General features: G+C 41.1%; 3 protein-coding genes and 2 long non-coding RNA genes across 7 annotated transcripts in view; 3 read left to right on the top strand and 2 right to left on the bottom strand.

The window, feature by feature from the left end:
- The first annotated feature begins 14526 nt into the window (after window positions 1-14526).
- LOC134637163 (uncharacterized) lies at window positions 14527-18064 on the top strand. The gene is made up of 3 exons (XR_010095077.1): window positions 14527-14640; window positions 16641-16912; window positions 17587-18064. It is a non-coding gene; the product is annotated as an uncharacterized LOC134637163 (long non-coding RNA).
- A 5344-nt stretch (window positions 18065-23408) lies between these two features.
- Window positions 23409-39028, bottom strand: hars (histidyl-tRNA synthetase). Of its 2 annotated transcripts, XM_063498722.1 has the most exons (14): window positions 38864-38972; window positions 37200-37563; window positions 37000-37086; window positions 36022-36141; window positions 32616-32711; window positions 32235-32360; window positions 30368-30475; window positions 30199-30297; window positions 26937-27030; window positions 26574-26701; window positions 25856-26128; window positions 25634-25750; window positions 24097-24243; window positions 23409-23989 (listed from the first exon to the last, which is right to left on the bottom strand). In XM_063498722.1, the coding sequence occupies exons 2-14, from the start codon at window positions 37302-37304 to the stop codon at window positions 23933-23935; spliced, it is 1557 nt and encodes a 518-aa protein (XP_063354792.1). In that variant the 5' UTR covers window positions 37305-37563; window positions 38864-38972; the 3' UTR covers window positions 23409-23932. The 2 variants fall into 2 exon arrangements, with proteins under 2 accessions (XP_063354792.1, XP_063354800.1); XM_063498730.1 differs by lacking the exon at window positions 37200-37563 and having other exon boundaries at window positions 38864-39028.
- Window positions 39029-51885: 12857 nt separating this feature from the next.
- Window positions 51886-53935, top strand: LOC134637156 (uncharacterized). The gene is made up of 3 exons (XR_010095076.1): window positions 51886-51928; window positions 52018-52240; window positions 53859-53935. It is a non-coding gene; the product is annotated as an uncharacterized LOC134637156 (long non-coding RNA).
- Window positions 53936-53938: 3 nt separating this feature from the next.
- Window positions 53939-56726, top strand: LOC134637151 (von Willebrand factor A domain-containing protein 5A-like). Its single transcript, XM_063487511.1, has 5 exons — window positions 53939-54003; window positions 54218-54339; window positions 54425-54528; window positions 56174-56399; window positions 56660-56726. The coding sequence occupies exons 2-5, from the start codon at window positions 54244-54246 to the stop codon at window positions 56660-56662; spliced, it is 429 nt and encodes a 142-aa protein (XP_063343581.1). The 5' UTR covers window positions 53939-54003; window positions 54218-54243; the 3' UTR covers window positions 56663-56726.
- A 6777-nt stretch (window positions 56727-63503) lies between these two features.
- LOC134637139 (nesprin-2-like) overlaps window positions 63504-72089 on the bottom strand; it is an 8672-nt gene continuing 86 nt past the window's right edge. The window contains exons 1-4 of one of the 2 annotated variants that reach the window (XM_063487492.1): window positions 72086-72089; window positions 71511-71570; window positions 63757-63939; window positions 63504-63676 (exon numbers count right to left, since the gene is read on the bottom strand). The exon at window positions 72086-72089 is cut by the window's right edge and continues 86 nt beyond it. In XM_063487492.1, the coding sequence (XP_063343562.1) occupies window positions 63509-63676; window positions 63757-63939; window positions 71511-71570; window positions 72086-72089 (415 nt within the window). In that variant the 3' untranslated portion in view covers window positions 63504-63508. The remainder of the gene's footprint in view (window positions 63677-63756; window positions 63940-71510; window positions 71571-72085) is intronic. The other variant, XM_063487500.1, reaches the window with a different exon arrangement.

Here is a 72089-nt window from a genome sequence, read left to right as displayed (position 1 = left end):
TTTTGTCTTTAACTTTATCAATAAAGCTGCAGCTTTCACTACAGCATGTGTGGTACTTTAACCTTTGTACTGTTTTCATCAGTTCATTTTGCAGTTAACATGTGAACATGTTGGATGATCTGTCTGCTGTCACTGGGTGGTGCTGAGGTCTGAATCTGAGGGCAGCTCCTGTAATCACAAACAGAACAGAACCATCAAACTCAGATATAAATTTTATCCCTCAAAATTGAAATAAAGCTGATTCTTCTGTCCTCACACACTCAGGATCTGAAGTTCTTCTCTTACATTTTTTCAGTATTACAGTACACTACAGTACTTTAATCCATAGTTCCTGATTAATGAGGAGTTACTGAAGTACAAGCTTTTAACAAAGATGTTACTGTCTTTACAGATGTGGCAAGAGACTGAAAACATGCTGTTGTTTGCACATATTTAATATTCAGCTCTGCACAGGAGCTGCAGCAGGGTGCAGCCTGTTGCTTTTACAGTATAATACTTGTAATAAAAGTACAGTAACAGTAATTAGTGACTGAGTAGCCCGGGGCGTTTCTCTTGATTTCTTTAGTAAATTCATTCACCTGCACAGATTAGCTAAACGAACCCTGACAGCCGAGTGCTCATCTTAGCTAGCTAGGTCTCAGGACCGAGCTAAGGACGGTAGTTACGGATTAGCTTACAAACACGTTTAACTTACCGAAAAAGTGCAGCGGGGCCTCAGGTCCTTCTGTCGGGTAGTCCAGTTTACTGAAGAACACCTCAGGCTGTCAGGTTAAAACAGTCGGTCGTGTTTTCGTAGCGTAAACGCTGGCCGACCTCTCAGAGCCTACGCTCTATCTGCTATTCCCGAACAGAGATACGCAAGTTTCTCCGTGACTGCAGCTGCCAGTCAAAGCTGCTATGATGACGTTACACCCCAATTTAACATCACCGCGGTAGGAATTAGAATCAAACTTATGGGAAAGGAGACCCCTTGGACATCAATCAGCATGATGAGAACTATTGATAACGAAAGAAAGAATCTTTGGAAAAAAATTATCTAAGGAGAATAAATTTATTTTCCGCTAACATGGAGGAGGCGGGGTTTATGACCTATACTGCAGCCAGACACCAGGGGGCGATAGAGACGTTTTGGCTTCATTTTTGGGGAGCTGTGGCGTCGTCCATGTTTTCTACAGTCAATGGTCCACACCGATGCATGCTCGATAAAACGGGCGGAGCGAGAACACATCCGGGACTTTTTCGCGTTCTCGGCTTGATGCGTACTTCGAATTGGAACAGTACTTGGTGTCCGACTGATGACGTATCACGAGTACACGAGAACGCAAGTACGCACAAGTACGCATATTGAGAAACGCCCCAGGGCCGTTTCTCAATTCTCAAGTCTCGGCGAGTACGTACTGGCCGAGAACGCACGGGAGTACGGACTCGCCGAGAACGCGAGCACTCGTGATTTGTACAATTGGAACACCAGCGTACGTGATGATGTCACAGGTCCGGAGTTTTTACTGCCGTCCCCTCTTAATTTAACTGTGAGTAACATGTTATGAAGCTTAACTTTAATCACAGCCAAACCAGTTTATTTAGGAACAAATAAAACACTGAAATAAACCAAACATTAACATTTAGAAGTGATCTAAGTGACTTATATATCATTGTTAACCTCAGTAGTGAAACCTCTATTAATAAAAATAGTGTACATGTACATACGTGTACATACCTTAATAAAAACAAGCAGGTGAGATGTTAGAACGCTTTTATTTTTATTTTAGTGGACATTTAATACAATAGACAGCTGCTGGGGTTTGTTTAACCTGAGTAGCGAAAAGACCGCGGGCGGGGGGGGGGGGGGGGGTGTTGAAAACGATGTGCCGGGAGTCCGCTGTTCTGGACGAAATGCATTCTGGGATATTTAGCTGTACCAAGTCCACACCGATGCATGCTCGATAAAACGGGCGGAGCAAGAACACATCCGGGACTTTTTCGCGTTCTCGGCTTGATGCGTACTTCGAATTGGAACAGTACTTGGTCTCCGACTGATGACGTATCACGAGTACACGAGAACGCAAGTACGCACAAGTACGCATATTGAGAAACGCCCCAGGTGTTTCACTACAGTCCTCGTCCTCTGTGGTGTTTATTTTGCAGCTGGCAGCTGGTACATGTAGCAGACTGCCCCCTGGTGGCAGCTGGTGTTGTTTGCTAAAGCAGAAACATTTTACTGATGACATCACAGGCTTCAAGTGTTTTCAGGGGTCAGAGTGAAGATGTAACAGAGTTTTCAAAAAGGTGATCTTGTGTTCCTGTAAAGCAGGTGCTTTTCAGTAAAGATTTTGGTTAATATTCAGGCACTGATTGATGTGATATAATCAACCTGATAGACTTGCTGGTTCTGTCAGAGGAGGCTCCGCCTAGATGTCTAAATTACATCTCTGCTCACACAAAGTGACGATTAGTTATGATGTACCATCGAATGTCAGTGAGTGGCGTGTAGCAGTGAATGCCACAAAAAACCCCAACCGGTCGCAGCATATGGCCCCGCCCCTCCCTGAGCCTGGTTCTGCCGGAGGTTTCTTCCTGTTAAAAGGGAGTATTTCCTTCCCACTGTTGGCAAAGCGCTTGCTCATAGGGGGTCATATGGTTGTTGTGTTTTTCTCTGTATGTATTATTGTATTGCTGTCTGTTGTTGTGATTTGGCGCTGTATAAATAAAATAAAAATAAAAAAACAGGAGCCTGGAATGTCTAACATCCAGCCAAAAGGGGTAAAAAGTTGCCAGTCAATCACTTTTTATGTGATCACGAGGGTCCCCCGGGTCATCCTCCTTTCTGAAACACAGAACTGAGTCCTGAACTGTGGTCAGAGGTCAGGAAGCCTTTTTGACCACAGACTTCCATAAAGGACCAGAAACCTTTTTTCCTTCAGTCATCTCCTTCTGGTGGCCATTACAGAGAATGCAGGTTTAAGGCATTTCAGTGTTGGCTTCACTTTTCAGACCCAGACGTTACGTCCATCTTTTAGACTGTCCATGGTTGCAGCAGAGATTTGATCGCCTGATGATGACATCTGCGCTGATTTATTCAGGAAAGGTTTAAATAATAGAGATTCTGCTGTGGTTTTTTTCTTCTCTCAGGTGTATCATAAGTCGGTCATCTCTGTGGAAGAGAGCAGCAGTGACACCAGCACTTCATGCCGTGTTCTCCTTGCCTCCTCATCGACTGACATTCAATAGACCCTTTATCTTCATCATCTACAATCAAAGCACCAGCGTCCTGATGTTCATCAGCCGAGTCAATGACCCCACCCACGCACCTGGGCCCACACACCTGCCCACAACAGTCCACACCCCCAGCCCATCTTCTAATGAAGTCCTGTGACAAATATTAGCTAAACATTGTCCTTTAATAACAGTGAATTATATTATTAATTCTGTTAGCGTCACATTAGCGTCATGTCTGTAATACTCTCTCTCTCTGACATCTGACTGTTACTTCATCTTCATCATCAACAAGAGCACAGTCACACTTGGAAAAACAGTGGTTGAAGACCACGGTGCGACAGTGTGCAGTCACCTTGTGAACTTTGTGAACCTTTGAGATGGTCACTTTGAAGACAGAAACTAGCTCTTGGAGGAACCACTCCTAGTCAGCTGCTGTCAGTGGATTAAGATGCAATGATAAATTATTAAGAAGATTTTCAGTTTTTGGAGTTGTGTATCCACAGTTAGAAAGCTTTCTCTGCAAAAATACCCGGTGAATGGTTCTGGAGCTGCTGTGATGGGCCCATAGAGAAGGAATCCACTCTAACCTTTCACAGTTAAAACCTGTGGTCCATGATGCTGTGATACAGAGCTGAGTCATTTTCATATTAACCCTCAGACTCAAGTCTGCCGTTGATCTCAGTGAATGGAACAAGACTCCTCCTTCCCCGTACACAAGTTCTCAGTTGACGCCCCACAGGAAAGCAGAAGAAAAATCAAAGCAGTCTGTTTTCTTAAGAATCTACTGAGTATAATATTTATCACTTCTTTCTTAAAACTGGACGCATTTTCTCTTGTTGCAGTTTGACATGTATGTGGCACAGCTGGATTTAGTTCTTGTGTGTTAAAATTTTGTCTTGTGTTTGAAGAACGCGTGAGTCTTTGCACGCATTAATTGAACCCGTCTAACATATTGTGACGTTTAAACATTATTTGAACACACTGACACGGTCACATTAATAGCTGCATGTTGGCAGCGATATGTTATGCGTTAGCGCCTGTCGAGGGACTTAAAAGAAGGAAACATGAATGTAGCTCTGTGTACACATTGTGTTCTCATCACTGTGTGAATGAAGCACTTAAAGCCACTCTCCTCTAAAAGACAACAGGACCTAGTGTTAGGATTCTCTTTCTTCCTCCTCCTGATGCTCCATCAGGTTCAGATTTGCTCAGTTTAAGCCAAGTCCCAGTATTTGTCTGGATGCGTGCTCAGTCATCCAGGTAAGGAAATCCCAAAAGGTTGATTCCCGTCATCTGGATGTTTTCAGTGGGAGAAACGTTCCGTCTCTCATCCAGGTGACTTCTTCAGCCTCAGCTGACTGCAGGTTTCCCCAACATTATAAACAGTACATCTGCACAATGACTGAAACTAGCACCACTGAATTTCTCTCTGTGAATGGTACTCATGGCTGTTGATCAGTGGTCATGACAATTTGCATATTAATGATCTGACCTCCCAGCCCATTGTTCCTTCAGTGGTGACATCATCAGACACGCGGGCAACCCGCCCGCGTTCACAGACACGGTGGAAAACTTTATTTCAATTTATTTGCATTTGTTTAATCCGAACAAGGAGATTTAGAATCAAAGTCCGAGTCACAAACTCTCAAGATTCGCCCCGCTGCCACTCACATATCAAATGAGCGTCTCCCGCGGCACCCCGGTTAGCCAATCAGCTACAGGTCCAATTTTACGATCTCAGTCAGAGGTTCAGACTAGGACTGGGCTCCCACAAGACTCCTGTCTCCAGAAATATACAAGTCCATACCAACTGCTCTGCAACCCAGTGTTTCTGGTCCCCTCACCAACATCGCTTTTTGAGATATTTTCATTATGAACCACCAAAAGAGCCATTTTACCCCCCAGTACAGAAGACTGTATTTGGATCTGAGGGCAGCAGCGGGTACAAATGACTGTGAAGAAGCGACGGACATTTCATGGCTGGTCTTAGATAATTGTGAGTTATTGTGTCTTATGGTGAAAAGTACAGTTTTGCAAGAGGCATGCAAGCACTGTGGAAAGAGTAATCGTGTGTAAGTCCTCTAAAACTGTTTTTGTGAACACTCTGCTCCCTACGTTATGCTTTGAAAATGTGATACATGTAATGTGATCATCAAAGAGCATGATTTTTTAAAAAACGTTTATTCTTATGCTTTTAAAGTATGTCCGATTATCATAAAACACTTATTTGTATGTTATAATGTTTTTCTTACATCGTGTGTACATTTTTATAGAAATCTTTTTTCATTGTATCAATGTGTAATTATCTATCTTTGATAAATAAAATATTTAATCTTGTATTTGTGTACTTTGTGGTTATTAAAAAAAGATTGTGACATATTGCACTGATAAACACAGATGGCTGAAAGAAATGTTTGATGGAAAAAAAGGAAACAGGTGTTTTGCTGCTAAACTTTGAGGTTCTAAGTTTAAATAAGAAAATGCATAGAGGAAACTAGCAGCCCCGAATCTGTATGTAAAACATGGAAACTTCATAGCAGTGATACTTGTTTGTACATAGTTGCACTTATTCTTTGTTACGATACTTTACTGCTCCAGTGAAACAACAAGATCTCATTTTAAAGTACATTTTTTGCCATCCTGCCATCTCATTTTTCATGTTCTCTTAATATCTTAGAGCTATTTCCAGGGACAAGAATGTTGATGTTAGATTCTGTTTTAAATCAGCTTGTGATCTTAAAGTCACTCTCATAGCACTGATTTTAGAGTAATGTGCAACAGTTGTAATGTCATTTAAATTTCCAAACTGTCCTTTTCTCCAGTCAGGGTTACGGGTGAAATTTAACTTGTTCTTTTGTGTAACTGCACATGGCCCATCACAGGACCCCTTAGTAAGCTGTACAGCATAAGTTTTCAATTCACTTTTGTCAGAAAACTTCACAGTATGAGAAGTTACAGCACAGTTTCTCCAAATGTGTGCTTCTTTTTCAGTCAGCGTGCTTTTAGAGCATCATGTATAAAATTACAATCAGTAAGTGTACTTTAACATTTGAGATTCCGAGCGACTCTTGCTTAGATCATGTGAACTATTTCATGAACCTTTTTTTGTATAATGCATCAAACCTGTTCAAATCAGTTTATTTTCAATTTATTTCAACTAATCTAGAGACAAGGAACTCCTTTTCAGCTTCTGTGATGCATTTACTTCTCACACCTTAATCTAGATGTTAGTGTTCTCAAAGTTAACATGTCTCATGTTACCATCATGTATTTCTAAAACCCAGCCTCAGTCTATGCTCTATAGACTCTCACATGGAAACACCATTGATCTAGATATTCACAAATGTCATCAGGACATCTCTAACATCTAAAGTTTTTGTTGTTTTTATGTTTTACATAAAAAACTTCAAATTTTCAAATGAAAGCAAAGCGACATGCAAGGATATTTTTCTTTAGTGATGTTGCTTCAGCAATCTCAAATACTAATTATTCTGGGAATTTTTATGGTCAAACTATGTGATTTTCCAAATGTGTGTGTGTGTGGAGTAAAATGACCTTCTTCTTATGATGTTGTTGTGACCATGAATCATTCAGGATCAACAACACAAATTGTTTCGATAGCAGAAACAGTCTGTCTTATAGTTTCTCAGACGTTACCGCTAGTTTTACAAACACAGTCTTCTTCAGGTCTGTTTATGTAGCTTTTATGAAACTGATTTTCCATAGTACAAGTAGCATTTAATTTTTCTTTGCTCTCCAGTATAAATGCAAGAATTTGCAAGCTTTATTGAAACTCTCACAATGTAACACTCAATGCCAAAAACAGGGTTAATCTATGTTTCTATGAACACTGCTTCACATAGCAACAGCTCTGAAAATCCCCCCTTTTTTAAAATAATGCAGGACAGGATCTCTGTTACTCTCTGTGTCTGTAAAAAATCCAACCAAACTGGCAATCACCTCTAAACAAATGGAAGTAGTTTATGGCTCTTTATCACCTGCAACACCACATAACACCTAGATGTTAGACTCTTTAAGTTTAAGCACATTAGTAAGGTTTAACAGATTTTTCACACACACACACACACACACACACACACACAAGCATGGGCCCAGACACAGGCGCGCACACAGGCGCGCACACAGGCGCGCACACACGCCCTGGACCAGAACAGATGGCATTTTTGCTTCACTCTGCTCATTTTTGCCCATAAAAAATGTAAACTTTTTTTTTGGCTTAAAAATTAGAAAATGCTATTGATGATAAAATTTGTATATTTTTTTAATAATGAAATAAATTTTTAATTATTGAAAAATTTATGAGTTATGAAATATGATAATTTTATTAATATCATAATTTTATGGCTACCATATGTTTTATTACTTCCTTTATTACTTCCTAGGGTTATAAATCATTTATTGGGTCATAGATCACTCGATTTGACATAAGGGGTATAATATCCCTCCTGTTGTTTGCTTCCTTTTCTACTTTTTGAACTTCTGTGTGAAACTCTGGTGTAGACCTCTCCATCAGCTGCACTTTTTGTTTACAGCTGATTAGCATGTTGTGCATCCTGTGCTGTTGCATGTATGAAATATTAAACCTATTTAACGTGAATCCTCCACACCACTGATGTGTTCATGGGTGCTCACCTGTGAAAGAAATATTCTCAGTCTCCACGGATGTACAAATATCAGGTAAAAGTACTCCATTACATGAAGGGTATTTCCGTCCTGGTTTGTTCCTTGTGACTGATGATTGATTATGTATGACTTTGTTAGGTAATCAGTAAGGAAACGTGTTAATGCTGCAGGTGGAGTGGGACTGATATTCACTTATACCTCATGGTTGGTCACGTGATTAAAAGTTGTGATTTTTGGCTTTTTTCTGATCTTTGGATCATTTGAACTTTAATTGAAATGACACTATGAGAGAAGTTCAGAGAAAAAAAGTCACAGGACAGCAGCTGAAACCTTTGACCCAGAAACTCAAACGAGCTGTGGGCCATTGCTGGCAACATCCTGTCATTAGAGGACACTTTAGTGTTCAAGTAGTACAAAAGAAACAAAAAAGAAAACACCCACTAATATTTCCCAACATGTTTTGTGTGTTTGTTGAAATTTCAAATATTGTATAACAAGACTAAATTCTTTTGTCCTCCCTCTTAACTAACTGAAGCCTTTCATTGAGCGACCAAATAAACACATCGGTCCTCTCTCTCTGTCCACACACGTGGCAGCACTTCTGCTATCATTGTGTTTGTGTTTAACAAAATCAAACTGCAGACATAAGTGTGCAAATGAGTTTGTGACTCTCTCACTAACACAAACAATCCCTCAGCATGTTTGTGCTCTCTGCTCATGTTGCCTTCATCATTTTGGGCTTTTTAAAGAGCTTATTTTAACATTGCGCTCAACAACAAACAAATCCTCCCTAAAAGAAATATTCCCGCACGTTTGAGACCCGTGCTTTAACCAATAAGAACACAGCAACAATCTGTGGGTGAACTCTTACTGAATCAATCAGGTGGCAGGATGAGATCATTAGACTACACAGTTCTCAGTAGATACAGGTAGAATCAAACTCCACTGTCTCTGATGAGGTCCTGATGTATTCTGGGTAGTAGCCTGAAGCTGAATGGAAACTCTTTCCTGAATGCTGACTGGCTGATGGCCTGGAGGAGGTATGATGATGTCATCATCTTCAGTCTCACCCCGATTGGACGCTGAAAGAGTTCGACTTCAGGTTTCTGCAAAATATGAGAAAATTAAGGCAGATCAGACTTCTTACTCAGTAGCCCCGAGATCAGCTGATCAGAGGTCAATCAACAATCAATAACTTTACTTTTCTGCATTCATCTGTATGGGCAAAGAAAAGCTCCATCACGGTGGTGTGTAAATAAAATGTGGAGCCTCCAAAGGAGCTGAATTCTGGATCACGATAAAAGATTTATGTTTAAACAGGAGTGTAATGGGAAAGAGTCAAAAACACATCCAATGGGGACTTCCACTTCCGGCCGATGGAGTAAGTAGCAGCGAAAGGCAGCTCCGCCAAGTTTTCTGATTATCTAAATTTCCTCGGTCACATATTTGAAGATTTTTAGACACAGCTGCACAAACTTCGCCTGGACAAAACTAGTTATGAAGAGTAGTCGGAAATACACACAAAAAACTTTGTCGTCAATTTCTGCCGGCAGCGAAGAGCAACTACACGAAATGGCAAAGGAGAATTCACCAATCTTCGCGAGGATCCTTCGGAGCGAATTACAAGCCTGCCAAGACCGTATGATGAATGATATCAAAATGCAGATAGAGAACATGCATGAGAACATATGCAAGGACATTTCCTCGCTCAGAGAAGAAGCTAAAGCGGACACCAATAAGCTTCGACATGAGCTCTCTGTTGTAAAGACCCACCTTTTAGCACATCCCAGCACACCCACTCACTCCAACAGATGCACCTTGCTTAGTTCTCTCACCTTTGATTGGGTGTGGTGCTTGCCCTTAATTGCACTCACCTGTCACACGTTATATAAGGACTGCATTCACTTTTGGCTCACTCTTTCTTCACTCTCACATGGGGCGGCAGCAGAGCATTGGCAGTCCATGTGTGTCTTTCCTTATTGATTCTGAGAATAAAAGGAGAACCCTGTGAATGATTGATGACTGCTTATTCTCATTCTAATCAGATGAGCCCATGATGATGACGACTTAAACTCTGAGCCTTCCTTCCTTCATAACACTCTTACAGAAAAAAGAGACACTGCACGAAACTCACGCAGAAACAACAAATACACAGAAGGAAATGGAACGGGCTCTCTGCGATGCTACAGACAGGTTAACAGCCTTAGAAAAGGATCACGAGACCCTAAAGAAAGATTATAAGAAACTACACAACAAATGTATGGATTTAGAAAATAGAAGCTGCAGAAAAAATCTGCGACTGGTGGGCATTAGTGAGGACTAGGGATGGGTACCGGTATCCGGTTGGGTTGCCTGTTATCGGACCAGAGTTAGCAACATCCCCCAAAAACCCGAAGAGGAGAGTCCTGGCCCCTAGCCCTGCCAGTGTAGCAGAAATGATGACGGATGATGATGATGGCAGCAGCAGCCGTTCTTCTCTGGGTGAATAGCTTAATGTTGTTCATGTGTAATTTACGTTGAGTAGGCTAACCACGTTATTACATTAATGCATGTAAGGTGAACTAGCAAACACCGTCGTAGTTACATGCGGCTGTCTTCTTGTTTGATGGCAGATACTCCCTTCACCCTGGCCAAAAAGGCTAAAATGACCAAAGAAAAAGTGGAAAACAGTTAAACATGAGAGGTTTTGGGACAAAGTCTGTGTTCTCCATTCTTTAAGCACCAGTTTGAGCACCGTTTAAGCACCGGCACCGTTTCAAAAGTACCGGTTTGGTACTGGTATCGGATAAAACCTAAACGATACCCATCCCTAGTGAGGACACAGAGGGGGGAAACCCCAGCTGTTTCATGGAGTTTTTTTTCAGTAGTGCTCGGGAAAGAAAACCGTGATTCGCTTACTGTAATATACCAAGCCCACAGGACCCTCGCCCCAAAACCACGGACAGGAGAGCGCCCAAGAGCCATGATAGTCCGCCTGCACTATTACACTGACAGGGAGAAGATTCTGCAACTGTCCAGGGATAAAGGTCGCCTTTTCTACAAAGGATCACCTGTACACATCTTTCCTGACATGAACCCTGAGGTCAGCAAACTTCGTGCGACATTCAACCCAGTGAAAGGGAAACTGCAGAGTGCTGGCATGCCCGTACAGTCTGTACTATCCCGTAAAGTTGATTATAACGATGAACAATACCAAGCATTCATTCACAGATCCACACAAAGCAGAGAAGTTTGTCAGAATCCACATCCAGAGCCCAGCCACATCTACTGAAATGGAGGGATCGGAAGTGCTATCTCTACAAACAATATGACCCAGGAGGGAATAGTATATAATAGTAACCAACCTTAAGGAGTTTAGTGGTAAGTCTGATGTCTACAGGCTTTTTTTCTTTTCTCATTCATTTATAGCTCAGTTTCACTGCAAATGAAGAGGGGGTTCAGGTTTGAGTTCAAGGAGATGTTCTTCAGTTCAGTTCAAAAAGGTTGTGAATTTCAGAGGATCACATCTAGAAAGCTCAGAATACGCTCTATTAACCAATCAGTAATAGTTAATAACTATTGGCACCTCTATTGAAGAAACGCCACAAAATCTTGTCAAATTTGTAACATTGGACTGTAGGGGAGTTCAAGGACCAGTAAAACGAGGAAACATTTTAGCTCACTTAAAAAAATTTAATGCGGATATGATTTTTTGCAAAGAAACGCATCTGAAAGTACAAGACCACAACAGATCAATTTGCAAATGGATAGAACAAATATTTCATTCCACTTTTAATGCAGGAAGCAGAGGCACAGCTACTAATTAAAAAAACAGTACCATTTACTGCAACAAAAATATTACCAGACGCTCAGGGTAGATATATTATTGTAACTGGCAAACTTTATGGTAATTTAGTTGCATTAGTAAACATTATGTGGACGACGAGCAATTTATAAGGTCGATAATTTCAAAACTACCAGATATAGACACTCACCAATTAATCATAGGAGGTGATTTTAATTTTGTGTTGAACACAGACCTTGATAGATCATCAAGTAGACCAGCCAAAATATCTAAATCGGTGTTAAATATCAACACTTCACCGAGTTCTTTTGATTCCTCACAGTTCCTTGAGGCACTTTAAATAATTTCATCTCAACAATGGGAAAAGCCATCCAGAAATTTACGGGAAATTATGGAATAATTGACCCGTGGAGAGCTCAAAATCCTAATGTGCAACAATATTTGTTTTATTCTCCAGTCCACCAGACATATACCAGGATAGACTTCTTTTTAATCGATTCTAAACTTCTACCATCAGTAAAACATTGTGAATATGGCACAATAATGTTATCGGATCACAGCCGCCTTTTCTTGCAATTAGCCCTTGGGTACAATCACACAACAAAGATATGGAGATTCGATAATACTCTATTATCCAATAAACAGGGGAAAGAAGAAATTAAGAACCAAATAGATTTTTATTTGTCAATTAACACTCCAGCCAGGACTCTAGAGTGCGACCAATTTGGTCGCAAATCTGACCAAATTTTTCAATGGTGCGACTAAAAAAAATCCTAAGTCGCACCGGTGCGACCAACTGTTCGAGTAAAAACTCTGAAAGTTTTTGGACAAAGTTTGTGTTTTTTCCATTGTTTAGGCACTGCTTCCAGCCAAGAGTGATACCATATATGCCCTATAGCTGCAGAAAAGGCTAACATTGTTATCTTTTTACAAACAAAACAGCTAAACATGAGAGGTTTTTGGACAAAGTTTGTGTTCTCCATTCTTTAAGCACCGGTTCGAGCACCGTTTAAGCACCGGCACCATTTCAAAAGTACCGGTTTGGTACTGGTATCGGATAAAACCTAAACGATACCCATCCCTAATTATATGTGGTGATAAATGCACTGCTCAAGTGTTCCCTCTACCACTGTCTTTCAGTGGCAGGCAGCAGCAAACAGGTCGTCAGAGGAGCCGATGTGATGATTAAGTTTAACATTGTCTACAATATTGCCAAAGAGTGCCAAAGCACTTTAAGCACAAGCACTTTTTTAGTAACTTATCTTTCTTGTAGAACTGTGCTCCAAATAAAGAACTTTTGTGTTGACAAGATTGTTAGTTAATCATTTACAAATCAATATTGTCTGTATGGACAGCAATCCCTCCCCCCCCCCCCCCAAAAAAAAGTGCACATGTAAAACTGCAGTGTTAAGTGATGCAGTTGAAAAATTTGGGTGCACCTAACTTTTGTGCTGGTGCGCCTAAGAAAAAAGTTAGGCGCACCAGTGCAGCCGTAGAAAAAGTTAGTCTAGAGCCCTGACTCCAGATATCACAAGATTTACCTTATGGGAAGCGCTAAAAGCGTATATTCAGGGACAGTTGATTTCATGGAAGAGTTTGATAAATAAACAACAAAGAGAAGAAGAAAGTCATATAAAAGACAAAATATGGGAAATAGACAACACTCGGCGCTGCCCTCAACAGTCTTGCATAAGAAGAAACTGTCCCTGCAAGCAGATTTAGAATTGATGTAAACTGCAAAAACAGTCAAGCTTCTAACCAAGACAAAATATAAATATTATGAACAGGGAGAAAGAATGGGTAAACACAACAAATCAAGAAACAAGCTGCGACAAGAATGATTACAAAATCTAGCTTAAGCACCACTGCAGCTCGTGTCACTGTGGGAAGATTCATTTCAGTGCAGCTGCTGCCTGTTGCCGTGGTAATTATGCATGATTGCACAGTTGAAACTGAAATTTTTTAACAGGTTCAACAACATTAGTATCTGAGTCTGAGTGTTATAAGCCTGTTCATCCTTTAATATAAAGTTTTAATTAGTCGGAATTGTCTTTAGAATGATGTCACTTTTATGGCATTTTGATAGAAAAGGCTTGAAAGGTTACATGATGTCCTGAGCTGCATTCCCCTTGCTGAAGAGCAAAGGCAGAGTGACACCACAACAAGGCACAGCTGAGGGTCTGTCAGCAGTGCAGGTCTGGAGATGTATCACCACAGAAGATGCAACACATCTCATTATGTTGTTGATTTTAAGACTGACTGAATCAATAGATTATCCCCGTGAGATCACATCATGTGGATCATAAACTTTTTGGTTCAGTGGTTAGCACTATCACCTCACAGCAAGAAGGCTCCTATTGTCTGAGTGGAGTTACATGTTCTCCTTTGCCTGTGTGGGTTGTTTTCTCATGGTTCTCTGGCTTTCTTCCACAGTCCACAGACGCACACGACAGGTGTGTCTCTCTCTCTGCCCAGGGGGGATGTGAGGTGGGCAAATGAAATGAATCACTTCTTTAACAGGTTTGAATCATCCAGGAGGCAGTCTTCAACATCGGCTGCAGACTCACCCACCCCCACTGCTGCTGCTGTTCCACCCCTGACACTTCAGCCACTTCACACCTCCTCCACACACCCTGGTCACCAAGGGCGTAGATTTGGCATGGACGGAAGGGACATGTCCCCACCAATATCCAGCGATTATTGAATTGTCCCCACCAATAATTTGATCTCTTCGAGTAAAGAAAAACAAACCCGATAGAAAGAAAAAAAAAACCGATCTGTCAACGTCTCATTCAGCCAGCGGTGCAGAAAGAGTTAAATCATGTTCTCCTACCTCATGTGACAAATATGGCCAATGTGATTGGCTGAGCCTTTCAGGGAGCTCTGTTTAGTTTTAGCAGCGGCAAGCCTGCGCTGTGAGGACCTGCAAGGAGGAGAGGAGGACGGCAGCACAAAGGAAGAACCTGGATATAAGAAAGTATTTTTCACAGAAACCTGTAAGTCACTTAAAGTCATGCAGACATACACTCATCCCCCCCCTCCCCCTCCAAACGCCTTCGACGCTTATTCCCCTCCGATGCTGACGGTGGATCAAGGAGACCAGCGCACAGGCTGCAGGCCCGGATGTACTGTCTACACTGGCTGTCTCTCACCCTTTACCCACCCCTGTTGCTTGTCATGTGTTTCTTTGGTGTATTAAGAGTTTTTTCATGTGCAGAGGTGTTTTTTTCTGTTCTCAAACTGATCTCCCTGTTGGAGCTCAGTCTGGGGGGAGTTATTTTTTTCTCCTTATCTTTCCTCATGTGGTGCTTTTTCCATTGTTATACCTCTCTGACCTGTCTTCCCCATGTGATGTTTTTGTGTAATGTATGTATGGTCGGAGGGTAAGATGGCGCTGCCATTGCGTGCAATAGGTCGGCAGCCTTAACATGAAATTTCCCCTTGTGGGACTAATAAAGGTATATCAAATCAAAAATCAAATAAAGGTATATCAAATCAAAGTCAAGCTCACTCATAAAATGTGTCCGTCATAATAACGTTACAGGCTATGCTAGGCTTTGGCCCACATCAGTCTAAAATTGTATGTAACCATAAATAACGTGTTTTGGAAACTAAATGCACAACAGGCAGCACTGTTAGTTCTCTCAGTCTCAGAGTAGCATTTCTAATTTTGATTGAAACTGTCAGAGAAAACAGCAGCCTCGAGTAAGCCAGGATATTAGTTTACAGAGGCTGTTAAAATTATATGTTTAACGTTAAAATGTTGGTGACACAATAATTTCATCCTAATGGCACTGACATATTCATAGGGTTAATTTTTGAGACAAAATATCATGAGGTTGTCATGATTTTGCAAATATTCCACCTTGTAGTGCAGTTTGCACAAATTGTTTTAAAAATGCATTCACCCCAAAAATATTACTGAGTCAAGATCTGCACAAATTGACAGAAACACTGAAGCAGCTCCACATTTTATTCTTATTGTCATGTATGTCCTATTTGTCAGGTGACAGAAGAACCAACACAAAGCTCAGAGAGTAACGGTGATACAAGATCACAGGTGAAATTGGATGATGACTTGGTGGTTCGTGACTGTATTTGAAGCACATGTGTGACTGCATGTATTTGGATTGTCTCACTGTTATTTATCAGGTGACAGAGGCAGCTCTGCCATGTTGTAGCTCAGACAGAGGTGAAGAGGCGAGGTCACAGGTGACTGACTGATGTTTTGGTGCTATAGATTAACTAGTATTTATTATCATGACAATTGTTAGGGTGCTGATGTAAATTGATTCATTAGTGTACATTTGGCAAAGAATCTGAATTGACATGTCTCACTTTTTATATGGCACAAATCAATGTGTTATTTTATCAGGTGGCAATATGTCCTAGTGCAGTCAGAGGGGAGGAGCCAGGGCCAAAGCTGAGGCACATCAAGCACATAATAATAATTTTGTGGTAATCTTAGATGAGTAGTTTTATGGACAAAAACCAACAGGTCATTCAGTGTCCCCTTAGTGCTAATGTATAAGAGATGTTGATGTACTATAACTGAAGTAATGTTCTTAAGTCCTTAAAGTCATATTCTTTTATTGTCATGACTGTATTTGAAGCTATTTTTATTTTTGTATGATACCTGATTTATATGGAATATGGCTGAAGTAAACTAAAGTCTAAAATACTTAGTCATTTGTTTAATAGTAATTTAATATTATATAATTCACATATAAAACTATGAATTGTAATTTTAAATGATTTAAAAGCATGTAGAATAGCATATGTAGGCAAGTATAGTTCTCCTTTTTTTAAATCAAGAAGCAAAGACAAAAAGGAAGAAAAAAAAAGAAACAGGGCAGGGTTTGGTGGTTGAATCATCCGTCCCCACCAACGCCAAAACCAAATCTACGCCCTTGCTGGTCACTACTCCCTACCCCCAACCACAGTATCCAGTACACATCCAGCACACAGCTCCAGCCCCTCTCTCTCAACCATCCAGGTTAGGAGGGACCTGAGGAGGATCAGAGCCAGGAAGGCAGCGGGTCCAGATGGCATCAGCTCTAGGGTTTTCAGGTCCTGCGCAGATCAACTGTGTGGGGTGATGGAGCACATCTTCAACCTGAGCCTGAGGCAGGGGAGAGTTCCACAGCTCTGAAAAACCTCCTGTGTTGTACCAGTGCCAAAGACCTCAACAGCTGCAGGCCGGAGGCTCTGCCATCCCACCTGATGAAGACCCTGGAGCGGCTGGTCTTGGCTCAGCTTCGGCCCCTGGTGAGCGCATTACTGGACCCACTGCAGTTTGCCTATGGCACCGGAGTGGATGATCCTGTCATTCACCTCCTACATCGTTCCCTCGCTCACCTGTAACCGCTGAGAGCACTGTTGTTGGGTTTAAGTCAACCCTGCTGGTAAACAGAAACTTACTGAAAGCAACCACACAGACACCAGTGTACGTTTTACTTGCAAGGGGAGCTTCAAGGAGGGCAGTGCTGCCACTCGCCTCTCCAAGCAACTCCAACTCCTCTGCGTCCACCTCACTCTTTTATTGGCAACAGAGGTTACACACAATTCACTTAACCACGTGACAGTTTTGAGCAGGCATGTGTGTGTGTGAGCAAAGTATATGCCTGTGTGTGTGTGTGTGTGTGTGTGTGTGTGTGTGTGTGTGTGTGTGTGTGTGTGTGTGTGTGTGTGTGTCACTTCAGAACAGAACAGTCTGGTTTCTGAAGCTTTAATGGAAAATTATAGCGTCGAGGCTGCTTCCTCCCATCTCATGGTACACAAGTGCACACAGAATCTTATCAGACCTAATAAGGATAAGATATTAATACAAATGATTATATATTTCTAAGCATAAATGACAATCTTAAAAACATCAATTCTAACAACTGTGAGAATCATGTTTTTTGATTTCTTCAGTGCCTTTAACACCATTCTTCCCACAGTCCTGAAGGACAAGCTGGAGAACTCAGGAGTGGACCATCACTTCACAGCATGGATACCGGACCACCTCACCGACCGACCACAGTATTTGAGAACTCAGGGCTGTGTGTCGGACAGGGTTGTCTGTAGTACGGTTCTGACTCCGTTCCTCTTCACCATCTACACTGCAGAGTCTTCATGGAAGGTACTGTACTCAGCTTCAGCTCCTCTCTCTTTATGGCTGCTCTCTGTTTATACCAACTTTATTGTCTGATTGTCTTTGTGACTCTGGTTTTGACTTTAAATCAGTGCAGAAGAAACTTGTTATTCAGTGCCAGCAGGAGTGAAATTTGCTGATGCGAGTCAAGAGGTACAAGGCCCGGGTTTGTGTGCAGCCCATTTTTTCAGAACCATGAGGGAGCCTGGAGTGACTGGAGCCTTCCTTTGTCCTTCCCCCAGCTGTTAAACATCATTTTAATGTTTATATGGTTAAATATGATCTGTAATCTTGGAGTCATTTTTGACCAGGATACAGTGGCTTGCAAAAGTATTCGGCCCCCTTGAACTTTTCCACATTTTGTGACATTACAGCCACAAACATGAATCAATTTTATTGGAATTCCACGTGAAAGACCAATACAAAGTGGTGTACATGTGAGAAGTGGAACGAAAATCATACATGATTCCAAACATTTTTTACAAATAAATAACTGAAAAGTAGGGTGTGCGTAATTATTCAGCCCCCTGAGTCAATACTTTGTAGAACCACCTTTTGCTGCAATTCCAGCTGCCAGTCTTTTAGGGTATGTCTCTACCAGCTTTGCACATCTAGAGACTGAAATCCTTGCCCATTCTTCTTTGCAAAACAGCTCCAGCTCAGTCAGATTAGATGGACAGCGTTTGTGAACAGCAGTTTTCAGATCTTGCCACAGATTCTCGATTGGATTTAGATCTGGACTTTGACTGGGCCATTCTAACACATGGATATGTTTTGTTTTAAACCATTCCATTGTTGGCCTGGCTTTATGTTTAGGGTCGTTGTCCTGCTGGAAGGTGAACCTCCGCCCCAGTCTCAAGTCTTTTGCAGACTCCAAGAGGTTTTCTTCCAAGATTGCCCTGTATTTGGCTCCATCCATCTTCCCATCAACTCTGACCAGCTTCCCTGTCCCTGCTGAAGAGAAGCACCCCCAGAGCATGATGCTGCCACCACCATATTTGACAGTGGGGATGGTGTGTTCAGAGTGATGTGCAGTGTTAGTTTTCCGCCACACATAGTGTTTTGCATTTTGGCCAAAAAGTTCCATTTTGGTCTCATCTGACCAGAGCACCTTCTTCCACATGTTTGCTGTGTCCCCCACATGGCTTGTGGCAAACTGCAAACGGGACTTCTTATGGTTTTCTGTTAACAATGGCTTTCTTCTTGCCACTCTTCCATAAAGGCCAACTTTGTGCAGTGCAGGACTAATAGTTGTCCTATGGACAGATTCCCCCACCTGAGCTGTAGATCTCTGCAGCTCGTCCAGAGTCACCATGGGCCTCTTGCTGCATTTCTGATCAGCGCTCTCCTTGTTCGGCCTGTGAGTTTAGGTGGACGGCCTTGTCTTGGTAGGTTTGCAGTTGTGCCATACTCCTTCCATTTCTGAATGATGGCTTGAACAGTGCTCCGTGGGATGTTCTAAGGCTTGGTAAATCTTTTTGTAGCCTAAGCCTGCTTTAAATTTCTCCATAACTTTATCCCTGACCTGTCTGGTGTGTTCTTTGGACTTCATGGTGTCGTTGTTCCCAATATTCTCTTAGACAACCTCTGAGGCCGTCACAGGGCAGTTGTGGAGCTGTTTTGCAAAGAAGAATGGGCAAGGATTTCAGTCTCTAGATGTGCAAAGCTGGTAGAGACATACCCTAAAAGACTGGCAGCTGTAATTGCAGCAAAAGGTGGTTCTACAAAGTATTGACTCAGGGGGCTGAATAATTACGCACACCCTACTTTTCAGTTATTTATTTGTAAAAAATGTTTGGAATCATGTATGATTTTCGTTCCACTTCTCACGTGTACACCACTTTGTATTAGTCTTTCACGTGGAATTCCAATAAAATTGATTCATGTTTGTGACTGTAATGTCACAAAATGTGGAAAAGTTCAAGGGGGCCGAATACTTTTGCAAGCCACTGTATGTGCTTCAGAGTGCACATTAAACAAATATGTAGGACAGCTTTCTTACATTTGTGTAATATCTCTAAAATTAGAAACATCCTGCCTCAGAGTGATACTGAAAAGCTTGTTTATGCATTTATTACTTAATGCTTCAATTACTTCTCTTGTAATTTATTATACTCAGGCTGTCTTACAAACTGTCTGATGATCCATTCACAAAGAATAAATCACATGTTCTAAATCCTTTCCAACTTCCCTGCTCCATTATATGTACATCATATCCTGTCACCTGTCAATCTGTTGGACACTTCCTGTAAATTAAGATGACTCTACTTAACCTTTTAACTGATTATCATGCAATGTAAACAGATATTTCCTCAGCTGAATGTATGGTTGTGTTGTTCACTTTAAAGAAATGGAAATGCTAATTCCAATTTTTAGAAAAAAACCATCCATCCATTAGTCCATCAACACACCCTCCATCTGTTAAATGTACTAAATCAGCATTGTCATAATAAACCTTTTGGAGCAGCCTTCTGGATCCTATGTTTAACTGCGCACACCACGTCAGCTGTTCTTTAGCCACTGCAGCCAGCTTCAGTTTTTTCACAGTTTTCAGCTTTTAAGTTGGCTTCTGTGTTTTTAAAATGAGTCTTACAGTTGGGCTGGATTAGCTGACCTTGAATCCTCCCTTAGTTGGCCGAAGTTGCTCGAGGCTTCCCATGATGCACTGAGTATTTGGTCTTTACTAAACTCGTTTCACTCTGTCTGTTCGACCAGGCTTTCCATGTGTTCCAAAATAACATTTTTGGGGACACGTTTCTTGCATTCAGTTTGTTTTGATTCCTTAACAAACATTCAGTAGCACAGCAGTAGTTGTAAACAATGCTTTCCATGTTTAATAAGACACTACCTCGCTGGTTTATTTTAGGTGTGTAGTGTCAGGCACAGCTTTAGTTCCCAGCCATTGTATAACCTACTTCAGGGATGTCAAACTCAGCTTACATCGTGGGCCACTTACAGCCCACTGTGATCTTAAGTAGGCCAAACCAGTGAAACTGTCCTTTCTGTCAGTGTAAAGATGTTTCAAGACACATTTAATTGCAATTAATATGAGAAAAACAAGTGCAATTTCAACAGTATGTCTCAGTTTTGTATGACTGTAAGTGATTATTGTAAATTCTGTTCTCTGTGAATGTGGCAGAACAAATAAATAAACGTGTAAAATTACAGCAAAGATTCTCTTAGCTCAGTGCCCAGACACACAGAGTTCTTCAGTAATTCAACAAAGTTTCATTTATTTATGCATTTATTTTTACTGTGGACCACTTGCTTAAACAAGAAAAAAATGTAGCCTAAAGTAAAAAATATCTAATCTAATTAATTACTTAGGTGTAATACGAATGGAGAGGTCTCTATCAGTAGGAAAATCTGATAAAACTTTAAAATACAGTTTTAAAGTCCAAAATCTATGCCCTCCTTCATATATTCCAAAGCCATCAAGTGGGCCATATTAGAGTCTTTGCCAGGCCGATTCTGGGCCCCGGGCCTTAAGTTTGCCACCCAGACTTACGTGCTTGAAGTACACCAACACCATCTCAAAGCTGGGCGTAGATACAGTGACATCATCAGCTGGTTTCTGACGTCTCATTTTGAAGCCTCGCGATTTTCACCATCACTACTTTCAAGCAACGTGAATACAGCATTAACGTTGGAGTGCTGCGGTTTAAATGGTATACATCAGGGGTGGGGAACTTTTCTCTGGCCTGTGATGAGACAGCAGACATCACAAACACAGCACAGCTAGCAATTTTTGTGCGTGGGATTATGGGCGACTTTGAAATGAAGGTGTTGCTGTCTTTGTAAGCCATGCACGGCACTACTAAAGGTGAGGATTTGTTTGAACAACATACTGTGACAGAGGAAACAGCTTCTGACCCTCCAGGTAATTGCACACAGATAAACTGAGACATATGAGAAGCATACAGTGGGTCTGTGTAATGGTTCATTGGGTAGAAACAGGCTCTAAACCAGGGCTGTTTTATACAATAATATCTGGCCCCCGAGATCATTTCATATGTCAATTATTAATGTGGTATGTGGGAGCCGAATCCTCAGCCCTGCTGAGAATCTATGCAGTGTTGGAGTTTACTTTGATGGGCACAAAACAAAACAAATAAGCTGCCAGCAAAACTTGTACCTATGAGCATGAACTCAGATCCACTTCAGCTTATCTGTGCTCAAAGCCGTGTTTGATGTGTACAGGACTCGTGTCTTAGACAAGCTTCAAGCTCGTATTCCACGAAACCAAGTAGTATTTCCAAACTGAAGATCAAGTTTAAAACAACAGAGGATATATCAGAGACAGGCCACGAAATGGACATCCCAAGAAGACCAATTTCTTCACCCTGTCAGCACTTCAAGTCAATTTTATTTATATCTCAGTTACATCAACAGTTCTGTATGAGAAGGATTTTTAAATTTGATTCTGGATTTAACAGAAGCCAATATGGGAGAAATCTGCTCTCTCGCTCTAGTCCCTGTCAGTACTCTCACATTTTTGTATCAACTGACTATCAGGGAGTTTTCAGTCCAATAATAATTCATTATAATAGTCCAGCCCAGAAGTATTAAATGCAAAAACTAGTTTTTCAGCATCATTCTGAGACGGGATGTTTTTCATTTTTAATTAGAGATATTACACAAATCCAAGAAAGCAGTCCTACATAATTGTTTAACATGCACATTCAAGGACCTCAAAAATGACTAAAAAGGTTCCTCACAGTGTTACTGGAAGCCAAAGTAATGCCATCCACATTAAGTATGTGGTTGGATATCATGTTTCTAAGATTTTTAAGGCTGAGTACAATAACCTCAGTGTTATCTGAATTTAGAAGCAGGAAATTCAATGTCATCCACATTTGTCTTTAAGACATCTCTGCAGTCTAATTAATATGGTGTGTGTCATATGGCTTTAATAGCTAAAGCTGGATAGCTGCATAGCAATGAATATGGTGTGCCTTCCAGTGATACTGCCTAAGGAAAGCATACGTAATGTACAGAATTGGTAGTAGCACAGAACTGAAGACCACTCCCCATTTACATGACCAAATTGGAGTAAATATGTTTGCACCTACAGCATGCTCAACAGTGTTAAATATTGCACTGAGGTCTAGGAGGACAAGCAGAGAGATGAGCCCACTGTCAAAGGCCATAAGATCATTTGTAACCTTCACTAAACATCTATAATTAGCTAAGACAGCTGGGATCTACTTTCATGATGGGCCTCTTGAGGTTGTGGTGATCAAGTTTATCTTTCTGAAATGCATAAAAGATCGTCACAATATTTTCATATTTTGAGATGCACTGCTACAGGATTAGCACACGAGTGCCCAGAGGAAATGCATCCCAAGTATTGAGCTGACCACGAGGTTCAAAACCATCACAGTGTGCCCAGTGCACAGCATCAGGTGTCAATGCAGCTGCATAGCAATGAAATGCTGTGCCTTCTAATGATACTGCTTAAGGACAACCCCAGCAGATTATCAGTTGAGTAATTCTATTGTACTTTTTTAAGCCCTTTAAAAGACACATGTAAAGTTGGCAGCTTGGTGTTTGGTGGTGGGAGCATCGTCTTCATCCAAGAGGACCTTCACATTCTCACAGATGTGGAAACTAGAAGCTTTTCCCAGGTTTGAGCAAAATGTAAGCTTTTTATTTGAGACATTGGGCAGTACAGGATATTTTACACAGACAGGAGCATTTTTAGTTAGAACTTTAACTGCAGTAAATCATGACATGATTCATGTAGAAAACAAACGTGTAACATTTTCTCAGTCTTGGTCTTAAACACTACAGCTATCCTCGCATGTATTTTTTTAAATAGTGCACTGACTGTTTTGGTGTGATTTACATCTACCATCTCTTCACCAGAGACCCTACTGAACAATGTGAACAATGACAACGAGTTAGGCATCTTTTACACATCCGAAAGCACATTACAAGCAACATCATTCATTTAAACATGTTCCCTGTTAGCTTCCTGCTGTGCTCATGAGCACCACATGCTGTGTAACACCAGTCCACGTGGCTGCTGTGTCTTTGCAGGGCTCTTGTTCAACTTGTTCTGTAGTGGACCGGAGAAGGAATTCTGTACACGGTTCTGAAGAGCCCATGAGATAAAGCAGCTGGTTTATGGCTTATCAAGCAGGAAGCGGCTAAGCCTCAGTTCTCCTCTTGATCTCGCTGATAAGATCTGCTCTGGATATATCGACCTGTGCACAAACAGCAGAGGGGGGTGGGGGCAGCAAGATAACGTGACATGTGTGTGAGCATTTCTTTATGTGTGTAATTACAATGACTTTGTGTGCGTGCATCATACCTCCTCTCTGGTTGCCACTACACGCAGCTTCACCACTCCATCCTTCAGCTCCTGTTCTCCCAGTATAGCCACGAGGGGGATTCCTGCTTCCTCACAGTACTGCAGCTGACTCAGCAGTTTGGGGTTTTTTTTGTACATCAACTCAGCCTACGTGCGCACACACACACACACACAAATATAGATATGCTCTTTACTGTTCCAATGTCATTTAACCAGAACAGATACAGTGGTGTGTTTGCCTCCTTCCTGATTTTGATTTTTTTCCTGTTTGTCACAGTTAAATGTTTCAGATCATCAAACGAATTTTTAAAGTAAACACAAAATGCAGTTTGTAATATTTTTGTCTAACATTAAATTTGTTTGATGATCTGAAACATTCAAGTGTGACAAATATACAATAAAGGAGTAAATCAGGTAGGGGGCTAACACTTTTTCACACCACCCCGTAGTCGATTGCTGGTCAACAGACAACACTGACATGTGCTGTAATGCTAATGACTGGGCTGTCTTACCTGTCTGTGAAAGTTGCCCTTAAAATTGTTGATTTATGTGTTGTGTTTATTTATTCATTGTCAGTCTTAAAAATCTTCCACCAGTTGTTAATAATTTTTTGATTGCATAGTTTAAAAAATAGTAGTCTGTGGGGATGGGAGTGCAGTTAAACATAATGATTCCATTATAATTATAGAATCCCTGAACAGTATGACTATACAGTATCTGGTCATTAAGTGATGACATATGAACCCTGCTTCAGTCTTTATTAAGGCTGTTGTGTTTTTAACATGTTTTCATGTTTTGTATCTTGTTCTATTTAATCAGAAAAAGCCCCTAAAAAACAGTCAGTGATCACTGTCGGCCTCTCTCGGTTTTCATTACCGCTAATCATTTTAAAGCTCCGTTTTTAAACCCTTACGATGTAACTACAGCACAGCCCATGCAGCAGTATATTAATGACTCACCTCGTATTATGTATGGATTATCTCAGTTGTTCTCCTGACTGATGTTTGGTCCTGCCATGCCATTGCATTTGTCCCTAACCATCAGGAACCCTCACGTTAACTTTTATCGAGTGGAAAAAAAGTTAGCGTTGTCCGTGATTTGAAGAGCCCAGCTCTGCTCCCGACGCAGGGAAAACCAATTCTGCAGGGGAGACCTACCTCAGCACTTGTGCAGGTGAAGCCAAAGGGAAGATATGCTTCACCATATTTTCTAGTCTTTCATAAATTCTGTTTTCATGGATGCCTGGATGTTAAACTTAATTGTTACACCTGGTAAAGCAGCCACGCTGATCATTTTATTACAGATGAAAGAATTTAGACAGTTTTTAACTCTCAGTGATGCTGCAGTGTTCGTTTGACTTTGGGAGCTGAAGCAGAGTTTGGACACAGAAACGGCTGATAAAGTCAGACTTAAAGACCGGATAAAGCAGCCACACTGCTCCCCCTGGTGGATACACAAGGTACCCAATCTCTTAGGGTGGGGTTGTTGATGGTATCTCCCCCCTGATCGGTCCTGCCCCCCCCTGCCACACACCTACCTTGATGCCAGCATTCCAGAGCTCAGAGATGAGTTGCAGTCTCTCCTCCAGCAGGTTCTTCTGAGCAGATGCCACCATGATCTGAACTTCTGTGGTGCGCACCTTCTCTGGTGAGGCCTGAACAATAAAACAATGTCATTGTTTGAACTTGTGCATCATTCACAGAACAGTAAAGCTGCTCCAGCTTAAATTTTATTTCACAGATAACAGGTGAGACATTACCTCAGCCTTCTGCTCCATGATGGAGAAGATCCTTTCGATACCTATGCTGACACCCACACAGGGGACTCTCCTCCCCTTGGGGTCGAACATGCCCACCAGGCCATCGTACCGGCCCCCTCCCGCCACGCTGCCCACGCTCACACTCTCTTCTGCATTTGTGTCATTTTGGGCTTCATTAGCGGCTGAGACTGTGCCTGCCTGAGTTAGCACGGCTTCATAGATCACTCCAGTGTAATAGTCCAGACCCCGGGCCAGACTAAGGTCAAACACCACCTGGAGAAGGTAGAATATCAAAGTCCATATCCAGGCAGGGAAGAATGAAGAACGGAAAAAACAAACAAAAACAATAGAGAGACGAAACAAAAGCCCCTTTTCCATTTACCTACTCGGATTCACTTGCCAAGGTTCACCACCACTCAACTCAGATCGACTGGTTTTCACTTATAATAGAGTACCACCTAAAGTGCGTGATCGTTGCTATAGCAACACGGCCGAGCGCCCCGTGACATAATTAGTATGCTAATGGTACCAGGTACCATGACCTAATGGAAAACCCTGAAAACCAGTAAGGGTGTGCTAGTTTTTCACAGGGTTGCATGACTAGTATAAAACCTTTTTTGTCCAGATGGAAACCAGATCATTGCTATAGAGCACTCATACTGGAATTCTATCACAGTACCAGAGAAATCCAAGACCAGTGTAAGAGTCAGTTTCTCACCTTGTCTGTGACATGGAAGAGCTGTAGGTACTTGAAGAGCAGTTTGATGTCTGAGAGGCCAGCGCAGGCCTGCTTACTATGAGACATTTTATGGTCCTGAAGGAGGCGCTCAGCCAGGTCCATTCCACCTGCATTACATCCAGCACACAGTGCATGCTCTATTTCATCATTGTGGTGGTACAAGATAAAATGTTTAATGTTGTGTTTCTGAGTCTGTGGGAGTGCAGCATAAGCTTGGACCACATTTCCTTTGATGCTGAAGAAAAAGAGCTAAAAAATGTCTCCACTGAACAGCTGACAGTTCAGGTCTCAGGCTGATTGTTCTACAGACATCAGCTGTGTGGATGTTGGGTACAGTCTCACCCTGCATGCTGACGTACTCCCCAATCTGGTCGGCAGCCTCCTCTGACAGGCCCTTCTCATTCACCATCTCTTTCTTCACGTCCTCCCAGGACATCTAGAGGAGTAGCAAACAGAGGACATGGGTCAGGATTTCAATTCAACTTTGTTTATATAGCACCAAACCACAACAACACGGTGCTTTATACTAGGGCTGCCACGATTAGTCGACTAGTCACAATTACATCGACTATTAAAATCGTCGACGACTAATTTAATAGTCGACGCGTCGTTTGAAGCTTTGTAAGATCCCAAAAGACGCAGGAATAAGTAGTAGGATTTAAGAGTATAATAACGGACTGAAACAGAAGACGGCAGCACTGCATGTACAAGGATGCCAGCTGCCATTAAACCCCGAAGAAGAAGAAGAAGCTGTGTCCCAGAATTCATAGCGCGGCCCAGCGCAGTTTTCAACAATGGCAGCAGCTAGTTAGTTTTAAAATTACTCTCATTATTCTTTCTGGGTCACAAAATTAATGTTTAACATCTTTTCAGGCGAGAATGTAGCTGTGTAAACCTCAAATATCTGCTCAGTTTATCAAGACACCACATATTTTCAGTGCTCCGACGTTTTCGGAGACGTCTGTTACCCACCAGCTCGATAGCGAGCCGGGGGCAAGGCTCACTAGAGCCGCTGAGAACACCGGACTCCCGGCAAATCGTTTTCAAACCCACCGCCGTCTTTTGCTACTCAGGTTAAACATGATATATAAGTCACTTAGATAACTTAAAAATGTTATTGTTTGGCTTTTTTCAGTATTTTATTTGTTCCTGAGTAAATCGGTTTGGCTCAGATTATAGTTTTTATACAGCTGAATAAACGTCAAGCAGACAACTGATTATCAGATGTGTGAGATACTCAAGAATATGCTCCGGTGTCCTGTTATATTTTAGTTAGCAAGGAGCAGACAGCTGAGTTTATTAAACTTCACCGAAACAATCTGCAAATGTCATTAAAATTTAATAAACTATCATGTTGTCTTTATTTTTAGTTAGCACATACCTTAGAAACTTAAAGCTGTAAGCTATAAGGTGCAATAAGCTGCACGTTTTACGTCCTATGGATGCATGATCTGATTAGTCGACTAATCGCAAAAATAATCGGTGACTAGTCGACTATCAAAATAATCGTTTGTGGCAGCTCTACTTTATACTGTAACATAAAGACCCTACAATAATACAGAAAAAAACCCTCATGAAGATGACCCTGTACGAACACTTGGTGACAGAAGAAGGAAAAACTCCCTTTTAACACGAAGCGCCGCCTGGAGAATCAGGCTCAGGTAGTCCATCTCCTGCGGCCGCTTGTGTGTTTAACTAATGATTAATGTCAGAGTGGTGTATAAACACACGGTGAGTAAAAAGAGGTGAGAGAAGGAGAAACGCTCAGCAGCCTTGTAACGAATGACCGTGAGCAGCAGGGCTCCAATCATTGCAGGCATAGACGGGACTACAGTACAGTCCACGTTTGTTATATTTACCAAAACTTTAATTTACCAACATAACATGGCAGCTCTGTGGAGCACTAGTGGCGTTATACCCATCTGCTGATAAGCCACACCCTCGTCATAACATGCCAAGCACCGAAGCACTGAGCCTTGTATTTAAAAACGGTTCATTACTCAAAAGTATGACGAGCAGCTTGAATCTACAACTTGAAGTGAACTGCTAGATTATGATTGGCCACTCTACAGAGCTGAAATGACAGCTTCTGTTTAACATGATGATGTGACAGTTCAGTCTGACATCGGGCTGATATGGTGCTATTTTACCTTCCTCATGTAAACATGTGCCATGGTGTGTTCTCCCTTTGCTTGTGACTTCTTGATGTTTTGTATTAATTAAAAAAACCAAACACTATATAATAAGTACAAGACAATGTTATAATAGGTTGGGAGTATGCTTGTGCAGTGAGGTCCCTGCCTCCATGTGATTGTGTAATTAACCAGTGAACAGGTACATTTAGATATACTGCAGCTGTTTTTTCTTACAAATTATAACTCTCATTATGTTGCACACTAGTTCGCTATCTGTCGCAAAAAAGTCACCGCCAATGATTCAATTCGTTATTAACCACTGAATCGGGGATTTGCCAAATGAAGCTTCAGACGTCATCAATCACGTGACTCTTTTCAGACGACCCACGCCTCGGCACTGGGCTTCTGAAGCAGTGTGTTAGTTTTTTGGACACGCACTGGAGCTTCAGCTTCAGACGGGACATCACTGCTACTTGTACTTAAAATCAGCACCCATAGTTCAAAATAATTGCACAAATACAAACACACTTATCTAAACCGTGATAATCAATGACATTTGTGTGAATGGGTGGATGACTGGATGTGTAAAGCGCTTTGGGGTCCTTAGGGACTAGTAAAGCGCTATACAAATACAGGCCATTTACCATTTGTGGCTAATATCTCTTCATCTTACAGCATCTATTTCATCATACACTGAGGAGCTGCTCAAGTGCATGGAAGACAGGATTATAAATCATTAAAATGCTCTAATCAATAAATATTTGAGTTCTTGGTAAATGGCTTATTTGAAGAGTTTCAGTCAGGTTTCAGAGCTCATCACAGCACAGAAACAGCTTTAGTGAAGGTTACAAATGATCTTCTTATGGCCTCTGACAGTGGACTCATCTCTGTGCTTGTCCTGCTAGACCTCAGTGCAGCGTTTGATACTGTTGACCATAATATCCTATTAGAGCGATTAGAACATGCTGTAGGTATTACAGGTACTGCACTGCAGTGGTTTGTATCATATCTATCTAATAGACTCCAATTTGTGCATGTAAATGGAGAGTCCTCTTCACACACTGAGGTTCATCCATCCTGATCCAGCCCAATCCTGTTCTGCTGTTCTGTAAGTGATCTCCGATCTGGACCTAGTCTTCTGAGCCTGTGGTACATCTGAGGCGGATCTGATCCAGAGTCACATCTGATTAATCTCACTTCTTATTTCTTGTTGAGCAGCTGCACATAACATTTTCGTGCTGCCCAGTCAAAGCAAAAATAGCAGCTCTCCAAGGAGACGTTTACAGTGCTGTTGGATTACATCAGAGGTGTCACAAATAAAAATGCTACAAATTAGGACCCATTCCTTTTTACCTCCACATTACTGGTTTCTGAATATTGACTGACAACATTCTCATAAGTACGAGGGTTAGGAGAACTGAGTATAGTCATGAGAAGAGTTGGATGTTCAGTGCAGTAAGCCTCAGTACCTTGTCCAGTTTATCCACCGTTGAACAGATGGTTCGGAACTTGTCATCTGGAACGCCACACACAGCAAACATTCCATCAAGGATGCGTCGGTCGTTCACCTGCATGTAGAAGATGTGGTTAGAGATGCTCACTCACCACGGCAGCACTCAGCTCAACTAAGTGACAAACCTTAATACGAAAGTCTCCGAGGTCCAGCTCATTGAGGATCTCATGTACAATCTTTAGACACTCAGCATCTGGGATCATGGCATCGTATTGCCCTGCTATATCAAAATCCTGAAACGCAAACACACACACATTAACTGTGTCACTTCTAAGTCAGTCATCAGTGGTGATGAGCAGCAGATGTCAGTGTAAACTGAAATAGTCAATAGATAAAATACATAAAAATATATTGTGCAAAGTGTTGCATCATCTACAAAGACCGTATGACAGCTTTGATGTTTTGCTCTGGCGTCATATGTCAGCAGGGTGACCTGGAAGGTGAGATGTAATACAGAGATCTGGGAGGAGCCAGTGCTGAGGATGATGCAGGAGGAAGAGATGTTGTGGATTTTGCTGGTTAAGAAGTCCAGGACCAAATTGTAGAGGAGGAAGCTCAGGTTGAGACTTTTTGCACCTGAGTCTGAGCCAGGAACAATCTGTATAACGGTTTTTCCTGTAGGTGCGAGTCCACAGTGAAATTGATGGAATCCTTTATGTGGGCCTCGATGACCCTTCTGAAGCACTTCATGACTATCAGGGAAAGGAGTGTGGACAGCATTTAACAGTCATAGTTTTTTATTGCATCAGAGCAGTGACCGTTTACCAAAGTACACCAACCTTGGTTGGTTGGGTCCTCCTCAAGATTTCCTGACAGATGATTTCAGTTCTAGTGCCGAATGAAATATTGTTCTGAATGAGGTTACAGGAAATGAGATGCCATAAGTTTGAGGTGCTGCGCTGCTACTCCAGAGGGAGAGACGGTACTTTCTGTTATCTCCTCCTTGTGTGTAGAAGCAAGATCTCGATGTTTGCCGTGGCTTTAATTACTTTCTACCGAGTTGTAGCAGCGCATTTTTCATGTGGTAATGTAAGGCATGTGTCGCCGGCCGCCGCCATCGCGTAGTAATTCATTCGGCCACACTCTGTTACTTTATTGATGGTTAGAGCCCGTGAATAATAATGTATATATTATGTATTGGATATGTATTAACTTTACTGGATGTGTAGGTTTATTTCATTAGATATTTTGAGTTTATACTAGTTGAACCACTGCTGTAATATTTGGTCTAATGGCAACTTATTTGTTACTACAGACTGCTGGCAACACTGAGCATTGGGGTGATAATAACTATTGTTTTAACTGTGACAGTTCAGAAAAGCAGAAGCCTCTTTTTCTCCTTCCTGTATCCTGACCGATACACCATCATGTTAGCTGCTAAACCTAAACTAGCCCTCACCTGCTACTCCTCAACAATAGTTTTCCACATCTGTAGCCTCGGGTAGCTAGTGGACTTTGAATCCTAGCAGTGAAAGGTAGTGCTACTTTTCTCTAGGTTTTGCTGCATATTGGGCAGTTTGTACATTAAGCGCTGTTGCTAATGAGTGTTGAACGCATGAATGCTTCCTGTTGGTGATGCTGGCAGTGCCTTATTAGCAAAGTGTTGCTACGATGCTTTGGAGTAAAAGCATTGCTACCAAACACCCGGACTACCTACAGGACTGTATTGCTACTGTTTGTGAGCTACTATACACTGACATGTTGGGAACAGAGTGTTGTGCACTCAAATTTATGGACAATGTCAGTTTAGCACAAACAGCAGGGCTTTTCAACGGCTTCTGCTTGAGTCAAGAAAAGCTTTTTGAAACACATCTGACGCTACGTCAGCCTATTATATAGGGGACCCCTCCTCACATAGGCATCACTGAGCCAGCCTATAGGGAGCTGTGATATTTGACCTTCTGATGAGGTGACAGAGTAGATATTCCCATAGTGAGACAAAATTAATGCTATGAAAAAGAACTCAGTCCATGCCATCTGCAGTTGACTTACACACTGATAAAACTCTCTGTAACGTCCCCGGGTCATGGCTGGGTTGTCACGACGATAGACCTTAGCAATGTGATAACGCTTGATGTTGGTTATCTTGTTCATGGCCAGGTAGCGGGCAAATGGTACCTGAAAGAGGGCGGGTCAAGAATAACAACCCCACAGTGTAACAATGTATTGCTACTTTCATGACAATGTAGTCTTTTCACAAGCTGCACTTGGTTAATAAGAAGCCCCATTCATTTAACTGTGTATTCTGAATCTCTGTTGAATGTTCAGTCTAAAGTACCACCACTCTTTTTTTTTTTTTAAATCCTTTCTAACATTTTTGTGGAAATGCATGAATGAGAACAGTACAGTTGGCTGTGTCTATTTAAAGGATACAGTGAGGTCATATCTGAGGGACAGCAGCTCTCCTCCTTGGTCTTTGAGATCATAGATGAGCTTGGAATCTTCTCCATATTTCCCCGTCAATGTTTCCTGTGCAAACAGACAAATAAGTCACTTCTATGCAATGTGTTCCACATTCCTGCAAATCAATTGCATGCTGTGTGGTCAAATGTTTGTGAATGTTGAAGGTATTTCACCTCCTTGTGATCAGTGTGGGGGAAATTACTCAAAAATTATGTGTCACACAGAATATGTGTGATATATAATTCTTATAATTAACATTTAACAATATAAACCTAGAGGCTACACACCAACACAAATCCTAGCTAACAACAGGTATATACACAAAGTCAACAGCACAAAGCTTTAAAGCGATCGCCGCTGTAACAAAGTTTCTTATTCTGTTGACTTTTTCCTCACTCTCCCTCACCTCACCATACTTAGTCTCCACTTTCTCATCACTGATTGATTCTTTGGTTCCTTTGTCCCTTAACTGAACTCACCTCACACACATAATATAAGGACTGGATTCCCTTTCACTCCACATGGGGCAGCTGAGCTGAGTTTGATTTGTTCTTCTTTTAAACCTTTATGTTTAAGTTAATGACTTAAAGTCCAACCTTGTTTCTCTTATAGAGTTTATCAATCAGTGTGTACCTTCGTTTAAGTGAAGTTGCCACTGATTAAAGTGAAATAAACTGAGACATATGGCAGATCATTAATGGCTGTTTTCTTTGCATTGTGATCATGCCCATGGTTACAACTTTACCATAACTTTGAACCTCCTATTTACCAGCCACAGTGATTCTACTTCTACAATTCTACATGAACAGGTGGACAGGGATGACTGCTTATCAGTTTGTTACCTGTTGAAGTCCAGGGTCTGCTGCTGAGCAGGGGTCAGCATTCATTCAGCTTTAATGTCACTCTGGGTTCTTGACTAGCTTAGCTTAGCAACTTGACTTCCGGCTGCGCTGTAAGATGGCCGCACCGACGAGAGCTCCCAGTCATCTCAGCAAAAATGTTATTATTTATTTTGTACTGCTTTCTATTTCTGTGCGCACAGCGCGATCATACACTCGTTATGACAGGCAAACGCTTTTGGAGCTATGTTCGTCAGCCAGTTCGGACTTTACAGCAGGTTTCGACACCTTGGACACTCTGCTACCTGGGATCCTTTGTTTACTCGCGCGACGGAGTTTTGAGCCGATCCCGACAGAGAAACAGCAAGCCAACTCTGCCCAGCATCCTGCTCGTAAATCTCCAGATTCTGGACAACAAACTTGACGAGCTGCGTGCACGGATTAAACACCAAAAAGACATCAGGAAGAGGGGGACTACATCACTAAACTTGCGTTGAAGCTCGTCGACCTTGGGCTAGGAACACCGATCTGCAGATGGATTCTAAACTTCCTCACAAACAGGCCCCAGGTGGTGAGAGTTGGCAAGCACACCTCCTCATCACTCATCCTAAACACAGGAACGCCACAGGGTTGTGTGCTTAGCCCCCTCCTATATTCCCTGTTCACACGCGACTGTGTTGCTAAACACGAGTCCAACATCATCATCAAGTTTGCGGATGACACATCCATCATAGGCCTCATCACAGACAACGATGAGACGGCCTATAGAGAGGAGGTGATGGCGCTGTACAAGTGGTGCCTGGAAAATAACCTGACTCTCAACATCAGCAAAACTAGAGAAATGATAGTGGAGTACCGGAAACGACCAGTCAGGGAACACCAGCCCATCCACATAACCAGTGTCAAGGCCGAAAGGGTCAGCAGCTTCAAATTCCTTGGAGTCAACATCACCGAGGATCTCTCCTGGACCCTTCACAAAGACACTGCTATCAGGAAAGCTCGCCAGCGACTTTACTTCCTGAGGAGGCTGAGGAAGTTTGGCATGAACGCCAACATCACCTCAAATTTCTACAGGTGTGCGATCGAGAGCTTGCTGACGAGCTGCATTACAGTCTGGTACGGAAGCTGCTCTGCCAGCAGCCGTAAATCACTACAGAGGGTGGTGAAGGCAGCAGAGCACATCACTGGCATGAGGCTTCCTGCCATTCAGGACATTTATCTTCAGCGATGCCTCCACAAAGCACACAGCATCATCAAGGACCACAGCCACCCAGCACATCAGCTGTTCTCCTTATTACCATCTGGCAGACATTACAGGAGTCTGCCTGCTCGGACTACAAGACTTAAAAATATGTATATTTAGTCTGTTAACTGTTAATCTTTTTTCTTTTACTATATTTTATTAATATTTTGCTCTTTACTATTTTTTTCTACTGTACCATTCTGCTGAGTGACTGTCTTCTGCTCGTCAAATACATGTCATTGCAATGTTGACCCTGTGCTAACTTGCATATGAAAAATAAAACTGAAAACTGATTAGCACACTGTCTGTATCCGGTCTTTAAGCCTGACGTCATTAGCTGTGTCTGGGCCCAAACTCTGCTTCAGGTCCCAAAGTCAAACGAACACTGCGGCGTCACTGAGAGTAAAACTCTTAATATCCAGTTTAACAATAGCCTTAAGTTTAACATCCAGGCATTCATGAAAACAGAATTGAATACATTTAACGGAGTTAGAAGTTAGCAGGAAGTTAGCTTGCTACTTTCCACCTAAACATGATATAGCATGTTCTGACAGAGATTTCTGACAAAATTCAAACGTACCACTCTGCTGTCACTTCCAACATAAATGAAACTAAACAGCAGTGACATTTGTAGGGTTACTGAAGTTGGGCTAGCTGGTATATAACGATGTCCTACGTGGTGGCTAGCGACACAGCTATGTTAGCATAACATAAACAGTGAAGCTGGAGGATAAACGCTAACTTTTTTCCACTCGATAAAAGTTAACTTGAGGTTTCCTGATGGTTTTAAAAGCTGAGCTTTAAATTGAATAGCGGTAATAAAAACCGAGAGAGGCCGACATTGATCACTGACTGTTTTTAGGGGCTTTTGAGATTAAATAGAACAAGATACAAAGCATTAAAACATGTTAAAAACACAAAAGCCTTATTAAACACAGAGTAGTTTGGGCCCGGAAGCAGGATTCATCACGTCATCACTTAAAGACCGGATAGGTGCTTGCAAAGAGCCGAAGTTGTGTTAGCAGCACAACTTCGTTATTTAGCAGTTAGCTGTTGTTTCGGTCCTGAATGCAGTTTGCACTTCACCATTGCGCTCTGGTTCTTTTGTGCAATAAAAATGAAAGTAGTCAGCTAATTGTAGCATAAGTACAAGTGGAACCGATAAGCGGGATTGAGAGTCTGGCAGACTAACAATTCCAAGGAATTGAACTTCTGGGAACCGGTTTGCTAAAAGAACTAATACTCGATTCCTATTTTTCAAGTAGCAAACTTGTTAAACTAAGTCAAACTCTACCTTTAGTTCAAAAACAGGTGTGTCGATGGTCTCGGCTCCATGTCGTTTAAAGCAGCGGATGATGGTGTTGAAGACTTTTTCTCTGATGGCCATCTGTTTGGGGTTGTAGTCTCTCGTTCCCTGACAAACACACATTGTCAATCAAATAATTCTATTATGAGAATATGTATGCACTTGTTTGTTGTCATTTTTTTGTTCAGCATCCTCTTTGTAACAGATTTCACCATGCGGTAACCAGTAATCACTCAGCTGTTCGGAGAATGAACATTGTTGCCTACCAGAGGTTGTAAATGGTCGCTGTCCTAGGCCTGGGTGACTGAATCCATGTAACTTTTTACATTAAAAAGAAATCTAACTTAGAGCCACTGGGGTTGTAATACACCATTGGAAAGCTTACCATACACACATTTTCTGGTCCTCTAGAAGAGATGTGATTGATTAAAGGATAAGCAGATATCCACATATAGCATCATGTACTTTGATGACACAATTTTGGGTAGTCTGATCCTTGAATTTTTGACTACTGACACTAAAGTTTGATTCGTTAAACCCACTCTTATGAAGGGGTTCTTTGATCTGATCTTTGGTAACAAGCTATCTAGAGCTATTATATTTTTTTAAATGATAATGCAGCCACTTGGTGCCAATGATGTCACAGACAGGCTTCTCTGTAACCAAAGCTATGCCTGCTTCTACTTACAACAAGCTTTTAAACAAATGGTATGTGCCCGAATATAAAGATAGCGGGTACTTTGCCATTGAGAGCTCCTTTTATTCCACCAAGTCATGCTGAGATAGTAAGATAAGCTTTACACATGTGACATAAAGTTAAATGGTTGTTTGTGTCTTGTCCTAATACAGACGATACCAGGCCTGTGCCACAAAATGTGTTTTTCCTTTCTATTCAAAGAGCATTCTGTACATATTCTATAAATATAAAAGTGCATTTCCTTAAATACAACAATACTTTAATCTTACCTTTGGTGTTTTAAGGACAAATTGGGTTTTGCCATCATCTCCTAACTGAGCCTTTAGTTCCAGCAGTTTAGCTACCTCTTCATCAATCTGCATGAGAACACAGAACAAAATATAAAGTGTTCAGAGGTTTTATACTGTATTTAACAACTGTAGTGTGAAAAATTATGAATACATCAATAAACACATGGACAGCAGCCTACCTGAGCCACAGTGATCCCAGGGAAAGAGTGAAGAGATCGGACACATGTGGGAGCCCGAAAGCCCACCAGAGCGGAGCAGGCACGAACCCAGATCATGCCCAGCATGGTTATTCCACAGTGCAGGAAAATGGTATGGATTTTTTAAAAAAAAGAAGTAAAAGTAGGACCAAAAAACAAATCAGAGTGCATCAAGAGTGCAACATAATCCAGTGGTGTTGTACAGAGCCAGCCGCAGCAGCCAGTCAGGAGGGTTGGATTACCCAGACGGTGAAGTAGATGGTGGAGATGATGAATCGAGTGACAGGCCAAGGTCACCACGGGTCAGGCAGGAAGAACAGGAGAAAAGTGGTAAGCAACCCTATCACTAGGAGAGGGTGGGGCATGATGCATCATCACCACAGTGAGGAGAACAGAACACGAGATGTAGCAAGTCAATCACAGCAGCCCAACAGCCCCCCACCCCACCCGGCAAACAAACAGTCTTTCACTAATGTGATAAAAACTGATTTAGACAACAAGTGCACAGATGCACCTCTTGAATTGTTCAAAAAAAAATCTATGATTCCTTCACTTATTGTCCACAGACACAAAAGGCTGGTTAACATGTCTACTGTTGCTGCTTTAACCTGTTATTGCATTTAGCAAACTCTACCTGTCAGCAAGCATTTTTAACTTAGTCTCAATAAATCTCTATGGTGTCATTTTCATAAAGCGAGTCAGACTCTGAACTAACGTCATACAATTCAGATAAAAGACAGAAAATAGATGAGATGAGACTGAACGATTCGGCTAAGGCATCTTCTCTGAGAAATAAGAATATGCTCTATGGTCCAGTCTAGAAGATTCCTGAATAACACAAAGGGGACGTTTTTAATTCATGTTGTTCTACGAGGATTTATAACGTGCTAAAACAAACACTGGCCCCTAGAAGATGTCTTGATTGTCTTAGTGTTTGCTAATAATAAACGCTTCTGCACCCTCCCATACATTTGGCATTTATTATGGTATCAGCTACATATTCTCAGTGGTCACAGGCTCTGATAATGCCTGTGTTAACGCATGCGTGCTATTGCATCAGCTCTCCTTACACATTTCCATAACGAGAATAAGAACGTTGAAAATCAATGTTTTAAAGCCGTGAAGAAAATAAAAAACTATATCATTGTTTATCTAATTCGTTAATTCACTACATAATACGTGTCAACATACGCATGTTAGCATTCGCTAGCTAACTGGGCTGAATGAAGGAAGCCGGACCGATTAGAGCGCAGGACTTTTCCTGTAAGCTAACTCTATGGTGGAATAAAAAAAAAATGGCCTTTGGGAAGAATAGTCTCCTTCTCCCTGAAACCTGAATTTAGCGAATATTGTTTTCTAAATATAAGCACCTTCCATTTTTTCAGAAAGCCAAGTTATTGAACATAATCTATATCGAAATGAGAACTGATTAATAATCATATTAGACAGTACTGAGTCAGATGCTAACAGCATGTATTCCACGACCGAGAGCTAAACTCCGAGTATGAAAATCTTCTACATGTATTATATAGCTAATCTAGCTAGCAAACAACCAATCAGTTAAAATGCCGAAGCATGGCGCTACATGCTGTAACTCACTTGTCTTAACATCATAATTAATATTAAGAGTAAATCTTAGTACGGACCTGCTCTTTGCTCGCCTTCTCTGATTTTAACTTCCGAACGACTTCCCCTTGAATTTTAATCGCTTCTTGTATCTGTGCCTTGTCTTCCATTGCTTTTTCTAAATGTTTTTACAGCGCTACTCACTTCACCGGCTACCTACAGCACATACGGACTTGTAACTGTCAACGGAGTATAAAACGGAAACGGAAATAAACGCAATTTCCGATTCATCATTCGTTCATTGATGTTTCCGTCTGTTTTTTTTATGTGTAATGTCTTTACTTATATTGGTAAATAGACTTCAGTAAACAGGATTTACAAAGGGGTTATACATAAAATTTAAAGTTTCCTGTATTTCAAGTATCTTTATTACTCTGTGTTAGGGACATACATTATAACCGATCCGGTCCTTTTTGGCTACGTAAATATGTTTACAGTAACTGTTGTTATATTTGTTGCCTTTTGTGCTTTCCTTTTGGTCAGATTTCTCTTAAAAAAGACATTTTTAATGTCAAAGAGATTTTTAACAGGATAAATGATATATAAAAGTTACTGCCAAAAACTAATTGCAGCTTCTACATTGTGACAGGAATCTTGTTCGTGGCTCAAGATGACTTGATATCATTCATGAGAGATATTTTTGACATCTTTTTCACATATTATAGACCAACAAGTTATTTATAGCTTAGTTAGAATCACTTTTTGGCAAATACCGGTAATCGGTTTTTGGCAGACAGGAATTCATTAGTTGGGGACACCAAGTTTATGACCTTGAAATTTATTTCATTACTTTAGGAGGAAGGGGGAGTGAAATACATTTTCTTTGTATAACCGTAATTGTCCCAATTTCAAATGATTTTAGAATTTCTTTTACCTGGATTAGAATAGATTTCGTTTAACAAAATAGTTCTGATCACTTTGTTTGTGGACCTGCAGTCAGAAAAGTCCTGCTATGCACAGCTGTCTCACTCTAAGAGAAATTTAAGAATGCGCTCTCTCTTCTTCGGGTTATGACTGGTAATCTGTCATACTGAGCATTTGCCTGGTGGACCCCGATGGGTCAATTGAGCTGCGCACCCATTGTACAAGTACTAACAGCAGCCCATTAATCCATTTTCATTTCCAGCACTGTATAGCCCAATCAAATCTCTGAACGCAACCGGGCCCTCCCCTGCCTTTGCCTTGTGCTCACACAGCTTGCAGAAGTTTCATGTGGAAGAAGTGACGAAAGCTGAAAAGCTAAGACAGAAAAAATAAATAAATAAAATAAATGCAGCAAAATGTGTCAACTGATCAACATGTTAGAGTTGGGGCTGCTTCTCCACCGTGAGCAGTACCACTAGCTACAACTAAACAAGCCTTCAAAGTCACAACCAGTAGCGGTTTTAGATACGGGCGACACGGGCAGTTGCCCGGGGCGGCATCGTGGTGGGGGGCGGCATCACGGGCATCGGCAAAAAAAAAAAAAAAATTGCTCGTACTCATGCTGCCCCGACATCATGCCAGCGTGTATTGGGAATGGCATAGGCACCGATCGGTTTTCTATCGCCCATTTGCTGGGAGTAAGGGCGCCCTCCGTTTGCGAGGTGCGCCTGCTGCTTGCCGCACAGGGAGGAGAGGGCGGGGCGGCGGGGGATTCTCTGGCTGGCTGGAGCAGCATCTAATAACCAACTCGCAAAATAAAACAAAATAAAAACAAAACAACAAACACAAAAACACCAGACATCATGATACAGACTTATAATTTGCACCGATGTTTTTCGAAATTCTATACGCGAAAAGTGAGCGCGAGAGCCCTCGGTGCGCCTGCGCGCTGCCAAAGTCAAAGTAAACTTTATTGCCATCTCCGCTACATACAGTCCAGTATATAGAGAGACGAGACGACGAGGCTCCAGTTACAGCAGTGCAAGTAAACAAACAATATATATAAGAAGAGTAAGAAAATAAATATACACTTTAGGACCAGGGGTAAAGGGATCAATAACAATTTAAAGTTTATAATTTACAGTTTGATAATTTAAAGTCTCACACACAACCCTTTGAAGGGGAGGGGCCCGACTGCTTCCAAATAGAGCACATTTCAATCATAGTGTTGTAAATCCAAGCCCATTATGTATTCATGATTTGAATCCTGGGTTGTGCGAAATCCCAGAAATAAACCCTAGACAAAGTGAATCTGTGAACTAAGGTGTAGGTCTGTTAGGTTATGTTGTGATGATCCTCGGGTTGGGGGATGGGTGTTTATACTGGAGTGAAAAATTAAAACCAGTGGAAGATGCACAAGAAAAGTTCAAAGCCATCAGGTGCTCAGTTTAGAAAAAATAGAAAAGAAGAGGAGGAGAAACGAGCAAAAGATACAGGTAAGCAGAGATGTGTCATTGGATAATGGCAGGTCATCCTGAAACAATCAGAATCAGAATCAGAATCAGAACACTTTATTAATCCCTAAGGAACTGTGGATTACAGTTGCTCCAAAATAAAAATGAGGGAGTGTTTGCCCGGGGCGCCAAACAGGCTAGGACCGCCACTGGTCACAACTAGCACCAGCTTTGTTCCATTAATGTTCAATTCAGTTTCAATTCAATTCAATTTTATTTATACAGTGCCAGAAGAATATATAGGGCACTTCTGTGGGGGCGGGAGAGGTGGCCCCCACGCCCCCATTGCCGAGCTTAAAAACTGGCACCTTTCGCACGTGCGAGCACGCGCACGTGTACACTCATGCACGCACGTTCACTCATCTAAAAAAGTGGCACTTCCGGGCCATGCGGTTCCACTGTGCACGCTCTGTCTTCTCCTAGTGGGGGTGTGTGTTTTAATTAGGTTCGTCATCCGCTGTGTGCATTTTGGCTTTTCATGGTAAATTTATACAAACAGGAATTACTTTGTCTTTTTGTTCTGACACTATAGAAAGACTTTTGTTGTTAGACAGTCGAGCTGAAACGGCAAATTGTGTGTGTGTGTGTGTGTTGCATTGTCACATTGTTTTTAACAACTGCGCTTTGTTGACTGTTTCAGACTTTAAGACGCCGTGTATCTCAAGAAATGGGGAGATGAACAGCTTTTTGTCTGTTTTTGAGGGTGGGGGAAGAGGGAGAAAGGTTGATAAGAGTCAGTGAACTCCTTCCTTGAGCCTGACACCCGCACGTTAGTTTGTGTACTTGACCGTCTAAATTTCAAATTTTTAGAGAAAATACGCATTGACTTTTGATGCCATCTTTAAAACATAGATGTGCAATACATTATTTTAATGTTATTTATCAAACGCTGTGTGCGTTTTGGTTTTCAGTGTGAATATATACAAACAGGATTTACTTTTGTAAATGCAGGATCATTTTTTTAATGGTGCTTTTTAGACACTGATCTGAAAGATAAATGTTTGTGGTAGAAGCAGCTTTGCTGGATTTGTTTTTAATTTGGTGAAACATGGTGTGAAACTTTTTTCTTCATTCAGTATTTTTACAGGTTTTAACTGTGTGGTCTTTCTGGAAAATGTAGGCCAACTTGTGAAATGAGAGCGTGCACCGTGCTCTTCAGAACTGTCAGCTTTGCTCGTTTCATGGGTCCTCTGTTGATAAAACAGATTTTTTTTAATGGATCTTAATGTTTAGAGACAATAGCGAAGGTACTGACCTGTGTGTCTCTTTAAACTGTAAGTGTTAAATTTTAAGGCTACATATTATTTATCTCCCACTGAGTCTGCTTGGCATATGCTGTGTATAAAAGCTCTGGACCTTTCCGAAATGACGTAGAGGTGGCTTTAGCGTGATTAATTTATTACAATTTCAGTTTCTGGGAAGTTTTCAGTTTCCCTCCTGTGTCTATGGACAGTATGACTGGTGCAAGCTTTTTGTTTATTTGTGAAACTGAGCGTGGTTGTGGACAATTCCGACTGCGCTGTTTGATTAGAGTTTCGTGTTGGATCCCTTTCTTTAATTGTTAATTCTCTGCGAGTGTAACCAATACATCTACTCACCAAAGAATGAGTGAAGCAATATGGATAACAGCAGAGGACAATTTATTTAGGGTCTGATGGCAGTTTACCATCGGTGTCCAACACTTTAAAGGATTGATGGACTGGAGCACATACGTCCTTAACATACCCTCTTAAACCTCAGCATGACACTGGTACATCAAAGGAAACCTAACCGACTCTAAGTGCAAATGTTTACAACCTAAACAACTTAAAATTTCCCTGGAATGCAATGTAAACAAAGACAAGAAGAAGAAGGAAAAAATTATTTTCATCAATGGCCACTTCTCCTAACCAGGAGACAAGTGAACATATTATGTAAAGAGTCTTTTTTTTCTCAGTCCTGGGGTTGTAACACTACAACCTCCTTAGTCCATAATGAGAGAGTGTCCGTCTGACAATGATCAAAATATCCTTGTATAGTCTTTGTGAATGCAAAAAAAACAATCGTGTTAGCTGGCCAGCAAAATAAAGAGAGTGTATGGCACTGAGTGTGGACATGTGTGTGAGTACTTCGGTCCAAATACTCGAAGTCCGGATGAATGAATGGCAGCCGCCGATCCTTTAATGGCACCAGCGAGACAGCACGACAACGAGACAGCACAGCAGTAAGGCAGTACAGCAGCGAGGCGTCTGGCAGGAGAACGAACAATAGTCCTTTTAAGGCTACTGCAGATGAAGGTATTCCCCACTAGCTCACCCAAGCTTGCTCTCTGGCACAGCTACAAGCCATGTGAGCTCGTAGCCCCTCCCACTAGGATGTACTACCCCAGTCGGCTGTCGTAAAGCAGCCGCAAACCAATAGCAATAATAAAAAAAAAACTCCAAATCATTGAAGAACATTTTATAGCTGAACACCCAATATAGATATATACATATATACTGAATATCACACAATATCAGATAACCAAAGTAACACTGGGTTACATCCACCCCTGCTTAAAGTGTGACGTCCCCGTCACTATCACCTGTTAGAGATTGCACTAACCCGGCAATCTGTTGCTGTAATGACATCAAAAAGTTATTGAGCAATGCAATTGTCATCGGCGCATTGAAACTGTGATGCTTACAATCGACTTTGTAGCCGACCTGATAGTCACTGAGGTAAACTGGTGGCACTCTCCTCCTTTGTGGCCTACCACATGCCGGGGCTGGGCTGAGCACCTCCTCAGCGTTTGCTGTCTCCGATCCTGTCAGATCTAGAATGAATTCAGGTGCCCCAGGATTCAGAGGATATTGTGGCTGAGACGCCTCCCGTTCTCCTATAACATCCCTTTGATCCGCCAACAAGTCATTGTCAGGAAATTGGCTGGAAGTTAAGTTTATTTCCTCATCTTGACCAAACTGCTCCTCCAGCTGAGTTTCTTCTGTGTTGCTCCCTGCATTCACTCTCATGAAAGGTTGAAGCGAACTGGTTAGCACATTGCAGGTTAAACGGCAGGAACCCACAGGGAAGAAGCATGTCACGATGCAGAACCCACTCTCTGCCCCCTGCATCCTCTGGCCTAATTACATAAACGGGGATAGACTCATCCGGCTGCTTAACAACGATGTGCACAATAGGCTCCCACTTATCAGAGATTTTGTGTTTCTTTCTGAGGATAAGATTCCTTACCAGGACTCTGTCACCCACTTCCAATGGAAGGGCAGTAACCTTAGCATCCCAGCGTCTTTTGTTCAACAATTGTCTCTTCTCAGCATTTCTTGAGGCTAGGTTGTACGCATACTTCAGCCTACTCTTTAGTTCTCGCACATACTGAATATGTGTTCTGGTGCCGTGGCCACGTGGACTAAGTCCAAAACAGAGGTCAATCGGAAGGTGTGGCTCTCTACCAAACATCAGAAGGAACAGCGCTTCTCCAGTTGCATCATGTTTTGTACAGTTATAAGCATGTACAAGGGGGCGAACATACTTCCTCCACTCCTCCTTTTTCTTATCCTCCAGAGTTCCGAGGAGGTCCAACAGAGTCCTGTTGAATCTTTCCACTGGATTTCCACGTGGATGGTAGGGTGTCGTACGGGACTTTGTAATCCCTGCTAGTTTACAAAGCTCTGCCACTATTTCCGATTCAAAACAAGCACCTTGATCACTATGGATTCTGCGAGGAAACCCGTAGTGACTGATGAAGTTCTCCCACAAAACTGTGGACACCGTTTTCGCTGTCTGATCTCTCGTGGGATATGCCTGTGCATATTTTGTAAAATGATCAGTCAGTACTAGGATGTTTCTGGTGTCTCTCGAATCGGGTTCTATTGTCAGAAAATCTATGCACACTAACTCAAGGGGACCACTGACTTTGATGTTGACAAGTTTGGAAGCTTTCTGCACTCGTGCCTTTCGTTTTACACACCTCTCACCTGTTTTACATTTGTTCTCAATGTAGCTAGCCATTTTTGGCCAGTAGAACCTCGCTGTGGCCAGTTCTAAGGTTCTCTCAATACCCATGTGACCTGTCTCGTCATGAACTCCTTGGAAGGCTCTCTCTCAGTGGCTATCAGGAATGACAAGCTGATGGAAGGCCTCCCCCTTTTGATCGAAAACTTTACGGTATAGTACTGCCTCAACTAGACATAACTTGGATTTCTCCCGTAAAAACAGAACCACCTCAGGTTCCTCAGACCTTCTGTCAAAACTCTCATCCCCAGTCTCTAGAATGCCTATGACGCGGGCTAAAGAGCTATCATTTCTCTGTAACTGATACCAGTCCGCCATAGACATTCCTGGTAGAGCTGACTGGCCAGGTATGGGGACCGGATCATCAAGGTCATCAGGAACCGCACTGTCACTGCACAAGAGTGTTTCCACGGCAGGGAAGACACAGTGGTGAGCAGCAGCTGGTAGATGCACTTGTTTACTTCAGCTGGCTGCTGAAGCCTCGCTCACCCGGCTGACCCAGCCCTCAGCACGGGGTTTTCTCCACAGCTGTCTGCAGAGCACAAAGTGGACACCTCTGTCTTCGGCTGGACCATTTACTGCGACTGTTTTAGAAACGAGCGCGTTTACGTCACAAACAACAGGAGAAACGTATTTGCTGGACCAACGTCAGTGTTTTAAGAGGTAGGCATTTATCCCATGTGTTTTATGAAGGTTAAGATGACGGAACGTGTAAAGTAAAAAAAATGATGCATTGAAGGTTATCCTGTTCGGTGAGAAGAGAATTTGTTCCACTGTGCGATGGCCGAGTCTTTCTTTTCTTGGAGATAATTTCTCCTGCCTTAGAGAAAATCCTCTCACATGGAACAGAAGAGGCTGGAGTGCAGAGAAACTGGTAGAGAAGCAGGTATACGGTCTTCCTGGGTCCCACAGACCATCAGCTAAAGAGAATACACAAATTAAATTGCTGCAAATTTTGTTGAATAACATTTTAAGATTATTTTTAAAATAAAATATATTTTTAATTATATTAAATTTAAAAAATCAAATGGAAGTCTTTCTAAAGTTATTTAATGACATTTATATTGTGAAAAGCAGATTTTTGTTTTGTCAAGGCATTTTAAGTTCTTGATGTTTTCAGATAAAATAAACACACACAAAACAAAAGCAAACAACAAGAACAGAAACCTGGCAAACCCAAACGATTGACCAAAATCAACTCAAAATACTCCCGCACGACAGAACCTCCTCTCTTCCTCGCTGGCTCCGTATCTCTCAATAGAATAATCAGTGGTTCGCCATCTCTCACCATGAAAACACTCCACAAATCCCGCGAATGATTCACTTCGTTATAAACCATTGACTCAGGTAAGATAAGATAAGATAAGATAACCTTTATTAGTCCCACACGTGGGAAATTTGTTTTGTCACAGCAGGAAGTGGACAGTGCAAAAGTTATGAAGGACAATTAGAATAAAATAAAATAAGAATAAATACAGTACACAACTGTACAGAATAGAATAAAAATAGAATACTATATACAGTAGAATAAAATAGAATAAAATATACAATAGGATAAAAATAGAATACAAATGCTATATACAACAGAGTGAAAAATACAACGGTGCCAGAAAGATTATTGCACATTTGTGTTATTGCACATTTGTGGATGTGTGTGTATGATCAGTTAAAGTCTTTGTTGTGGAGTCTGACAGCAGTGGGGAGGAAAGACCTGTTAAATCTCTCCGTCCCACACCGTGGGTGCCGCAGTCTCCCACTGAAGGAGCTGCTCAGTGCTGTCACAGTCTCATGCAGGTACCAAAACAGTAAGTTCTAAATGAAGCTTCGGACGTCACTGATCACGTGACTCTGGCCAAACGAATCAAGCCTGGACACAGTGCTTCTGAAGCAGTGTGTTGAGGTTTTCTGACACACAGCTTCAAGTGGGCCTTTTGGATTCCCTGCCCGTCTCCCCTGCTGTCTGGATTCCTGTGGATGTGTGTGAGTGAGCATGAGCATTCTGGATTGGACTATCTGAGTGAGTCACGGATTGAATAGAAGAGGAGCGTGTGTGTGTCTGCCCTGGACCTTCCCTCACCTTCGGAAGTCAAAAAAGTCACTATATGTTTGTTTTATAAATCTTACATTGCATTGGAAATATTTAGTTTTCTTTTCCAGGGAATGTTTATCCCGATCAGTCTGGCCATTGCTGAATGCCCACTTTTTATATTTTGTTGCTGTATTAAACTAAGACTCAGCAGATAAGGGTAGACAAAAGAGTATATTTTCCTATGTATTTTTTAAGCACATTGTAAACATGTTAAAAAAAATATGTGCAGTCCTTTGACTTCCAATGTACACTTGGGCATATTGTGATTGTGCAGACCTCTAGTGGCTGGGTTCCTTCTAATAGAATAGAATAGAATAGAATAGCCTTTATTGTCATTGTACAGGGTACAACGAAATTGGAGTGCCACTCCCTTGGTGCAAAATGCAATAATAAATATAATAAAAAAATAGTAAGATATAAAAGGTACAATAAAACAAACATAAGTACTCAAACAAAAGTAAGTATGATATTTACAGGATAGCAGCATTAATATAATGACAGTATGACAGTATGAATAGCAGCATAATAATAATAGCATAATATAATGGCAGTGACAATATGGTATGGCTAAGCAGGTTCAATTGTTTTTGTGCTTATTTGCAATGGTGATAGCTCTGGGAAAGAAGCTATCCCTGAATCTGTTTGTTCTGGTTTTATGTGACCTGTACCGTCTGCCTGACGGTAATAGTTCAAACAGTTGATTGCTGGGGTGAGAATGGTCCTTGATGATATTGCCAGCTCTGCTGAGGTATCGAGAGTTTGCAATGACCTCCAGGCTGGGCAGAGAGCAGCCAGTGATCTTCTGGGCTGTGTTGATGACCCTCTGCAGTGCTTTCCTGTCTGCAGCTGAGCACCCTGCATACCATGTTGTTATGCTGTACGTTAGGATGCTCTCTATGGTGGCTCTGTAGAATGTCACCAGCAGCCTCTCCTCCAGGTTGTTCCTCCTGAGCACTCTCAGAAAGTGGAGACGCTGCTGGGCCTTTTTTACCACCGCCGTGGTATTTGCAGTCCAGGAGAGATCATCAGAGATCTGCACGCCCAGAAACCTCATGGAGTGTACCCTCTCCACACAGTTCCCGTGAATGTAAAGTGGGGCCGGGTCAGCTCTTCCCTGCCTAAAGTCCAAGATGAGTTCTTTAGTTTTTGTGGTGTTCAGTTGGAGGTTGTTAACTGAACACCACTCAGTCAGTCTGTTGACCTCATCTCTGTAGTCTGACTCATCCCCCCTTGAGATGAGTCCAACCACAGTGGTGTCATCCGCAAACTTTATGATGGTGTTTGAGAGATGGGTAGGGGAGCAGTCGGATGTGTAGAGCGTAAACAGGAGGGGACTCAGAACACATCCTTGTGGAGACCCGGTGCTGAGTGTGATGGTGCTGGACAGGTGGGGGCCGAGTCTGACAGACTGAGGTCTGTTTGTCAGGAAGTCCTTGATCCAGAGGCAGATGGGGGTGGAGAGTCCCAGGTGAGACAGTTTCTGGACCAGGATCTCCGGGATGATATGATTGAATGCTGAGCTGAAGTCCAGAAAGAGCATTCTTACATAGCTTCCTCTGTGCTCCAGGTGACTCAGCGCAGTGTGGAGCGCTATGGTGATAGCGTCCTCGGTGGATCGATTTGTCCTGTAGGCAAATTGGTGGGGGTCCAAAGTGGGAGGCAGACTGGCCCTGATGTGCTGACAGATCAGTCTCTCAAAGCACTTCATCACTACAGGCGTAAGTGCAACAGGCCTGTAGTCATTTGGGCTGACCACAGCTGTCTTCTTGGCGATGGGGATGATGGTGGAGGTTTTGAGGCAGGGCGGGACGGTGTTTAATGACAAGGAAAGGTTGAAGATTTTAGTGAAGACTCCGGTCAGTTCGTCAGCACATGCTCTGAGAACCTTTCCATGTATTCCATCAGGACCTGCCGCCTTCCTGGGATTCACTGACCTTAGAACACACCTCACTTGATGTTCCCTAAGTGTTAGTGTGCCGGTGCTGGGGGCGGGTGGAAGTGGTGTGACAGCTGAGGGCCTGGTCGTCTCAAAGCGGGTGAAGAAACGATTTAGATCCTCAGCCAGCGAGGTTATAAGGTTATAAGGTTATAAGACTACAAAGTAATTTCCATAACAAGCCCTTCCTCTGCTCTTTGTGATGCTAGATATCTCAAAGTACAACCCTTGAAGACCTTGAGAAGTCAAAAGAACCTCTGCTTGACTACTTGGCCGATGCAGGATGCCTGAGGCCTCAGCGTTCACTAAGAGACAGGGATCTGCTGGTACATGACATTGTCATGTTTCAGGTCATCCACAGGGCTCAAGGTCCATTTCAAAGGCATTTGGGTATTCTGTGTTTTTCAGATTAAGTAAAATAGTGATAAAAATATTACCTATTAATCAACATGGCCAGTTAATAACCTAGTACAATTGATTGTGCCAAATTCATATATACAATTAACTTAGAAACCTGAAATTGCAGAATTGTTAAATGAAATTTCTTTGTGTTGTTGTTCCAGATTTTGTGAAGGTCTTAAAACTCTTGGGGTTCTAGAGAAAATGAGAAGGCATCCAGACAGCTTTCGCCCTCTGTTGTGCTTTGAGCCACATTTGCTGACTGCTGACCAGGTGGATGATCTTTTCAGCATTCATTTATCTCCAGAAGGAAGCAACAGAAGAGCTGCTGAGGAGATGGTTGTTACCTTCTGGAGAGACTATCTCCAGGATGCAGAAGGTAATTGGCAGTGTACAATAGTGTACAATAAACAGATGTAACTATTTATAATTTAGCATTTTTGAAATCTTTATTTTACATAACATACTTCTATAACAATAACACCACAGCTTCTGCTGCTCCTTAATTATCCTCTTGGTTGTAGTAACATTTTTACATAGTTCTTTGAGACTGTTGAAAGATAAAAAAGCATGCTCTATAGTCATTGCAATAACAGTCATTAAGGTTGTTGCTTTAGATTAATACTCACTGATAATTTATCAGGGCCAAATGATCTAATATAAAAATACCTTATAACATTTTTTTCCTTCTCTGTTTATGCAGAAGAACAAGGACCTTCCAAATTACAGAAGATATTGGCCTTTGCAACCGGAGCAACTGCGGTGCCACCTATTGGCTTTTCCCCAGCACCCTCGATTGAGTTCATTCATGGAGGAGATGACGACTTCTCTTCTACACCAATTTTCCCTCTTGCCAACATGGCATAAATTGGCATAAACTGACACAGTGGAATACATTGTCTTTTTCCACACAACATTTACCTGGCACAGTCGATGTTAGAGATTCAAATTATGATGTAAAATAAAAGATTAAAGAACACAGCAGAATAAACAATAGACGACATGTAAATTGATGTACTATGAATCCCTAAAAATATTTAACATACTTAAACAAGGCAATTTATGTATTTTTGGGGGGTTATTGTTTTTGTTTTGTTTTGTTTTATTACCTTATGCTAATCATACACATTAACTTCAGTAATGGTTTGAATGAAGGACCTTTAATTTTTGTATACTGTGTTAATACTTTTAAACACAAGGCCTGACCATTTCTTTCAAACCAGTGAACTTACCATAAGTGGTTGGGGGCCTGAACACTATAGATCCTTCACCGTATCGCATGACAACATCTAAATGCAAGTCCAATAGGATCCATTTCCTGTAGGCTTTGTCTGACCCTCCAACGTTGAACTCTTATGCCACGAGATCTCAAACTTTCAAGAATATATACTTCCTCTGCAGCTGGAGTGTTCTGTAGGATATCCATCACAAGGCCATCAGTTCTTGATTTGACATATCCACATAGCTTAATGGCTCAATTCCCAAAGTTTGTCTGTGTCTGTACAGGGTTCTTCGACTTATTCCAAAGCATGATGCAATTCTCTACCATGTCATACCAATGGAAAGAAAGTGAGAAATCTGTTTCAGCAGATATAGTGTATCGTGGCCAACCTGGATGACCACAGGGTAACAAACTGTGGGTCTCATAAGCAGATCTCTGTCTAGCATCATATTCATGTAGCAAGCTACAAAAGCATCTGTACAAGGATCCTAGTAGGTTTGTGACAACCCTATTATTAGGATCATATCGACATACAGCAGCAAGAAATTCTGATAGAGTTCGTGGATGATCATCTAGCTCTCTATAAAACCGCTCTTGTCTGATATTGTCCAAATTTTGATTTTGCAGCACCTCAATACATTGCAGAGCACAAGTAAAAAATCTTTCAACATCTTCTTCATTCATCCTCAAACAACAAAGAATGTATGTAAAAAATGGCAAGTATCAGATGTAATTTCATTGTAGATGGGGTACTGTCAGACACAGTCTTTCCAGATTATAGGGGCAACTAGCATACCCAGGATGCCCAGACTTGTTGCAATAGGCTGCTACCCTACAACAATGTTTGGATATTCACTGCTGAAGGCAAAAAATTTTCAATTATACCTTTAATAGACTGTTGCATAGATGTCACCGTGCTGTTAGCCGTGCATTAATGTGCTGTTTGTTTTCCTCATCTTCCTGTGCAGCAAAAATGTCTTCCTGTTCAGTTGAAATCTTCTTGGTTTTCAGTAGCATGTGTGAGAAAACTTCAGTAATAATGTCCCCTACGGAACCTCAGAGAAACAGAAGGTGAGCTGGACAGTAAATATAACCTGATTATAAGTGAGATTCAAAATAAACACAGTGAATGTCACTGACATGTGTCACCTGTGCTTCAGGCTCGTGAGGAGTATGATGATGCTCTGAGCTCCGGTCAGCAGGCCTTCCTATTGGAGGAGAGTGATGAGAGTCCAGATATATTCTCTCTGAGTGTGGGCAGTCTGCCTCCAGGAGAGAGCGCCTCCATCAGGTTGGAGTACGTCACTGAGCTGGCTGTGCAGGCTGATGATGGTCTGAGGTTCTGTCTGCCTGCTGTGCTCAACCCTCGATACCAACCTCAGGGTAGGACAACTTCAGGATACTTGGACCAGAAACAGTTAAACTATATTAGGTCTTTAGCCAACCCTCAGAACACAGCTGAAGTGAAAAGTGAAAGTCTTGAACCACCTTCCAACCTTCACACAACTGACAGAACACAAAATGTTAAAAATAAATTGCATCTTCCTCTTTTTGCCAGTTGCTGTAAGGTGTGAATGCAGAACCAGATATGCAACTGTTGCCACATACAGGAAAACACAGACAGTGAGAAAAATCTGAAAGATAATTAGGTCAAGTTTCAAGTTGATTTTCTGCAAGAAAAAGAGGAAACTTCTCATCACATTGTGATTGTCAAATATAAAAAGCTGTGAAAAAGAAATGTTTCAGTCCAGTGAAAAGCTTTAGTGCATCCTCAGAGAAATTGCAAAAAGCCCAAAAGCTGTATCTTAGACACTACAGGCCTCAGCTAGCATATCAAATGTTAGATTTCAAGGTATTAGCATAAAACTGAACAAGTGTGGCTTCTTTTGTAGGGGTTGCAGGAGAAAATTTCTTGTCTCAAAAAGAAATTGGCAGCATAGCTTGTGTTCTCAAAGTTGCACCTGAACCAATCACAAGACTTCTAGAACGATGCTCTTCTGACAAACAAACCCAAAACTGGAGATATTTGACCATAATGCATAGCATCACATTTGGAGAAAAACAACCCCAACATATCAGCACAAACACATTCATAAAAATGTCATGTAGAAAGGGTGAGGATTTGGGCTTACTATAGCTTACTTAGCTCTTAACTGGTGGGACTGGTGTGTTTAGTTTTGACAGGACTGCATTTGTCAGATTATAAACTTTTTGTGAAGTAGGTTGATGCAGTGTGCAAACACAGACTCTCCCTCTCGTCATGATTTTATATCATTTAATGGTTTTAACTAAGTAAGAAAATGTTATGTGGAGTTTGCCTTATTTTTCCAAAAGTTAGATCATAAAGAGGTTTATAATTACTTAACACTCATTAACTCTCGCTGACATTAAATTTTATATCACCTTATAAGGTTCGGGGGGGGGGGGGGGGGTTGTTGTCTTTAAAAAAATAAGGAATAGGCACTAAAAATTAATTTTAGGTTTTCCTCATTATACCGATATGGTTCATTATAACATCCATAGGTCATAAAAGTCAAGAGTATATGTGCAGCTGTGGCTCCAGCAAACACCAGCTGATACTAGAAAGTAATTTTAAATAAATTCTAACAACAGCTTATCAAGCTTAAACGTGCTGCTGTTGTGTGGTGTGACATCAGCTGATTTCCAATTTCTGGTGCAAAGTGGGCGATAAACAAACAAGAGAGACGGGATAAGATTGCTTTCAGAGGTGTTGCCCAAGCAAGAGGGAGGGTGCATCCAACTTCCTCGGCTGTAATTGGTCCAGCCCAGAGTCGATCATGGCCAATTGGCCAATCCACCACCTTTAATTGTTTATACCGTTACAAAAACAAACAAACAAAAAAACCCAAATGCTCGGTATGCCCGATGGACAGTCCAGCTGTGATAAGATATCTTCCCGCTGTTAGACAACATGTTGCCTTTGATGATTCTGCAAAACTCCAGGTTATGTTTGATCTCACTTGTGTGTTTGTCATGGCAGTAAGAGTGTAGAGTATGGTGAGAAGACCATGGAGGAGGCTCTGAAGAAAGTTGAGCAAATGGAGGCTGATCTTGGAGGAACAGAGATCCTGGAGCCCCTCAAACATATTTACAGCCAGCCCTGCATTCCCAATCAGCCTAAACAGGTAACACACGCACACACACACACACACACACACACACACACACACACACACACACACACACTTTAATGATGTCATTCTTTAGTCCTTCCTTTTTTCTCATTCATTACTCCAACTTGTAAGTTAACCATGAATCAAGCCCTGTCTCATATAATCTGCTAATTATACATGAGTTGATCTGATTAATATGATGCAGTTGCTGCGATTTGCTCTGCAGCCAGCTGTGGTCGACATCTCAGTCACATGGGATTTACTAAAGGAAGTGTCTGTCACTGTCCACCAATCACAACACTTTTCCAGGGTGAGAGGTCACTGATTTATGCCCAGCTCACTGGACAGGTAGGAGCAACAGCCTCTCATGTTGTTGTTTAGGTATTTGATGACAGTAATTAATGTGACTTCTAACACTGTAATTCTGTGTCAGAGCTCAGAGGCAGCAGAGGGCTGTGTGACGCTGAACTACAGCCTGGCAGGTCATCCCTCTGAGAACCAGCTGCACTTCAGTCTCAGACCTGCAGAGGACACTGGGTACAGCAGAGTTTAATAAAGACGGGTTTGTTTTGATATCCTTACACATGCTGAGTTTCAGATGGTAGCAGATTGTGAGGAAAATGAGACTATTTACAGAAAACAGTTTCCTGAACTATTTATCTTCAGTCTTAAACACATCTCAGTGAAGTCATTTCCTAATTGTACAGGAAAGACAGAGGTTATAGTAAGGAAAACGGTTATAGTGAGGTTTATGTGAGTCTGTAAACTAAGGAAAGAGGAAAGAATTTGTGTTGATTAGACTGATTAAGAAATGGGAATATACTACCAACTGAAGCGAGTGTGCTCAGAAGATGGAAGGAATACTGAAAAAAGAAAATGAGAGACATTACAAATGGAGGAAAGGCAGTAAATGTCACGGTTCTGGGTCATTTTGACCCAACATTTTGAGTTTCTTATATTTTGGTTTGATTTTGTATTTTGGGTTATGTTCTTGATCTTTTGTCGGGCTTTGATGATGATGATGATGACGACGATGATGATGATTATTTAGTCTGTTTCAGTTTATTGTGGTTAAGGGTTTTGTTCTTAGGTTTTGTGTCTCGCGTTTACTGCAGGTTTAGTTTAAGGCCTTGTGAATTGTTTCTTGTTTCCTGTTTTATTGTGAAGGTCCATGTCTCATGTGAGTGAACTCAGTGTTGCTTCCCCTTGTCATTTACTTCCAGCTGTGTTCCTCACCTGTGTGTAATCTCCCTGTGTTCTTCTGTGTATTTAAGTCGTGTCTATTCATGTACTAGTCGCTGTTCTGTCTGTAAGTCTCCTGTGTATTCTCTGTGTGTTTTCCCTGCCATCCACCTTCTTATGCCTCTGCTCACCTTCCTTCATGTTTGCTGTTTAGTTTTTCCCAGTTTAGATTATCTTTAGATCCGTTTTGCCATTTTTTCACCTTGTGCTTTACTTTACAATAAACCACCTTCACAAAGCATGTGTAGTGTCTGTCTTATCTTCTGATGATTCTTACTTTATCTTATAATTAAAATAACCATAGTTGGGATGGGCAGGCGATTGTTTTCATGTGTCTGTTCATTAGAAACAACAATGGTAAAACCATCATCTACCTCCACTGACTTGTTTATTTTCCACATAAACATTTCACATTAAAGACGGGTAGAGTTTGGTGTCATCAACATAACAGCGAAAATTGATATTAAATGTGTAGGAGAGATGACCAATTGGAAGTAGCTAGATAAGAAATGGTAGAGGTCCCTGAGGACACCAGTAGTAAGTGGAAATGGCTGGAATTTGACATTTTTTGAGTTGAATTAACTGAGTGGAACTGAAGAGAGAGGACGAACTAGTTCAGGTGTGTGTCAGTAATATCAAGTAAGGTTTGTTATACCTGCATCATTTATATTGTTAAAGCTCTAACTTTGATAACAGAGTTAATGGCATATTTCAACTCTGAAGCAAGTTTTCACATTTCATTTTGATTTGAATCCTCTGTAGACCGCTATCTTCAATCATGTTATCATTGTGAGTCTTAACCAAGTGGTGGATTAGCCTCCACCTCTGAAAAGGATAGAGTGGAGTGAAAAACAGAAAAGTCAGTGATGTAGTAATGATGTACTAATGTAGCAAAAATAGGAAACATTAGAACTGTAAACGTTTTCTTCCTTGTCTGCAGATTAACAGTCCACAGGTTGGGTGCTCGCACTCTGATTCGTTCCCTGGAGATGAAGGAGAGAGAGCTCAGAGGACAGCAAGATGGAGGAGTGAAGGAGAAGGTGGTGCAGCTCAGTGTCCAATCAGGAGTGAGCAGTTCTTTCACTGCCTTCATTGCTGTCAACAAAGACAACGGAGAGGCGATCCAAGGACCTCTGCGCCACAGACATATTCTACCACCCTGTGAGGTTTGTTTTTTTTAAAGCAAAAAAAGCAATACCATGAAACTGTTAATAGCAGGATGTCAGAGTCAATAGAGAGGACTCAAAAGAGCAACTTAAAATCAAACTATTTATGTAGTAGGTGTTTCTTTGCCAATGTTTTTGTTTACCTGCTTTAGAAAGTAATAAGCCAAATGGAAGTGCAACACACATCTATGCATTTCTATGAAAACTGACCTGCCCTGAACTCGTATTCTCTCTCTCTCTCTCTTTGTTTTTCCTTAAAGTGATGGCTGTCCATTCTTCCTGTAAAAGGTGTAAGTATAAACCTGAATGAATGGGATTAGAAACTGTGTGTGTGCATGAAGACATGCTTGTGTCGCTGAGATTTAACAGATTTATACATGTAGCAGAGTGATAATCATATATAATAATCATTGAATAGTAATAATGTTATTGAACAGGTTAAACATTTAGATATTACAAAAAGTTGCAAAAAATTAATACACACAGCTGTGAAGTCAGCTGCACATGAATAACATTAGTACAATGACAACTTTAATCAGAGTGAGTTCAGAAGATCCAAAAGTGGGACACTAAAAACAAGCTAGTGAAAGCAAACAGTGACTTTGAAAAATTTATTTCAAGGAATTAAAACACTGATAGGAAAAAAACTAAACATGAGAAGAATGGCAATCCTGCAGCGACCAATCAAAGAAGATTGTAATGGATCCATTGTAAAGAAGTGAGTGAAGAAAGCTGAATTTTCTTTAGTTTTTCTGAGATATGCAGAGTTTTAACGAACAATTTGAACACTATTATTCATTTACATTATTTGTTCTCAACAGAGATGGGCAGTAATGCGTTACAAGTAACGTGTTACTGTAATCCGATTACAAGCACTTGCCCTGGTGGCCATTCTTTCAGTGGGCATTTCTCAACAACAACTACAAACACTAGTGAAATGAATGGGCATTTAATTAAAAAATGAAACATTTAATTCAATAATTAATGGCATATTTAATTAATTCATTTCGTCACTCCTGGCCCTCCAAACCTCACTGCCATGATTGTTTGTGTAGTTATTGGATTCTAAAGCTACTAGAATAGAATAGAAAACACATAAGATGCAGTCTCTGTTTTTTCTTCACCTTATTGGTTTGAACTGAACTGAAATAAATCCGTTCTTTTCTGTATGGCAATGACCAGGACCTGTCCCAGCTGTCTCTGGTGGATTCAGTATTGTCTCCAATGTTTCTGATAACTTCCAGTTTGGGAAGTTTCCCATGCAGGTGAGGAATGCAGTGACTGACAGACTACCCCTCCTTGATTTAGGACCCATGCCAAACACTGAGTAAAGAGTTCCTTGCATTAAACCTGCATAGCTGTTTTCACATTTATAACAAATCACCCGAGTGACCGGCAGTGATCGTATAGTTAGTGCTCTGAGTTGTTGCCTAAACAACCCCTCTTCAAATCTGAGTTACAGCAGAGAGAATATGGCACTGAAGCAATGATGACAGCTTTAATAACGTATTTCATCTTCAATTATTCTTGTATGAAATTCTCTTAAAGTAGCAACTGAATTTCAACCAACTCAGCTAGCTCTGCATATTTTATTTCCTCTGTTAAAATAAAACGTGGTGGAGCCCAGCTGTAATTGTACCTTGCATTAATATGGTGTATTACTGATGGTGACACAGCACTGCTTAGCATGTCGTCCTGACTCTCACAGGTGTGCCGATGACCTGTGCAGTATATGAGGCACTAAAATCCTGGTGGATTTCTGGGATATGAACAGGAGGGAGTCATGTGAGCTCTATCAATTTTGCACCACTTACGTCTCAGACCTTTATCTATGTATTTATGCACTGAAATCGCGCTGTAATATTCAGTTAACTGTCCACATTTGTACTCTGTTTTTCCATTTATTATATTTTTTTCATTAATTTGTCTGAAAAAAGATCCACGTAGTAACAAAAGAGAGCCTAAATCGATGGTCTATAATAGCAGCCAAAGCCTACCAATATTCAAAGCGCAGCAGCGGACACCTTGCCATCAGTCCTTCAATCAGACCTAAAACACCATGTTTACAGAAATAAATTCCATACAAATTGGAAATAAATTGCGTAATAATTGTTGTTTTTGATTGTTTATAAATATATAGTGCTACCCTTCAGCCTCCTAGTAGACATACCTGTGTTATAAATGTGAAACTCCTCTGATTTTCAGAAAAGTTGACCTCTGACCTTGAAGTCAAGGTCACTGAGATTTAAGCTTCACAGAGATTTTCAGTAGATCCAACCATAGCTGGACTGGCCATCGGGCATACCGGGCATTTGCCCGGTGGGCCGAAGGTGATTTTTCGTTTTTATGGGCCGATGGTGTTTTTTTTGTTGTTGTTGTTTTTGTAAAACAACAACATGTTGTTGTTTTACTCTGATGTTTGGTGGTGGCTATGGCGGAGCTTCCACAGAGGCCAGCAGGTGGATGAGGGAAAGGGGAGGAAGGAGGAGGAGAGACCCGTGGTGGCCGCCGGGCCGGCCGCGTTTCGTATTGGGCTGAAAAGGAACGCGATCTGTCCCGTACTTCAGCTAGAATGAAAAAAAGACACAAAGCTGGAGTTATTCTGTGTCTTTACGGTGTCAGCTGCCTCTTCTTCTCTCATTCTCTCTCCCTTTCTCTGTTGTTGCTACTTCAGTCATGAAACTGGCCTTTCTCTCTTGTTTGTTTATCGCCCACTTCGCGCCAGAAAGAGGAAACCAGCAGTGGTCGCGCTAAACAACAGCAGCACATTTAAGGTTCAAGGTTCAAGGTTCTTTATTTGTCACATGCATAGTTATACAAGTATAACACACAGTGAAATGTAACCTTGATCAGCTGTTTTTAGAATTTATTTAATATTATTTTCTAGTATCAGCTGATGTTTGCTGGAGCCACAGCTGTAAAGCTGCTGGTCATGATGTCGGTTTGGATATGTGGTGAGAGGGAAACATGAAGATGAAACCAGGAGATGTCCTTACTGAATCATCAGAGCTGAACAGGTGATGGAGAAACAGGTTTACCTTTTAGGTGACATGAATGAGTTGAAGGGAAGTTATGAACTGCTTCTGAGAGACAAATAACAGCAGGATCCTTTTCTAAGTAGCTGACAGCTGGTAACTGTGCAGGGGCGGATCTAGCAAAGTTTTGCCAGGGGGCCATGTAGGGCATTAACAGGGAAAGGGGGGCACAAAGAAATACTTTTCTTTCTTATTTTCATTTAAAATGTCTAGCTTTTAACAAATAATTATCTGAATCTTACCACCAAAGTTTTTATCTGATGTAAAATGTATAGAAATCATACATATATACCAACAAGACTGTACATCAGTGTCACAACAGCATTTGTTTTTATTTTATTTTTTACCTGGTGGGCCGGTCTCAAGTCAAAATGCCCGGGCCGATTTTTTGTCCCAGTCCAGCCCTGGATCCAACCATGGTATTGACTTGAAAATTCTACACTATCACAGACTTGGGTGTCCACAGCACCTCGCCGTATACAAAAGATAAAGAGGTGTTTTTTCTAGGCTTTTTATAAAGTTTACAAAACAAAAATGACAACGCTATTTTGATGTTGTCTAATGTAGTGCAAAAAACGAAACAAACCCAAAAATTAATAAATAAAGTAATTTTTTATCTTAAACTACTGGATAACAGCTCTTTTCTAATAACATTGAAGATGCTGTTTAACTGCTTTTCAGCAGTAGTGCCCTACTAATAGCTAGGTTTCATTTGACGTAGACGTGACGTCGACGTAAAGCGCGAAATTTGACTGGCGGTCGGAAGTGAAAAAGATAAGCGCAAAATCACAGACAGACAGTACGCAAAATGCCTATGTCCTGTTGTGTTTACGGATGCTCCAGTAGGTCGACCAGAGAAACCGATAAACGGTATTTTAGGGTACCAAAAATAGCCCAACGAAGAGGAGAAAAATGGAAAATTCTAACCGAAAAACGTAGGAAAAAATGGATTTTAAATTTACGTTTACAGTCGGGAGGAGCAGAGTCTGCCAATGCCCATGTCTGCAGCGACCACTTCGTCAGAGGTAATGTTATGTTTGCAAACGAACTTATTAGCATTAGGTTGTCGTTAAATTCTCGTTTACTTAGTGCTTTTAAGTTAGTAGTCTAATATTGACTTGATTGGGACTATAAGTGCTTTGGATGACGAAGAGTCGGAGGACTGGGCTCCGACGGTCAATTTACCGTCGGAGCCAAGGTTTACCTTGAAACAAACAACTGTCACTCTAACGAAGTCCTAAGGATGTGGCATGTTTGTTGACGTTAAAGCCGCTACCGCTAACTGTTAGCGTGTTTAAGATAAAGCAATATAAGAACAAACACTCACCCTTGCAAACACCAAACTGTATCCATCACGGAGACGTTTTGTTCCAAGGTTGTGGACCCACCCGCTGACAAAAAAATTGTACGCCTCCAGACTCTTGAAAGCTTTCATTTGCTGCCTAGTGTAGTAAGAAGTCTGGAGGACCAAGTAGTTGGTGATATCCACAGCCTCGATAGTAGGCAAATCCTTTACTTCTGTGGTGTATTCGGACATTTTCAAAGAATACGGATCACGTCCGATATATTTTTTAACTATCTGTTTATATCTCTCCCGAGAAACGGGGTCTAAAGTTGCACAATAGCTGCTCTCCTGACTCTCCACAGTGTCCTCCATGTTTACTTCCACCCTCCACTCAAAAATCGTGCTGCCTCCGCACGTCATCAGAACCACGTGACCGCAACCCAACTATTAAAGACTTGTTACTTATAGAGGTGCGTCATAAATAAGAGTAAAAAAATATATACATTAAAAAATACAACTTAATTCTCTTTTAAGACCTGAGCAACCTGTCAATGATGATCGCTGGTGCATTGCAACCATGATTGCACTGCAATTTATTTATTTATTTATTTAGGACAGTGCATGTTATTGAACATAAATGTAAAAAGAATTACATGAATGTAAACATACCAGATTATAGCCAAGGGCTAATTTCCATCTGTTGTCCATAAAACATAAAAAATAGACATAATAATTCATAATTCATTCATAATAAAAACTCCATCACCAAACTCACACATACACACCATTCTATTCACAAATAAAACATTTGTGACACGAATGGATGGTTATGGGGCCAATTTTGTGAATAAACAACACTTTTAAAAAATGGATATTTAAACCATCAGATCTTCTAACAATCATGTGTGACAAATGAACAAAAAAGTTGCTCCGATGACAGTAAGCTTTTCTGAAATGCCTGGCAGATCTTTATTGTGAGAAATGGGATACAGAGGCCTCCAAGCAGCACACGTGAGAGTCATCAAGGAAGGCAACACACAGGTGTAACAGATGATGCTCAGGTCCAGTGAGAGTCTGAACACATGAACTCACCTGACAGGAATGTACTTGTCATTAGTGATGTGCGATACCACTGATTTCCTTTCCGATCCGATACCAACTAAAATTCAGGGTGGTATCGACGATACTGATCCGATACAGATACTCTGTACAAAAACTTAATGTTTTATTGTATTTCATAACACAATATATAATTGTATTATGCAATTGTAATGAGAATATAATAATATAGCTTCATAATGATTACAGGACATCAGACTACTTGTTCTCATTGCTTAATAATACAGAGTTATCATTTAGAAATAAAAAACCTGAAGTTGTGCGCTATTTGAGCATGTTGCCTGCCTGCAACACAAAAGGACTCCGCGAGAGACGTCTGTCTCGCCCTAGCAGCACCTGTCCCTCTCCTCCTCTTCAGTTTGTCTCAACATAAGCTCATCATATTCTGTGATATGATTTACTGAAGCAAACTTTGAGCTTTCAACACTTCAAAGTAAAAGACAGTAACAAACAGTGCAAAAAAGCATACTTTTGTATGAAAAGCTGGTGCATTTCTATTCATGTTTGTTAAAATCCAATTAATTGCAATAATTTGACAAGATTTTTTCCTCTTTGTGTGATTTATTCAATTCAAATGGATATAAGTATTAAATGCACTAACATTCATATCAAAGTATTGTAACTGTATGAATCAAGTTATACTGAACATACTCTGAAATTAAATGTTCTGTTTTGCACAACGTATACAAACATGGCATCGGGTTCATACAAACAACAAAAAAGGCTGCTCATTACTTTTTACCGTACAGCGGTCCCTCGTTTATCGCAGGTGTTACCTTCTAAAAATAACCTAAAAATAAGGTGAAATCCACGAAGTAGCCAACTTTATTTTTTACAATTATTTTAGATATTTTAAGGCTGTAAAACCCCTCACTAGATACTTTATGCACTTTTCTCAGACAGTCATGAACATTTTCACACTTTTCTCTCTTGTTTAAACACTCTCAAAGTTCAAACCTTTGTAGAAATATAAGTCCAGTATTATAGAATGAAACCAAAGATCAAACCCAGTTTTCAGGTTCAGAACATGCACTCAGAAAAATAAAGGTGCCAACTGGAACCAAAAGTGGTTCTTTAGACTGATGCCATAGAAGAACCTTTTTTGGTGCCACAAAGAACCTTTAAAACAATGGTTCTTTGAAGAACCATTTCTTTCAGTGGTTCATTGAAGAACCTTTAAAGGTGCCTCAAAGAACCATCAAGAAATGGTTCTTTGAGGCACCTTTAATGGTTTTTCAAAGAACCTTTTTTTAAATGGTTCTTTAAAGAACCATTTTAAATCTTTCAAAATAAAATCTATCATAAATTGAATTTGAGTAGGGTAAAATAAATACGAGCACAGCATAGACATATATTAATGGTTTATTGCCATTTCGTAGTATACCAAAAGACAAAAAGGCATTTTAACCCTCAGCACAACATCACTACTAATACATGTCACATATTAGTCATTTAAACAGTAATAATTAAACATTTTTACTATACTATAAATAAATATATGTAGACATTTTCATCAGCAGATGTTTGCATGTTCAGTAAAAATATTTCAACAACAAGTTTATGATTAAAATGATCAATGAACTTCAGCTTTACGTTATGTAAGGTAAGTTTCATGTTGGACTCATGGTCCTTTGTTAGTTTAGGATAATGTCTCTGACATATGTATCATATCAAATATATGTCATATCAAAACAACCCCACACCTGCAGTTGTTTCAGTTTTTCACAGGTGTTTCCTGTCAGCTGGTCAACCTCACTCAGGTGGACATCCATATCAGCCAACCAAACGACAAGCTCCTCCCTTTGTGCTTCAAATCCCTCCCACTCTGTGACAAGGAGCTGAGAGAGAGAGAAAACAAGGGTCAATTATAAAGAAGAGAGAAAACTGAAACCCTCCTCAGAAGGTCTGACTTGCATACCTGCAGTCGACCTGTGATGGACTCCTGTTTGGCGTTCACGTCATCCCAGCGGCGGCCACACTCCCTCGCTGTTGCCAGCAGCCCAGTCTGCAGGGTGCCCTGGAAGAGCAGAGTTAATGTCCTACTCCTCCTGGTCAGGCTCTCCAGCTGGATGAGTCGAGGTCCCGCCTCTCGCCGCCGCCTCTGAACACACAAACACAAATTGCATGTGAAGCAGGAGGTGCAGATTTGTTTTGCTATTCTTTTCTAAGTCCAGGCTTGATAACGTGGAGGTATTTGGAAAACCTTTTTGGCCAGCGGATGACTGTTGTCTCGCAGAAAGTCAAATCAAATGTATGCGATTCACAATTAATTCACAAGAACACATTATAAAAACCAAGTCCAGTTCTTGCCTGATTTCAACTGAATTCTGCATCTAAACAGGGTGACAGAACTAAAACGAGAGTTTGCAGCAAATGTGAGCACAAAGCCTCACTTTGCACAAGCCTGCTATTAAAGTTCTCCTCTATGCAGACAACGTTCCTGTTTTCAAGGCACAACTTGGATCTGCTGTACAAATCTTATGGATACACACTAAATGAAACAGTAGTGTGCATGACTCCAGATTCTGATCCCTCATCCTAATATGGTCCCAAAAGGCTCACAAAAACCCACATAGCAATAGCAAATAAAGCAAATGTTGAGGCTTCAAAATACAAAGTCCATAAACCAATGGCTGACATGGGTTTTACCATAAGGGTGATAAATATACAACATATGTTCTTAAGACTAAAAGTATAATACAGATTTTAGTCTGAGAGATTTGATGTTCATTTACCTGCAGATGCACTATACATGCCTGCTCCGTGGTTTTCCACAACATTTTGCACATCACTTTTTAACCCTCTGAGTCTGATCAAAATCATGACCCTTTCAGCTTGTTCGTGGCCAAAAGTGGCCACCAACAGATTAGGTCTGTAATTGTTATTTTTTTAATGTTTTTTTGCCATTTTTTCTGCATAAAGCTTTTAAGTAACTTCAGTTCTTTTCATAAATATAAAATAATTATTACTTTTTAAATTTTTAACCCTTTAAGCACCAGTTTGTTTGTCCACTGCACTAGCTGGAAGACAACCCCAAATCTCGCAATTTTATATAATTGCATTGCTACTGAAATTTCTTGTATTATTAATAGTAGAGTCTGGGGCATGTAATTGATTCACATCAACACTGATTATAATGCATTGTTATTTTTGTGCAGGGAGAGCAAAAACATAAAAACTTCCTCTCAGCTTGTTCTTGGCCAAAAATGGCCACCCCTTGTTTACATTTACAAAATGCTATAAAATTCATATATATTAAGAAAAATTTCCACTTTTTTTGACTTGATTTTTTAGATTAGCATCAGTGCTGTTCATGAAAATCAAAATTTCATTCAAATTCAGATTTTTAACCCTTTAAATACCAGTTAGATCACATAATCCTAGGAACTCATAAATGGAAAAAATCATAAAACCCCAATTTTTTTCCAAATGAAACATGCCATCTGATTTATTTTCTAACCATGATGGAGGTTAGATGCGTAGCAATAATTAACAGTATCAATGAGTTTTATGCATCTTTGTTTTTTTGTGCAGTGACAGAAAAACAAAAAAACTCCCTCTCAGCTTGTTCGTGGCCAAAAATGGCCACCCCCTGTTTATGTTTACCAAATACTATAAAATTCATATATATTAAAACATTTACATCTACTTTCATTGACTTGATTTTTTAAATTAGCTCCAGTCCTAGTCATGAAAACCAAAATATAATTCAAATTCAGATATTATACCCCTTGAATACCAGTCAGATGATGTATTATTACTACGCTTTTGGGGGGAAATAGTAATAAAGTTCACATTTTTTAGCATATGAATGATGAAACCTATTTTTTTTTTTATCATCATTGCAGGTCAGTAACAGTAACAATGATTTAATTTTACTTTTTTTTTTTTTTCTTTTTGGGGGGGTGGGGGGATGAATGGCCAAAAAGAAAATCACACATGGTGTGTTAGTGGCCAGAAAGGCCATTTAATGACCAAATAACCACTGAAATGACCAATAAAATGATCACAATTTATATTCCAGTGTGTGTGCTTCTGTGTGCATCCTCATTAGCAGCACGATGTGCTAACCACAGTAGAGTGGTTTTTGTAGGCACACTGTCCACAGCTGGAGCAAGGGGCTGCTGTTCCAAACCTGGAGGTGCACCTTTTGCACCTTCTTCTCATTTTGTTGGTGGGGTGTGGGTCACACTCTGGTTCAGTCTACTGTATCTTGAGATCAATGGCAGAAGTGGCTGAGAATTAAGGAGAAGGGTGTCTTGCAGTTGTTGAGGTCACCAGCATGTGCCCCAGCTCTCCCAGGATCACTCTTCATTTGTAGGTTGTAGAGGACTCCCCCACTTCAGTGAAGTTGTTTCCGGTGGGACAAAGACATCGTTTCCCAAGACATCCAGAAAATTGGAGAAAAGAGCCATCAGCTATCAGTTAGTTTTCCTTCAACAACTCGAGGCTCGAAACACATATTAACAAATTGCTCAGTGATGAACAAGTACTCAGATCATTTACCTAAGCAGTGTGCTTTGTCAAAACTGTGTCGGTATGTGTTCATTACACATAAGTGTGTTCATTACATTGACATTCTGTTGTGCAATTGTTATTTACTTGTATTTTAGAATTTGACTTTACATACTGCTGGGTGGTTTGTAAAGTTTACAATAACTAGTATTATCATTATGCTATATTTTCTAATATATATAATAATCTCAAAAATAATGCCTTGAAGCAGAAAATAGTAATACTTTATTAAAATTTAAATGTAAAGTACAGTATTTGAATGTGTGTCTTGTGTCTACTGTTTGTTAACTCACCATATTCATAAACGTCTTAATAATAAATTCCATATTCTATTACCACATTATTTGTGATCAATGGGTTTGTGGGGTTAGGGGTGTTGGAAGTAGGGTCTTTAGGCTTTGGCCCCCACCCCTGCCACCAGTATATTTTTAAGCAAGTATTTCTAACTTTTATTTGAATATTCAGTTTCCTACCATCTGCTCTTAAAGGGTAATTGCCAGGTAACCCGCCCTCCTCCTTCACACACACATGCACACAAACAAAACACACAGTATAATTCACAACCTCATTATAGTGAATAAATATTTATGCCATTTTACACCATCAAACTTAGATAGCTAAGGATGAAGAACCTTTTGTTCTTTAAAGAACCATTTGTAATACCTAAAGAACCATCAACAAAATAAAAAGGTCCTTTGACGTTTGATGGTTCTTTAAAGAACCATGAAGACATCTGAAGAACCATTTAAGAACCATAATTTTTCTGAGAGTGGGAATAGAGCAGCTGCGAGAGAACTCAACATTAACATTGGTACGGAAGTAGAGAAAGCAAGAAGAATGAGCTGAGTAACGTTTGACTTATCTGACTGTTTTGTTTCGCTTAATGCGACTTATAATCTGAAAAATACGGTAACTTCTACCTTCCTTTAGCATGTCCAGAAGTCCAACTTTTTGTGCGATGGTTAGCATCTTCCTCTGTCTTTTGGGTGCTACCGCAGGAGCCTTTGACGATGCAAAACACTTCATCAACATTGTTGTGTTTGTTGCAAACATACAAACATACAGTACAGCACTTCAGAGTCACACTGTAGCGATCGATGTAGTGATTCTGTACTGTACAGGAGACACGGCACGGAGGAGATTGATTGACAGTGGTCTACAGCCAATCAGGATGCAGAACACAATGCGCTGTTAAAGAAAAAAAAAAACATGCAAAATTGCACATCAAAAAAAATCTGGGAAACAGCGAGGCCACGAAAGGTGAACCGCGTTATAACGAGGGACCGCTGTACATGGCATAAAACATGAACATAATCTTTGACCCTTCAGGTTTACATTCTGTGCAAATTGTTGTCCAGTGATCAAAACAAAATACACAAAATGAAAGAATAAAAGTGACTTATGCTGTGCTACAATTGGCTCTCAAACATTAAACCGGGATAAAAACCAAAAAAGCCCAAAGAGGTAGTTCACAGCAACAGTGTAGAAGAGGAAACAGCGCTTCATAACAAATGCTTCTAGATCAGGGGTATTAAACTAAGATTTGAGGTGGTCCAGTTGGAGAAAACCTTCTCAAGCAGAGGTCCGGGACATCGTAATGTCTAACTTGCGTTATGATTGTGATAGAGAAGGAGCCCATTTTGTTTTATCAATATCTGAACGTATGAACAATAGACTGTCAAATCAATGAAAATACAAGTTAAAAACATTTCAACAAAATGTATTGTTAACACTGAAACACACAGTAGGCCTACATTAGATACAGGGCTGCAGTTTAAAATGAATTAGAGAAAATAAATAAAGTGGTTAAATTGTACATCTTAAAACAAAGTGCTTAATTTCAGAAAAAAAATAGCAGCAGCTTGAGTTTCCCTTTTTCTTTCCCTTTTACATCTCGACTTAACAGTCTCAATACATTTTCAACAGATAACATCAAAACATCTTAAGAGTTTTACAGTTTCTCTTTCTTTCCCCCTTATATTCCACTTCCCCACTTTCTGTTGTTCAGTGAGAGAATTGAGCTTTAGTTTGCTCTACTAGGATTTTAAATCTGGACTGGAATGGTGTCAGGGCCATTCTCATACACATGTGTAGGTGCTCACTGGTGAGCCTGGAACAATATTTAGTTTTTATTATGTTCATTGTGGAGAAAGCTGCCTCACAGTTGTATGTGGAGCCAAACATGGTCAAGATGTACAGGGCTACTTTCCTCAGATTTGGGAAAGCTGTCTCAGAGACCATTTGGAGCCAGAAAGTGGCAGGTTCAGTTCTTCCAAACTGCTCTTTCAGGGCCACATCTGCTTGGAGATCAACCAGTTGCATTTGAAGAGACCCAGCATTTGCCCACTTGAAGTGCTGTATGACTTCCTTTGAGAACCCTCTGACATCAGTGATGAGAAATGGGTTCTTTATGAACATGGTGAGCTGCTGTCCAAAGCTGAAGCTATCAAAACGTTTGCTGAAGTTTTCACTCAGCTTCCCTGAGCATGCGATGCTGTCAAGAAAAGTTTACACAGCTACATTCTCGCCTGATAATATGCAAAAAGTTTATTTTGCGACCCAGAAAGAGTAAGAAGAGTAATACTAAAACTACGTAGCGGCCGCCATTGTTGGAAACTGGAATTGACTGGGCCGCGCTATGAATTCTGGGATATGGGTTTTCATTTTTGTTGTCCCGGTGGAAAATCTGGAGAAATTCGGGAGAATGGTGGCTCCGGGAGATTTTCGGGAGGGGCACTGAAATTCGGGAGGGTTGGCATGTATGGCCTTGGTTCCTAAACAAAACTATCTTCACATATATCCAAGTATATTTTAAGTGCAGGAAGACAATTAAGATACAGAATGTCAGTAAACCGTCTGTGTGACCTGTGGCTGGAGGCGCACGCGGAGGATTTACGTTGCGCCGTGGAGAAGCGGTTGCAGGAAACACTGACTTGTTTTCCCTGGGTGTTGGACAATCTTTTTCTGATTGTGGCGGATTTCCTGCTCAACACCCTTCACCTCCACTCTTCGATCCAGGCTGCCCTCCCCACTCGGCCAGCCTGAGGATCTTCAGCCTGACACGCAGGCCCGGCATCATTTAAGAGGCGACGCTCGCGCCGCCGGCGCGCCTCACCGCAGCCGGATTCTCGGACTTTACAACAGCCGGCTGTGGTGAGTCATATGGACAATTTTTCTTTACACACCCCATCTGTCAATTCTACCTCGTACTGTGTGAATGCTAATGCTGCAACCCAGCCGTAGCACAGCCCGTAGCCGTAGCTCGGTCTGCTGTCCAGCCAGTCACTCAGCTGTCATCCGTTCCACCATCCGCATCCATTACTCTGCCACCACATCCACTGCCTGCTGCTGCCGTGTTGCCGTCATCACCGCCAGGTGAGGAGCTCAGCGAGCGGGGGGAGCCCGCGCCGCAGCCGGAGGAGCTCAGCGAGTGGAAGGAGCGTGGCGAGTCGGAGCAACCCGCGCCGCAGCCGGAGCAGGAGCTCCGCGAGCCGGAGGAGCCCGCACCGCCATCGGAGGAAGACCTCGGTGAGCCGGAGGGACCACCGCGACCAGCAGCCCGGCCGCCACGTGTACATCCTGCATGGCCAGCACATCGTGGATCGTGTGTTGTGCTACATTGTCGCCCGCCGGAGCTGCCACGCCGCCGCCGCCACGCCACCGGACCCGTGGCCACTCGCCGGGGTCCGCTGAGGGCGCTGAGTGTTGGTTTCTCCACCGAAAGGAGGTCAGAGCTCTTGTTGGTGTCTATTTTGTGTGTGCGGGCCAGACGTGGTCTATTTGAGTGAGTTTGATTGTCGTTTTGTATGCAGTCACTTTTAAGCTGATGAGCAAGCTACACATGTTCAGAGCAGGGGCTGGTTGAACGTATCAGAGGGGAGGGAAACAGACAATGTTCCCTCTAATTTTTCACGTGTCTGAGCGAACACACAAACTCCCTGAGCGGCCCCTTGGACCACTGTGAGCAACAGCAGACGTGTGCAATGTGGTGACACCAGCATCGAATCCATCCAAGTTACATGGTTCATTAAAATAATCAAATTACAGCATTTACATTTATGTTAGACTACTTTTAATTAACTGCTTTAGCCAAGGGCGTAGATTTGGTTTTGGCATTGGTGGGGACGGATCAACCACCGAACCCTGCCCTGTTTCTCCCCCCCCCTTTTTGTCTTTGCTTCTTGATTTAAAAAAAAGAAAAAAAAAGGAGAACTATACTTGCCTACATATGCTATTCTACATGCTTTTAAACCATTTAAAATTACAATTCATAGTTTTATATGTGAATTATATAATGTTAAATTACTATTAAACAAATGACTGATTAAAGTATTTTAGGCTTTAGTTTACTTCAGCCATATTTCATATAAATCAGGTATCATACAAAAATAAAAATAAAGTCATGAAAATAAAAGAAAATGACTTTAAGGACTTAACAACATTACTTCAGTTATAGTACACCAACATCTCTGATACATTAGCACTAAGGGAACACTGAATGACCTGCTGGTTTTTGTTCATAAAACTACTCATCTAAGATTACCACAAAGTAAAAGACCTCTCAGCAAAATTATGCAACATTTTAGGCACTATTGCCCCTGTCAAATCAGTGAGCTGGGATTTTTTATTCTAAACATGAACTACTGTTACAGCAACAGACATGGACTACTGGTGTCCCACAACAACTCAATGTCCACTATGTGAGGGAGGCAAACACATGCCTTCTCCTCTCATTAACTGAGATAAACTGCTGGCATATTGGTTTTACATCTATACTGTCCAGTCTATCCTGGTGGACATGGCATACAGCAGCATTGTTTAATTTCATTTGAGTCATTGTTGACCTTAGCCATGTTTTGTCTTCTGAGAGCACTGAAGCTTCTTTCAGCCTCAGTACATGCGTTTTATCCTCAGATTAAAATTATTATGTGCTTGATGTGCCTCACCTTTGGCCCTGGCTCTTCCCCTCTGACTGCACTAGGACATATTGCCACCTGATAAAATAACACATTGATTTGTGCCATATAAAAAGTGAGATATGTGAATTCAGATTCTTTGTCAAATATACACTAATGAATCAATTTACACCAGCAGCCTAACAACTGTCATGATAATAAATACTAGTTAATCTATAGCACCAAATCATCAGTCAGTCACCTGTGACCTCGCCTCTTCACCTCTGTCCGAGCTACAACATGGCAGAGCTGCTTCTGTCACCTGACAAATAGGACATACATGACAGTAATAATAAAATAATGTAGCTGCTTCAGTGTTTCTGTCACTTTGTGCAGATCTTGACTCATCAGTAATGTTTGTAGGGTGAATGCATTTTTAAAACAATTTGTGCAAACTGCACTACAAGGTGGAATATTTGCAAAATCATGACTACTTCATGATATTTTGTCTCAAATATGAATATGTCAGTACCATTAGGATGAAATTATTGTGTCACCAACATTTTAATGTTAGACATATAATTTTAACAGCCTCTGTAAACTAATATCCTGGCTTACTCGAGGCTGCTGTTTTCTCTGACAGTTTCAATCAAAATTAGAAATGCTACTCTGAGACTGAGATAACTAACAGTGCTGCCTGTTGTGCAGTTAGTTTCCAAAACACGTTATTCATGGTTACATCCATTTTTAGACTAATGTGGGTCAAAGCCTAGCATAGCCTGTAACGTTATTATGACGGACACATTTTATGACTTAACTTGGCTTTAAGTGACTTACAGGT

Source organism: Pelmatolapia mariae, linkage group LG2 (genome assembly GCF_036321145.2).
Source record: "Pelmatolapia mariae isolate MD_Pm_ZW linkage group LG2, Pm_UMD_F_2, whole genome shotgun sequence".
NCBI classification, from domain to species: Eukaryota; Metazoa; Chordata; class Actinopteri; order Cichliformes; family Cichlidae; genus Pelmatolapia; species Pelmatolapia mariae.
The sequence above is the reverse complement of the archived record's forward strand: the minus strand, read 5'-3'. Positions and strand labels throughout refer to the sequence as shown.

Excerpts from the sequence above, each read along its gene's own strand:
- LOC134637151 (XM_063487511.1), top strand. The coding sequence starts at position 54,244 with ATGGGATTTACTAAAGGAAGTGTCTGTCACTGTCCACCAATCACAACA. Across the intron at positions 54,340-54,424 it reads ATGCCCAGCTCACTGGACAG|AGCTCAGAGGCAGCAGAGGG; the intron begins GTAGGAGCAACA and ends ATTCTGTGTCAG. Across the intron at positions 54,529-56,173 it reads AGACCTGCAGAGGACACTGG|ATTAACAGTCCACAGGTTGG; the intron begins GTACAGCAGAGT and ends CCTTGTCTGCAG.
- hars (XM_063498722.1), bottom strand. The coding sequence starts at position 37,304 with ATGCTGGGCATGATCTGGGTTCGTGCCTGCTCCGCTCTGGTGGGCTTT. Across the intron at positions 32,361-32,615 it reads CCCTCAGATATGACCTCACT|GTACCATTTGCCCGCTACCT; the intron begins GTATCCTTTAAA and ends GCCCTCTTTCAG. Across the intron at positions 26,702-26,936 it reads GGAGTACGTCAGCATGCAGG|GTGGAATGGACCTGGCTGAG; the intron begins GTGAGACTGTAC and ends GATGTAATGCAG.